Genomic DNA, 72,089 nt, shown 5'->3' with positions numbered 1-72,089 from the left:
TGGAGGCAGAGACCATCAGAGACCTCATCAGGGACCTCCAACCCCTGTTGCAGCACCCCACCCCAAGGGCACACGCAATCCCTGTGCAGGTGCAGGTGCTATGCTGCCTACACCTGCTGGCGTCTGGCAGCTATCAAAGTGTAGTTGCTGTGGCAGGAGGGGTGACCCAGAGCAGCCTGTCAAGGTTCTTCCACAAGTTCCTTGATGCCATGATCCAGAGGATGGACCACTACATTTCCTTCCCTTCCACCCATGCAGAACTGGCACAGACAAAAGCTGAATTCTATCAGATGGCAAGATTCCCCCACATCATTGGCTGCATAGATGGCACACACATACCGATTTGCCCCCCTGCTGACACGGAATACGTATACCGCAATCGGAAGTCACGGCACACCATAAATGTGCAAGTGATATGCAATGCCAAGTGTGTGATCACTGACCTGGTTGCAAAGTTTCCGGGGAGTACCCACGACTCCTATATCTTCCAGAGTAGCGGAATTTATGCACGGCTGATGGCAGGGGAATTTGGCGAAGGATACCTCCTAGGTAAGACACAGTGTCAGACCCCCATAACCAAAATTGCAGTGTGAAGTACATGTATGCATGTGAGTAACGTTACCCCTTCTCCTTCTAGGCGACAGTGCATATGCCCTACGCTCGTTCATTCTCACCCCTTACCTCAACCCCTCAACACCCAGCCAAAGGAGGTACAACCGTGCCCACAAAAGCACGAGGAACGTAGTGGAAAGGACCTTTGGCATCTGGAAGAGCAGGTTCAGATGTCTGCACAAGAGCGGAGGTGCAAGGCAATATACCCCCATCACCTGCTGCAAGATTATTGCTGTCTGTGCAATGTTGCACAACCTTGCAGTCAGGAAAGGCACTGAGGTAGAGTTATCCGACTACGAGGACCCTGACGATGACAATGCTGTGCCACTACCACTACCTGCTGGAGTCTCTGCACCAACTGACGGCAGATACAGGCGTCAGGAGATAACAGACAACTATTTCTGAGTGAGTACAGATGCACAAACAGGTCAATGTATGTTTTCAGAAATTAAATTTAATAATGTTGCATCAACGTTACTGCACTGATGTGCAACAAAAGAAAAGTTAAACAAGAAGGGGTAGAAATGTCCAATGTCCGGGTTGCCTCACCCGCACTGGCAGTCTTATTTTTTGCTGCGCTTAGCAGGCCCACTAGGATGAGCCTCACCCCCTTCTGAATGCCCTGCAGCCTCAGCTGAGCGCCTGCTGCTCCGGCGCGGCTCTGACGCAGCGCTGGCCGGGCTGCTGCGGCTGCTGCTGTCCCCAGCCTCGCCCAGGACGGGATTCACTACGGTGTTGGAGATCAGTAGTGTCTCCATGGCGGTGGTAATACGGCCCATGCCCCTAGTGACCTCGGACATGTTCTGTGTGAGGCTGGCCTCCATGTTTGCCCCACGTTGGCATAGCTGGGCAGTCGCAGCTGCAAGGCGGTTGAGTGACCTGTTCTGTATTCGTGCATCCCTGCGACGACTCAGCTCATGGTCATCCAATCTGTTGCAGAGCTGGGTGATGGCAGTGGTCATTCGGCCAATAGATGTCGCTATTTCCTTGTTGCGGTCAACGAAGGTCTTGAAGCCCTGTGTCATTTCACCCATCTGCAGGTTGTGCAGGCGCAACTGGCGATGGCAGGCCAGGATGGATTTTGCCTGCATCCTCTGTATCGTTACCATGCTGGTCTCCAGCCCTGCGAAGACGCTGCCTCCCGGTGCTGGTATTGGGCTGCTGGTTGCACGTGGCCTACATGAATTTCTGCTGCCCTGCTGTGTGTGCTCTGGTGACGCTGGTGTCACGGGGTCTTGTGCAGGAGCCTGACCCGCTGCCCCCTCCATGATGACTAATGGAGCTACAATTCTCCTCCGGGCCGGGGAAGTGGCAGGTGCAGGGTGGCTCTGTGGTGGTGTGTTCTCCGGGGAGAATAGCAATGAGGGCGACTGAGACTGAGACAGTCGGGGGGAGTGTGGAGTTGTGAGGGAATGTCCAGTGTCCTCCTCATTGGCCAGGGCACAGCTGTTGTCCTCCTCCTCCTGTGCTGCTGCACTGGTGCTTGCCACCGCCGCCGCACTGGCTGTTGGTGCTGGAGCTGGTGCTGGAGCTGATGCTGCTCCCCCGCCTGATGGTGCCCCTAGGTATAAAGAAGCATTTGTCAAGTGGGTGCTAATGTGTTCCAGTCACTACTATTAAAGCATTGCACATCTCATTACAAACACGTTGATGCTGTATTACTGTTATTTATCTTATGCTTCTGCTGTGGCATTTTTGGTAACTTTTGCAGAGTACATTTAGCAAGATGCATTGCTCATGTCTGTTGCTAGCAGTACTGGCCGGGGGTTTGGCTGTGCATTGGGTCTGTAGGGGAGGTGTCTGGTATGGTGTGTCAAGTTGCGCATGCTTCTTACCTGTAGCTGTAGCTCGGAATGAGCTATCCAGGTCCCCAATTCCCACGACACTGGCCCTCTCGATGGTGGTCGCCACTAGTTCCTCCAGCTGAGTGAGGGGTGGCGCACGGTTTGTTCCTCCTCCAGTGAGTCCAGCCTGCTTGTGCAGGTCGTCCAGTTTGCGCTTGGTCACGCCACGGATGTCGTAAAACCTCTTCTTGAGGTCGTCTAGGCTCCTGTGGGTGACACCAACTGCATTCACTTTCTCCCCGATGTCGATCCACAGCCTCCTCTTGGTGCTCTCCGGAACAGTGAGGGACAGCCTTCCATATAGCTGGGTGTGCACCCTCACCACCTCCTCCACCAAAGTTTGCAGCTCCATGGTGCTGAATTTTGGATTGCGCTTACGCGCTGCCTTCTGGCTCTCTGTGCTGTTAGCCATGTCTTACAGGGATCCTGCTCACAATGCTGCTCTCTCTGTGTTTGCTCAGCTCAGGCAGCTTTCCAAAAAGTTCTGATGAGTTGCACCTGCCTGGGTTGCCACTCCCTGTGGGGGAGGGTGCTTACAGCTCATTGGCTGATGTCTTCAGTGTCACTCAACCTGCTCGGCAGATCGCCATTCTCCGAATCGGTATTTTCCGATTCGGTATTTTCCGAATATGTTCGGTAAATACCGATTCGGAATGTATAATGCCTTCCTATTGGCCTTTCGGCCCATGGGGCGTATTTATATTTCCGATTCGGCGTTTACCAATTCGGTTGGTTCCGCATTTTTTTATTACCGAATCGGACGTGTCCGACCCGGCCTATACAGAATCGGTACTTGGCGATTCGGTACGTATCGACTCTCGATACCGAATGCTACCGATTCGGTATTTTTCCGACTATTTTTTCCTACATATCATTTTCCGATTTTGAAATACCGATTCGGTACGGATCGGTATTTTAAAATCGGTAAATGCGTTTTACCTACATCGGGCCCTAGGTGTCTTAAATTATTCTGTTTGTTAGTTTCTCCAGTGCCTTGATACACCTCCTTGTGGGATGTCAAACAGTGTTATGATTACTTCAGTAGTGGGGCGCCAAAAATAATTTGACAATTAATCAGATATCAGCTAATCTCGCCATGCTTTTATGACATATTTTATGCTGTAGAGTATCTGAAGGCTTTGAATTTGGAGGTCAGGCCTTTTAATCCTGAAGGGATTCGTTTTGTGACCAGGTATAGAAGAAAGATTTCATCCACAATGTTCAATATCAGCATGTATTGTCTGACGCTTAACAGAAACAGATTAAAAAGGCAGACACCAAGGGGTAAGCCCTAGGGATGCTAAACAATTGCTAATATCATATGTCAAACCGTTCATACCCATTGCTACAGCCACCATAGTGAGGTGAGTAAACTGGATCATATAAATGACTGGCATCAACATTGACAGATATGGAGTATCCTTAGTAAAGGGTGCCATGTCAACAAAAGCTTACCTAGTGTGTGCTCGTTTACAGTTTATCGTGTTGGCTGTCGACCGCGTTTCAGATTAAGATTCATGTTTACAATATTTTATTTCAAACCTTTGATGAATATGGCATCTAGAATAATTGAAAAGCTGTGAACAACCATAATACTCTCCTCTGATCATGCTGCAGAAGGCACACTTTCCTAGCTTTCACATTTGAAAGTTTTAATTTTGTTAAGAATACTGCTATGCTTCGACATATTGATTACCTGTCTTGACTATTATGCAATGTTCTTCTACTGTTTCTCCCAGTGTTATTGTTCTGGTAATAATGGATGTATGTCGTTTCTACGGATGCTTTTACAATGCATGCCTTTACCACGCAAGTTTTAAAACGCAAGTCGTTACAACGACTTGCGTTGGGGGGCGCTGGATAATGGATAGTTTAATTTACTATTCCAACTCCAGTCCCCGTGGATAGTAGGGAAGGAGTTGGATAGTAAATTAAACTATTCACTAGCCTACAGCGCCCCCCAGCGCAAGTCGTTGTAACGCTTGCGTTGTAAAAGTTGCGTGGTAAAGGTACTGCGTGGTAAAAGTTGCGTTGTAAACGCTGTTCCCCGGTAAGGATAACTTGGATTTTTTCCAATTCACAACATGATGTTAAATGCTTGATTTATAATTTCCACACGTTATTTTGTATCATACCTAAAGCAAGCAAAGTAAATAACCTTTGTATAATCAACACGCTATCTCAGGGCAAAGAAAGAGGTAAAGATGGCTATCCAAGAGGTAAAGATGGCTATCCAGTGTCTTCATACGGACTATTATTAACCAAGCACTTGTGTCTTCTCACAGGACAGGTTCTTTGTTGGTTGTGTTTTATTGGACTCATGGGGCATGTAGTTCTTGTTGTTTAATGTTATGTTTCTGCACTTTCGCTGCCTACGTAATGAAGACAGGAAATAAGACGCATCCCTGTGTCCTTTGGGTGAGAAAGCCAGGACATTTTGCATGTTTTACAACTACTGACTTTAGAGGGAAGCTCTGCAGCATCAGATGAGAGGAGGCCCTACTTCTGTGGCCTGCTTACAAGACCAGATGCCGACATGCTTCAAGAAAAATTGAGCAAGAAAAAGTGCAAAGCCCAGCTATCAGAAACCTACAGGGAGAATGACAAAAGAAGAGAGCTCCAAGGATCAATTGCTTGGCAGTTTGACCCAGATCCAACCTGAGAAGGAGGGATCCACATCTTCATCACAAACGAGTCAGGGGGCACCAAAAGACTTGTCTTTAACTGCCTCCCTTTAGAGCCCATGACCCTGCACGTGAGAAGGAGTGTAGTCTGAGAATGCTGAACAAAGCCACTTGACTTAATGGATGCTTGTATGACCTGTTTCTGAGTCTGAGCACAGTTACCACTAAACACCCCTAAAATGTGTACTGATGGAACAAACCTTTTCCACCTTACGGTTTTCAGATTATCCAAATTAGAAGGTTCATAACACCTTACACCTAACCCCGGTGACCCTTTGTTCTCCAATGAGTGCCCCTGAACCGAAATGTGACTTTGTCCCTCCAAAAGCTTGACCATGACTGCCCACTCCTAATTACCAGCCATAGAGACTCACAGAGGTTTACCACTATTATTCTATTACCAAAGAATTTTTGAAGTGCTTCTGGAAAATCAGACAGTTGTGGGCGACACTGCACCACTAGTATTTATGAACATGTATTTCAGTATTGCTCCAGCTAATCAATGAGGCATCATCTTACTAAAGCATTATAGGGGTTTTCGCTCAAAGGCTTGGTGGGCGTGGGGATCGGGCAAGTTTTGCACCCCAAACATTTACCTCAACAATACACCCACAGATTGATGAATCAAAGACAGTTTTAAACCACAATTTCATGAGGCAATGTGTCCCCAAGGTAAGGCCCCTCCCAACACATCAAAATAATCCAAATGACAGTCATTTAAGCAATGGTCCACTCAATAACCGAGGGGGTCAATGCGATTGAGGTGAATCCGCCACCAGCAGCCTGCCGGTGGCTGATTCACCACACTCCTGCGGCCAAATCCTACCCGCTAGATTACAATGGAAGGCGGTGTGGATGGCGTATTGAAAGTCTGTCCGCCACGGGTCCGACACCAGCAATCGTAGTAATTGCTGCTGTCGGACCGCACAAATCAATAGAATGGTGGTGGTGCCTAGCAGGCACCGTCTGCCATATTATGATGATGCATCTCCACCAGCCTGTGTATGGCGGTTCAACTGCCATTAACCGGCTGGGGGGGATGTACTTTGGAGGCCCGTTGCTGGCCCTCCTTGTGCCAGGTGACTTCAGTTTTGCACTGGGGCACCCCTATGGTACCCCCTAACATGTCCCTGCATCAGGTGGCAGGCACCGCGTGGTGTCTGCCACGTAGTGCAGGGAAATGAAGACAGTGCATTTCGAACATTGCGGTGGGTGCTGCAGCCAGCAGCACCCGCCGCAATGTTAAAGCTACACGATGCGACCGCCACAGTGACGGTCGCATCGTTATCTCATGTGCAGGACCACCCACTTAAAAGCGGACGGTCCCAAGCCCCGCATCAATGGCGGATGGACTGAAGTCAATCCGATCGTAAGGAGTCCCCCGAGTTCTTTTTTCTTTTTTACAAATATTTTTATTATTCATTTTTCTTACTTTGCATCTTGAATATTGCAAAAAGTACATTAAAATTATCAATAACAATAACTAGTTTCACATGAGGTACATTCCAGAAGGACGATGTATTAGTCATATCAACAATAATAACTATTAAATGACTACATTTATCTCCACAGTGTTGTATCCCAGACGTATGAATAACTGAGTTCTTGAGCAGAAGAATAGTTTCAAGGATTTATTGTAAAAGTTCAAAGGAATGTCGTACAGATTCATTGCCACGAAGGGTCTAAGCAAGTCGATCATTAAAAATAAATGCAAAATCAAAAAAAAATTAAGTCTAAAGCGGGCAACAAAAATCAATAGAGAAGCAGATAGCATCCCTGGCAGCATAGGAAAGGTTCGCTGGCTCACCCCCAAAATTGGGGGTTTATGTATACTATTTTGGCATTACTAAAACTGCAGAATCCTTGTGGTATGATAGAAACGTTTACATTCTCAGCAAATCAGAGCACAATTTTATTAAATGTCATACTGCCTTAGGACCTAAGCACTATCACACAACTTGAATATTGATTTCGCCCACTCTAGGGTAATATCATCCGGTGATGGTAGAACAACGTTTAAACATGAACAACAGCAAGTTATTGTGAATGAATAGGGTATTGTGAGCTAACAGACGATCCTTGAAGTAAGATACATTAATGGGTCATCATTGGAAAGTTCTTCTGAAGAACAGCAAGAAAAACATTAATGGAAAGAAACAAATGTGACTGCTTGACTGTGTGCTGCTGTAATAACGAACAGTAAAATATACAGGGGTAAGCTTCCACTGGAAAACATGGTCATGAGGCCCAAATTGAGGCCTAGTTGACAATAGTCAAGAAAACACACTTCTGTTTTCCATAGGACATTCATTTTAAAGACAATAGCCCAATATCTCCATGTACATGTAGAATCAAGAGTAAATTCACATTCTCTAAATAGTGAATGATGCACAAAAATATAAAGGCACACCAACTTTAACAGCTTCATCTCTGCACGTGGGCAATCCTTTTAACAGAAATCGTAACATTTTCTCCTTAACAAGTTAGGTACACATATGCTGCAAACAAGGACTTCCTTATGTAAACAGAAGAATACTTAATATTACTTGAAACATGCAAGTTACTATGACAGTTAAGTTTTCAGCGAACAGAAGTATTTCTGGTTAAATAACCAGTTTTAGGATGATCAATTTTAATGTGCGATGTATGCCATAACACCAAATGTATTTTGTTTTTATGTTCACTGGCCCTCAAAAACATTTAACTTTGTTTTTTTCAGTGAATATGTGTATGCATCTCATTTTATATCCTAGTGGTTACGTCAAGTGAACACTACAGGAAATATGCTGATTCATGTCACTAGATGGCACCACAGACCAAAACATAATCTCATATTCCAATCTACACAATTTGCTGGGAGCATCGCATTTCCTTCCATCCAGGTGTCCCTGGAAGAGGCATATTTCTTGCTTGATGCGTTGCCATGCAAGCAGCAGCCCTGGAGGCATCCAATCAGTGTCCTGATTACCTAGCTCTGCAGCACACGCGGAAACCTATACGGAGCAGGCCCTAGTCTATATAATTCAAAGCGACTCACAAGAGGTCCCAGTAATCCACATAGCCACTGTACTGCAGGCCCGACTCGAGGCCTCATGCACAATGCATGTGTAAAGGCAGACCTGGAAAGAAGCTTCCACAGTCAGTGATGTAGCGTGCAAACCAGCACACTGACATCAATGTGAAGTATCAACACTTTATCACACACCCAAAGCTAGGGTGACCAGAACGTTAAAGCCAAAAAACGGGCTATTTCACAAAAATAGAAGAAATACTACAATTTTACTTCAAGCGCGCGCACAGAATAACAGCTCTCCTCAGCAGAGACATTACAGAACAGGCAGTAAGAACCTACATAAAGTGCTATTTTTAAACCCAGTAGCTTGCCTGTTAATTACATTGCTTTCTTATAACAGCTGATAACTTTCCCTGCTTTGTAAAGCATAAAAAAGTACCTACCGCCGTTTTCAGCCGACCCTCTCTAAAAACCGGGACATGAGCTAAATCTCCTGAAATCTGCTTGGACAGCTGGTGAAAAAGTGCGACCGTCCTGGCAAATCCGGGACGCCTGGTCACCCTACCCAAAGCCCAGGCGAGGCTGAAGGGTAGAATGAAAGGATACGCGACCGTTCCTCCTCAGTCCCGGAAGGCCACGCGCAGTGGATGGGTTGGTTGTCAGCGGCAGGGTGGATGTAGGGCCTGGACTCTAGGAGGGTCTATGGCCATCGCGCAAGAAATCATTGTCCACACCTTCTTTTAGGAGCAAGAAAGGCCACTTTATTTTAGGACAGGTGCATCATAAAATTCATGAACACATTCATTATTTATTTATTTACATAATTCAACTCTACAGTGAGCCTACTAAACCTAAATCCCAAAACCCCGAACAAACTCCTGCCTACTACCCCTAGCCTACCCAACGCTACCCTTCAGGATGGCCAACCCGCTCCAGGCTGCCCACCCCCACTACCAAAAACCCGCCTCCAAAAGAACAAAGGCACCCATCCTAACAGTGGCAAGCCTAAAGAAACGAAACAGCGCCTAGAGCACCGCAAAATAAAAGGAAAAAACCCTTAAATAAATAAAAAAGAGGGAGGGTGGGTGGGGCAAAACAAACCTCCCTTCACGCCTCCCGCCACGCAGTTCCTAACCGCCAGCCTGACTCCCCTTTTAACCCTTCCGCTAATCAACCCCACCTGGTTCATGATCCTCGCGCGAACCTACCCAGGAAGAGACCGGCTCGCGCCTGGCTCTCCCTGGGTCCCCCCTCGCGCAAGAAATCATTGTCCACACCTTCTTTTAGGAGCAAGAAAGGCCACTTTATTTTAGGACAGGTGCATCATAAAATTCATGAACACATTCATTATTTATTTATTTACATAATTCAACTCTACAGTGAGCCTACTAAACCTAAATCCCAAAACCCCGAACAAACTCCTGCCTACTACCCCTAGCCTACCCAACGCTACCCTTCAGGATGGCCAACCCGCTCCAGGCTGCCCACCCCCACTACCAAAAACCCGCCACCCAGGAAAACCTTTAGCGTTTTCCTGCCCCACCTAAAAGAAAGGAGGGAGCACACCACAACTGCACCTGAAGAACCTTACTAATCAAATCCCTGAGTTCAAGAAGGTAAAAAGAAAGACCCAAAGCTGAGAGATGCACACCGTCCTCACAAAATAAATGATGTTCAGAGACTTTTAAATGATAATGATCCAAACTGTAGATACCCCAGTGTTGACAAAAAGGTTGCATGGTCCTGTTCACTTTCCGTCTAGCCTTTTCCAGGGCGGAATGGTTCCTTGCCCCACGCCATTGCAAACGAGGCACAAACTCAGTCCATATGATCATGGTGCTCACCCATGTGGTTCTGATGATTTCCAGGTCCTGCTTCATTAGTTTCAACAAAGTCAACCCAGAGAGAGAAACCAAGTCATTCTCACCCAAATGTAGCACCAGGAGATCCGGGGGGCCCCCCAAACACTGTGAAACCAAAGCAGCCAAGGCGGGAAAAAGCCCACCCCAGCGCATTCCCCCTGTTCCATGCCAGGAGACTTCGTGTGTCATACTGTTCAGACCAAGTGATCTCCCACATAGCTGACTGGCAGCGGCTAAAGCTGCTCGTTTAACAAAAGAGTGCCCCAATATCCACACCCTCCGTTTGCATCCGGCGACTGACGGCCAAGGACCTAGAAGAAAAAGAAATGTTAGACAAGCCAAAATGCACTATTTCCTCACATACTTTTCACAGCACTTGGAACGCCAACGACCAATGCGTCGGATCTGGGACCAGTCCCACCCCAACCGAGCGGCCTCCGTCGCAGCACCAATTCTGAAGGAATGGGTACCAAACTGAACAGGGTCCTTCCCCAAGCGCAACAAAACCTTGCGTAATACAGCCAACAATTGAGATGCAACCATAGGACTACCATCCTCATGACAAAAGATGGACCCCTGGAGAAAATGCGGAGAGGACACAAACACTTCCCACTCCCCAACCGGGCAACATGCAGGGACACCACTCCTACCAAGGAACACCCACTTACCCCTCCCCATCTGGTCGGTTTTGGATGCCCGCAGCCAAAGTCGCACTCTGTCACTTTCCAACACCACCTCACTGCTGGTCATACCTACCCTGCCCCGCAACCCCAGCAACTCTGACGCCCGAAATGCCCCAAAGAACAACCAAACGAAACACAAACGAAATTTGGCACACTCAAAAGCATCATGACAACACACCTCCAATTCCGGCAACATCAACTGGAGCAACTCAAACGTCACTGGCTGCCGGAGCTGCTGACCACCAGCCCGGAGCCTGGCCAAACCTTTCAACAATTTACGAACCAACACCCCCCCAACCGGATCCCTCCCCCACCAAAGGAAACCCCAGCCAATTTGCCAGAAATGGTAGTGGGCGATAGGCCTTTGTCCGCCAAATGTAAAACAAACTGCAAGATCCATTGTTCATCAGACCAACCAGCCCTGAACGGCCCCATCGAAACCTTACCAAACTGCAGAAACTCATTCCAGGCTTTCACATAACCCCGCCTGGTGGAGTCAGCCACTGAATGCTCTACCAAGTGGTGAACCCTCAATCCCCCAGGTCCCATACGTACTGTGGGATCGCTGTTGGTTCCAGGTCCGCCCCAGGAGCTAACTTGCGGAACTCGGACCACTGAAAGCGAGACAAAGAGTCAGCGATGCAATTAGAAGTACCAGGAACATGCCGTGCTTTAAAGACAATATTTAATTGCAGACACCGCAGCATGAATGCGCGCAGGAGCCGCAAAACCCGCAAATCGCGAGCCTTTTGGTGATTGACAAGGTGTACTACTGCCAAATTGTCCACGTGAAACAAGACTGAGCGATTCTGAAACTCATCCCCCCATAGGTGCAAAGCAACCAGCAGCTGGAAGAGCTCCAGGAACGCAATGCTGCGACCCTGATCCTTCCAGTGCGCCGGCCAGCCGGCCGCGCACCATCGACCCTCCCAAAATATTCCGAAGCCATGAGCCCCTGACGCATCAGTGAACAACTGTACTTGCCACACCATGTCCTCGTCCGCAAAAAACAAGGACACGCCATTAAACTCCTGTAGAAAATGAAGCCAGACAGACAAATCGGCACGCACAGCAGTGGTAATGCGCACCCTATGATGGGGAAGGCTTGCACCGGACATGGACAGACCCAGACGTCTGCAGAACGTCCTGCCCGCCCGGACAACCCGGCAAGCAAAATTGAGGTAACCCAACAACTTCTGAACAGTTTTCAAAACCACTTTCCGTTCCCCCAACACCAGATGGATGAAAGCAGACATTTCCTTCACTTTAGCCACAGGCAGTCTCGCCACCATAGACAGAGTATCAATTTCAATCCCCAAGAAAGTCAGGGACGTACAGGGACCCTCTGTCTTGTCCGGCGCCAAAGGGACACCCAATTCCTCCGCTAGAGCCTGAAAGATGTGCAAAGCCGACTGACACTGCCCAGAGCGACCGTCCCCAATGAAAAGAAAATCATCAAGGTAATGACAGACCAACACGTGGCCACTAACAAAAGTGAATCGCCACTGCAGGAAGGAACTGAAAGTTTCAAAAAGGGAGCATGACACTGAACAGCCCATGGGCAACACCCGATCCACGTAGAAACTACCATCAAAATGCATGCCCAACAGACTGAAATCCCAAGGATGAATGGGCAAGAGCCGGAAAGCCGACTGAATGTCGCTCTTCGCCAGCAAAGCCCCAACACCAGCCGTGCGCACGAGCCGTAAGGCATCGTCCACCGAAGCATAGTTGACAGTTGAGTCAGCTGGATCAATAAAGTCATTAATTGATGAACCCTCGGGCCAGGACAGGTGGTGGATAAGACGAAACTCCCCTTCCGCCTTCTTGGGCACCACGCCCAGGGGTGATACAATCAAGTCAGGCAGGGGACAATTCACAAAAGGACCAGCAATCCTACCAGCCGCAAGCTCGGCATCCAGTTTCTTCCGCACCACATGGGGACTCTCCTTCGCAGACTTCAAATTGTCCGACCACCTGCCCACCCTGGGTCCCTGATACCCAATCCGAAACCCAATTTTGAAGCCCCAAGACAAAATCTTAGCGGCCTCAAAATCTGGATAATCCACCAGCCAGAGATCAAGAACCTCCTGCCTAATAGGAGTAGGAGCCCTTGTAAACAGACTGTTGGTGCTGCCCCCTACCCCCTGAACCTCGTCCCTGATCACCCCAACGCTGGCCGGGAAAACACTGGGTGAGGGCATGCTTCCCTCCACACTGCGAACACTCATGTTTGTACCTGCAAGCAGGTCTGTTACAGGATCCCCTGTTAAAATGCCAGCATGTGCCAGAGGCGGCTGATTGACCTCTGCCCCAAACCCCCGCCCCAAACTGAGCGGGGCGAGCTGAAAAGGGCCGATAAAACACTGGCTGCCCGCTAGCTGTATGGGTCGTAGCAGGTGGGTTTGCCGATGCCATCCATTGCAACCATAACTCGGAATCAACCTCACCCCACGAACGCTCAGGGAAAGCGCTCATGCGCGCCCTGAATTCGTCATCGTAGGACAACCAAGCAAAGCCGCCAAAATAACTGTGAGCCTTGCGGATGACATCTGCATACTTAAACATGTCTATTGCTTTCTCAGGATGACGTTGACAATAAACGCTGGCATAAATTAGAAAGGCCGAAGTCCAGTTCTCTATGGACTTCGGAACCCGAGGCCTCCGAGCCAATTCTAATTCCTCCTCCTTCGACCCTTCTTTTGCCTGTACATCCCTATGGAGAAGTCGAAAAACATCCACAAATGCCCCAGACCATATCAGATTCTTTGTTTTTTCGGACAAATGGGACCCCAATGGCATCCCCACCCCAGAATAAGGCAACTTTTTCGGTAGGATACTATCCTCCGTGACCCGCGTGGCAGCCACCCCGCCATCCCCTGATGTAGAAACTTCCTTTGAAACTTGCACCGTAGAAACATTTGAAATTACAGGCCGCTCAAGCCGTGGTGCCAGAGCGACTCGCTCAACCACAACCCCATCACCCGTACCAACAGATCTTGTACTCTTAACAGGGAGACTCTCCCTAGGTTGCCACACAGACCACCACCCATCCTTACCTCTCGGTAACTGCTCCGACTGCTGTGCGACAGCCCCACGATCCCTCTGAGAAGGTCCAGACCACACTGCCCCTCGGACACCTGCAGGGTCCGCTCGAGACTCCTGCAAAACACGAGAAACAGTGGGTTGCCCCAACCCGCCCTCCTGGGCCCGTGCTGCCAAAAGCCCACCATCTTTATCTCTCAATTCCCCTTCTTCCAACTCATCATCATGAAAACTCCCACAGAAAGCTTCCCCAGAAAATGCAACTTGATCACTACCACTGGGCATAGCCCCATCACCGATACCCCCATCATGAAACTGCCAGTCGATGTTGCGAAAGCTATGTGCACTGAAAGCTGTAGAAGAGCCGTCCGCTCCAGACAGCCCCCCTGTAAGCCCACCACTGGAAACAGCCGTGTGGACAGTTCCCGGGCCCGTAGAAACAGCCAACAGCCGCCCAGCCGAAGGCGCAGAGTGAAAACTGCGGCCGCTCGAGCCAGACAAGGAAACGGCCCCAAAAACATTGCCCCCCACCGTGGAACCGCACTCACCCCCCGACGCCAGACCATGTACACCCACCGACCCAGCCTCAGGGCCACCCATGAGCCCACCTGGACGACCCCTGGGGACCGGGAACAGTGTCTGACCAGTAGCCGAGGGCGCCCCCTTGCGCAGCAAACCCTTACCACCCGGGGTCAAGGACTTGTGGGGGGGGGGGGCCGGGAGCCAGGAGCACCAGTGACAGCAGCCTTGGGGGCCGGGGGTAGCAGCATGTCATGTGCAGCACCCACCGAGACCACAGCAGGGGCCGGGGGCAGGGCCTCAGGGGGGGGGTGCGGCGGCAGCGCGGCACGGGGGTGTCTGGCATCAGCAACAACCGTGGGAGGAGGGCCAACATTATGGAGGGGGGCAGGGGCAGGCCCCGACACAGCAGGGGAGAGCAGATAACACTGCCCATTGAGCCACAAGAATGGGGAGACCCCATCCGACAAAGGCGGCGCCGAGGGCAAAGAGGCAAGGGGCACCGCAGCAGTGGGAGGGGAGTGCGAGCGCCCATGCTGCTCCATGCTGCGCCCTCGCTTGGGCTTGGGGCCCGCCTGCGGCTTCCCCGACGTCCCAGAAGACAAACCGCCTGTGCGCGGGGTCAGCCGGCCCACAGAACGCCCCCGCCGCCCCCCGGGCGCCCCTCGTGCACCAGCAGCGAAAAACGGGAATTCACATACCTGCTGGAGGGCGCCCGGGTCACACGGCGGGGGTTCAGCCTCCCCGGCGGGCAAAACAAGCCCAGGCCCGTCTGCCGGCATGGCCGCCTCGCCGTCTTCTTCGTCCTCCGGGCCCGGCGACAGACACGCCTCCACAGCCCTGGCGACGCCCTCCGCAGCCTTGCGAGGGGGGCGGGACATGCCGACCCACGCTTCCGCTGGGACGCCCGGCATTAGCAAGTCCTCACGCCCTGCCGCACAAAGGATTTGGACAGCCCTCCTGACCTCCGCCGCTTCCTCCATGACCCAGGCACAGGTAACCACGGGCGCAAAACAAACCTCCCTTCACGCCTCCCGCCACGCAGTTCCTAACCGCCAGCCTGACTCCCCTTTTAACCCTTCCGCTAATCAACCCCACCTGGTTCATGATCCTCGCGCGAACCTACCCAGGAAGAGACCGGCTCGCGCCTGGCTCTCCCTGGGTCCCCCCTCCCTCCACTGTGCATGCCCCTTTTGCGAAGGCTTGAGCTTAGATCCTGGCCAGAGGGATTGGCTGCTGGCAGATGCTCCTTCTGTAGGTGATTCAGTGCAGGGCCTGGCCGTAGGCTAGAACCTCTCTCCTGATGGCACTGTTTCGGAGGGAGAGTGCACTGCCTGGCCAGAGTCCACGCCCTGTGACCAGCCCTCCACTGTGCATGGCCCTCCTGTAGAGGGCTGGGTGCCGGCCCTGGCCATGCACAGCAGAGGGATTGGCTGCATGTGGAGGGGCATGAGCAGTGCCTGTTCAGAAGCCAGTCCATGTGACCAAACCTGCGGCTGGATGTGAAGGGGCTGGCACAAGGCCTCTGCAGGGAGAGCTAGCCCAGCTGCAGATGGGTGGGCGCTCGGCCTTGTCACAGGTCAGGCCCAACAGCCAACCCTCCATAGTGCACAGGTGAAGACTGTGTGTTTTGGAGGGGTTGGCTGCATATGGAAGGATGGCTTGAATTGGTGATATTATTTTTCTGAGGAGGAACTGCAGTTCCTATATGGACCCGGAACCGAGCTACCCCAGAAAGTTTGGTCAAAATATGTGTTTGTCTTGGTCTGCGGTACAACAGTGGTACAAAAATACTATTTAAAAAGGTTTAAGTCGAAATAAGTCTTTCAATAGTAATTATAGGGGGTGGTGTGACTCTAGCCAGACCGTTAGTCTCACGAGCTAACACGCAGCCTGCGACGCTCCATATCAGAGTATCCCGACATTTTCAGGAGAATTTCGCCGGCTTATCCTGGGCTGAAATTATCGTTGCACATGATGCTCCATCTCGGTTAAAACCACGAAGAGATCATGAATCCTCCTACTATTATTGCCGATTTTTACGTTATTTAGAACAGCATAGCCAACCCTTTGAAACTAAGAAGAAATCGTGAATCTTCCTACTACATCATTTTTTACAAATATAGTACAACTGATTCGCTACAGTTTCTGTTTTCCATCAATACAAAATCAAGACGCTCGTGCCAATCCGCTACCTATTGTGTCTGCTATACTTCTTAAGAAAGGGTTATTTGAAGCCACAATACATCTTATCTCTTCATCATTAATGGGCTATTTTATGCAATAGACGGCTACCTGATGAAGGCGTGTATGCCGAAACGCGCGTTGTAGACATCTGCCACACTGCCTGAATCAACGCTCCGTCCATTAATTGGATTTGTATATATTGATTGTCAACATCTGTTTCATACAATGATTGAAAATGAACTATAAATTGTTAACTTAATGAAAAATAATATGGAACATGAACATGACATTTTCTATCTAAAAATAAATGAATAAATACATCACTATATCCTCCTCCAGTGTCCATATTGTGTCAATAGGGTGTCCCCTTTTTCTTATGACCATTATTTAGTTCACTAGCAAGTTTGGTATTTGTGTTATAGATAATTAAGTAGATATCCTTGTCTAGCTATAACTTTCTTAACTTCTGTTCATTTCCCTATGTTATAGCTAGCTATATATATAGGGGTCCCTTGCTTTCCTTAATAGTGACTCTGACAAGAGCCTTTTCTGTTCATTGTGTGTTTTGCACAGCAGGAGGTAGAACTGGATACATTCCTTTAAGTTGTTGAGGAAGCTCCTGTTCCCTTCTTCTGTAAATGCCTTCTTCCTCTTCTGTAGATACCAGGTATGCTGAAGTGGATGTTATAGTACATGTACCCTGTCGACATTCTAATTAAATAATTAAGAGGGTCGAGATGTGAGTTCAGGTGTCTGAGTCCAAGGCCACATTAAATAAAGTACACAAGACAGGATTTCAAGGGTAAACCTTATATGTTTATTCAAATTTAAGATCTTTACAGAAGGCAAAAAGTAGTTAATCAATTATGAATGACCTCAAATAAAATATTTAAAGTCATGAACTGTGAGAGTGCTAACATAAGGTCAGTCCTGAAGCAAACAAATATCCAGAATTAAAAATAAATCAAATAAACAGACTAGCATAGTTTCTACATTCTAAGAGAGCCCAGAAAGAACTAAGGGGCATATTAGCAAGAACCTCGTTAAAATTATCGCCATATTAGCAGCAGGAAACTGCTGCTAAAACGGCGATAATGGGCTTGCTAATATGCGTTATAGAATTCAAATAGAAGCCCAGGTTAGATGTCCTGCACATTTAACCTGGGCTTCTATTGGAATTCTATAATGCATATTAGCAAGCCTAATATCGCAGTTTTAGCAGCAGTTTCCTTCCGCTAAAACAGCGATAATTTTAACAAGGTTCTTACTAATATGCCCCTCAGTATAGCTCAGCAAAGGGACTGACATAGAGTCTACCTCAAAAAGAAAGCCAAGAAAGACTGGCACATGTGCCAAAAACATCATTTTTAGCAGGTATGGACGGAAAAGCCACACACATTCCGTGGTGAGATATGACGTAAATGCGGTTGCACTAGCAATGTATCATTTTTGTCGGCCAATGAAATTTCGATACATAATATACATTCAATAAAATATATCTAAAAACACCTAATTTAATACGTTTTAATGAGTTAGGTGTGATCAGGAAATAAAAGGACATTTATGTAATCCAGATATATAACAGGCTAGTTCATCTAATAAATAGTTCCTAGAAAAGACTTGGGAAAATTAGCTTGAAAGCTACAAAGAATGGAACATCCTAAGCTTGGTTGCCTCAAGAGGAACACACATTAATAAAATGTATTGATACAGAGACCATGGATTAGGCTTGTATTTCACAGATTTTTCTAAAATGGAAAAGCACACAGAGACATGCACATAGAACTACTTGTTCACATAAAATAAAAGTGCACATTTCTTTCTGACAATAAATGTCAGTACAAGCTGTCTGAGGCCTGGTCATGCTAAATAAACCATATCTAAATTAGGCATTGTTTTCTGATTAGTAAAAACACACCCTCATACCATAGTTTAGGAGAAATGTGGAAATCACTTTATTGACATGTTGGGGATGGCCCTTTCTAGGGTTCTTTCATTCAACTTTTTGCTTTTCTCCTTTCCAGTTTTCCACTGATCTAGGTGCTAGCCTTGGGACCTACTGGGTATATTTGACACTGCCATCCAGTGCCCAAGCGCTATGCTTGTCATATACATACTGATGATTGAGGTATACATGATTAGATGATTGGAGTTAGCTGTAATTCCCTTGTCTAAGGGTAAGACATATACCCAGGGCATGTTCCCTGAACGCTCCTCCTTGTGCAAGCAACACTGTTTGTGCCCTCCACCGAGGTAGCTCATCGATTGTGCTACAGGTTTGCCCTGGTGGGACCTTTGTGCGCAAGTTGCTGTTACTCGGCTTGGCTTTTAAAAAGTTACCTGTCAAGGTTCTGCATGTCTCTTGCTATATCGGAGTTCTCTCTGGGGACAGGGTTCTGTGTAGGGAAGAGACAGGGCATGTGCGCGATACATGCAAGACTAATGAATGGCACTGGATGGTGTGTTCAATATGGCCTGCTTCCCACATTGAATTAGCATGGGGCAAGTTAGGGTAAGGCTATTTAGCAGTCTTTCCTTTTTGCAGAATAGTAACAGTATAAAGTTTGATATCAATGAGTTCATAATTGCAAATCCCCTCCGGTAGTGTGAGTGGATTCGACATTGCTAAGGTGGAAATGTCACTTTGGGAAAGTCGGCGTTTTGATGGTGAAGGCTCTATGTGCCTGTCGGCCTGACTCCAGTTCACATCTGGGTGCTGGGGGGGACAGCTAAATCTGTACATTTCTAATAGAAGGCCATAAACTAGGGGCTCAATGGAAACTATATACCTCTGACTCTGATGGGTCTTTCTGGGATGGTTACATGGAGGTAAAATTGGGACCTAAATTCCAAGGGACATGGTCTTGGCCCCACTAAAGATAGTGATCAAACCTCCAGGGGTAAGATGACAGACAGGACAACATTTAGAGAGGGCCTGTGCCTTTAAAAGGTGGCCTTTTGAAATTTTCTTATCTTCAAAGGCCATTGTGGTTGTAACTACTGTGGCTCTGGCCTTGGAAATTAGAGACACTTTTGGATTTGGAACCATACTAAGCTAATTCCATGCTGGGACATCAACACAAGGGATCATTAGAATAGGTGGGACTGCAACTGGATTATACACAGATATTTAGTGGCTTGGAGCTTGTCATGCTCCAGCAAGGGGACTATCACTTGGTTGATTTTATCTGGACATTGCTGGCCTTCAGCTAAGTGCCAACTGCCATGCCCTGGGTCACTAAGTACTCTCACTGGCCTCTTGTCTATGAGATACCAGTAAAAAAAAGGATCTCTCTATTTCCTCAAGATCGTAAGTACCGCACATGATGTAGTACAAACAGGTGGAAGTGATCTTAGGTTGGGACAAGGACCATCTGATGTACACCATCATCACACTGCAGGGGAGTGTGCTTGTAAAGATCAGCAGCCCACTTGAGGTGCCGGGATGTGAGGAGTTTGAGGAGTGTGGCGGAAGCTTGTAGAGTCCGAGGGACCAGTACTTGCAAACAGTGGACCTGTGCTAGCTTGCACCGCAGAGCGTATGATGTCCGAGGGGTGTTGGGAGATCTGAGCTGAGGCTGTCTTTAATCTCCAGTTCGGAAGCACAACAGTGCCTTACCTCGCGGCCTCCTTCTAAGGTCGCCTGTCCCTCTCCCTGGACCCAGGCCACAATGGTCTTTGTGGTGGAGAACATTGTGACAGGGCCCGAAGGGTTTCGCTGTGCCCTGTAGGCACCTACGGCTGGCTGTTTGGACCTACGAAAGCCCGCACCTCCGATTGAGCGGAAACATTTCTCTGCGGCCAGCTTCCTGGGTTACAACCTTTTGTCTATGGGGGATATTGATCCCAAACTCAGATCAGATCTTCTCCGGATCCCCCTGCCATTAGCAGTCACTGCTGCTGATGACTGCCTGCACAGCAGATTGCACCACCAGCCAGGGCCTCAGGTTCCTGTGTCCCAGGCTGCCTTGCCATTTTCCCGCTCCACCCCATTGCCACCACCCCAGCTCTCCTCCCTCAGACCTATGTAATAAAGGCCATAGCATGGCTGTGCTGCTGGCACATCAAAGGTGCACCAAAGGCAAGTCTGTCTGCGCCCGACCGCACCCAGTGCCAGGACCCCTGGCCCTCCCACCATCCACCGCTACTCCACCGAGAAATTCCAGTCTGGAAACTCCAGATGTTACAACTCCCACTGCTTCACATTGTCCCCACGCTCGACGGAAGGACCATTCACATGCCGCCACTGCTGCTTCTCCTGCCACACAGCACCTCCCACTCATGCTGAACGCTACAACACTACCGCCTGGAAGACCACCAACAACCCAGAACCACTCCAATGCATCCTGCTCAACACCCGATCTCTCAGCAAACACGCCACAGAGATCTAGAACGCCATGACCATCGTCACCCCAGACGTGGCCTTCATCAATGAGACGTGGCTCAACCTCACCTCGAACCCTGACATCGCCGTGGCCACTTATGAAAGGTACAAGATGATACTACGAGACCGCCCCAACAATCACAGTGGAGGAATTGCCATCATTTTCAAGGAATTCGTCCAATGCGCAGTCATGAACGATGACCCAAAGCCCCCCATGGAGCACCTCAATTTCCTACAAAAAACCGACGCCTAGACCACAATAAGAGGCACCCTTGCAAACAGACCACCGGGACCCCGGCCAGCCTTCTGCGATACCATCACCAACTTTATCGACCCAATCAATATCGACTCCCTCCACTACATCCTGCTTGGTGACCTCAGCTTCCACATTGAGGACCCCAAGGACGCCAGCCTCACCTCCCTCATAGAGACACTCAACAACCTTGGCCTCACCCAACTAGTCACCTAACCCACCCACAAAGCCGGGCTTACACTTGACGCCATCTTCTCCTCCAGCAAGAGTATCAAATTCACACACCCCATGGAGCTCACTTGGATTGACCATTATATCATCCACCTTAACATCTCCATCACACAACACACCAGCACCAAGCATCACAGCACCACCCACTGTAGAAGGTAACCGAGAGGCAATGGACACAAACCCTCAGTCCCTCGCCTCCCGACACGTCAACTGACCTCAATCAGGCCATCCGCAATGTCTCCACCTGGCTCAGCAACAGCGCCGACAGAGTCGCCCCACTGAAACCGAAAAACTCTCAAGAAAAGGTACACCCCAGAGCTCCGAACCACCAAGCGAAAATGCTTGCGGCTTGAGAAGGGATGGCACATCATCAAAGACCCCACCGACAGAGCTGTGCCCAAAACAGCCCTCAGCGAGTATCACCGGCACCTCAAGGAGACCAAAATGTCAGCCCTAACCGACCGCATCAACGCCGTGGCAAACCACACCAAGGAACTTTTCAAATTCATTAAGGAATCCTCCAACCCAGCAGCCACAGAAAACTCTGTCCACACCTCCCTACAACTCTATGACTACCTTTCCTACCACTTCCACAGCAAGATTGCCACCATCTACAACAACTTCAACTTTCAACCTACCACAATCAGACTCATCAACCTCATCCAACTGGGGAACACCTGCCCTGCCATAACAACATGGGCGCCAATCGAAATTCAGACCACCACCAGCTTGTCCTCCATCAACTCCAAGATCCTCAACATCTCCATCACCACAGCTAACTTCCAAGACAAATGGAAACATTCAGAGGACAGACCCCTCCCAAAGCAGCCCTCAGCTAACCCCACCGGCCTAAAAAACTACTGACTGATCTAGCTGCTCCCATACCCAGCCAAAGTTCTTGAGAAAGCCATCAACCAACAACCTACTGACTACCCTGAATAAAACCACCTACTTGACACAGCACAATCAGGATTCCGGGCCAACCACAGCACTGAGACTGCACAGATCACCGCCACTAATGACATCAGAATCCTCCTCGACCGAGGAGAAATGGTTGCCCTGATCTTCCTCGACCTCCCCTCATCGTTTGACACAGTCTCCCACCACACCCTCATCAACAGATTCCACAACATTAGCATCCAATAACCAGTCCTCAAGTGGATCCTCTCATTCCTCACAGGACACACTCAGAGTATCCATCTTCCACCCTTCACCTCTGCCCCCAAGGGCATCATATGCGGCGTGCACCAATGATCATCCCTCAGTCCCACCCTGTTCAACATCTACTTTACCCCTCTCATAGACATCATCAGGGCACAAGGACTCAACATTATCTCCTAGGCTGAAGACACCCAGATCATCCTCTCCCTCAAGCATGACCCCTCCAATACCCGAACAAATATCTGCAACACCATGACCGACTTAGCTGGCTGGATGAGAGACAGCTGCCCTAAACTAAACTCCAATAACATGGAAGTACTGATCTGTGGGTAGATCACCTCTGCATGGTGGCCAGTATAACTAGCGCCCACACCAACCAACCATGCACGCAACGTCAGCATCATCCTCAACAGCCAACTGACCATGAGATGACAAGTCAACTTTGTTGCCTCCTTCTGCTACCACACCCTTTGCATACTCCACAGAACCTTCAAATGGATCCCTATAAGCGCCCGAAAGACCGTCACATAGTCTCTCATAAGCAGCTGCCTTGACTATGGCAATGCTCTCTACGCCGGGATACACACCTAGCTCCTCAGCAGACTGCAGACCATACACTAATGCCGCTGCCAGACTCATCCTGAACCTTCCCAAATGAACCCACATCTCTCCTCACCAAAGAAACCTCCACTGGCTCCCCATCCAGAAAAGATGCCAGTTCAATATTCTCACACAAGCCTACAAAGCCCTTTACGACAAAGGACCTTCCTACATCAACAACAGACTGAATTTGCACCTGCTATTGAGGTACCTGTGCTCCACCTCACTCGCCCTCGCACACATCCCCCGCATTCATCACAGCTGCAGCGGGGGCGCTCTTTCTCCCACATCACCACTAAGACCTGGAATGAACTTCCCTTCCACCTCTGATTGGCGCCTACACTGGCAGTTTTTAGAAAGCAAATCAAGTCCCGGCTTTTGGACTCTGACATGGCAACTCAGAGCCAGGCACGGGCGGCACAGGTAACAGTGGTGGGGTGGGGGTGGTATTGGGCGGGCGTGGATGAAGTGGACAGATGACGGGATAGGAAAAGTTAAATTAAAAAATAAATAAAACCACTTACCTTGCGCACGCCATGTCAGCAATGTTATAGACATCCCATTCCGAAGATGTACAACATGTTGCTTCTTCCGTCGTCGGTCAGGTTTTCAGCATTCAATACTTTAATGGGAATAGGATCACTCCTTTTCGTCTCACTGGAATACAATAGTCCACAGACAGCAATGTTAGGTTTGAAACTATGTTTTATCAAATATAAGTTCATGTGGGTTACTTTCTAATTCAAGACTTATTTCTCACATTTAAACTACATCTCTAACCTTCTCATATATCAGATTCTGCACATTAGCTAACAATGGTCTACTGGAGAACCGCAGCCTTAGGGCCCGGCGGCGCAGGGTACGCCTAAATCCCCTGGGTTCACCTGCCTTGTCAAATACAGAGACACGGACTCTTCGTCTGGCGTAGAAGATGGTTTTTATTAGCTGCAGCTAGTACAGTGGTCTTAGAAGTCGTCAATGCAACGAGGTTCAAAAGAGACTGCCACTTAACTCCGTGGCGCACAGGTTTATATACAGTACAACACAATGCAAAAAGGCAATTTCACAAGAGCATGAGCTATAGGCAAACGTTAGAAACAATGTTTTAAGACTAAGGCAACTCAAGTTCCCGGTCTCGTTTGTCACTCGACCTCTTAAGTAAATTACAAATGAATCCACATTATTCAGTTTACACACAGAGAAAACACACAGGTGTGTGTCGCAGGAGGACAGTCGTGAAACAGGAGAATGCAGGAGACATGTAGCGATGGACAGCAGATAAGATAAACTAAAGGAAACAATGGTGTGAACCAACATGTAGTCTGGACGGGGATTACTCAGCTCAGACAAGAATTAGTGTACTCGGCCAGACCCTGACACTCACTAGTAAACATTAGCAGAGAAGCCACCTGACACGCAAAGGCAGAAACGACAGAAAGACATCGCGATCGCCAAGCTGCCTGAGTGAGGGCAACATAAAATGGCGGCGGTCACAAAATGGAGGCTCAGTACAAACGAATTCGTAATTTTCACAACCTCAGACCCTCCTTTTGCCATTACTCAGGCAAAGACAAACCAACTCACGCTAATCTGAATCAGAGTCAACACTGATGTTCATAAGGTCCTCAGGTTGTTGCTGCACCATCATTCGAATATTCTCTGTCTTCTGAGTAGCAGATTGTGGGACACACAAAGTGGCCAACAGGCCACAGACTGCAGGACCACATTGCACACACACACAACAAGAGAATATGACGGCTAAGATTGCTCCAAGGAACGTTAAGATCTTCCATCCAAAATGTTGACAATATTCCCCAAATTCATCCCATAAAAGACCAATCTCCTTCGTCTTGATGAATCGACTCGGAGATCGTGTGCAATTTGGAAATGGCTTGGTATACTGCTGGAGCGTCGTCTGGAATATAAATGCAGCAACTAGATCCGATCAGTCTACAAACACCACCTCGATCTGCTAGGATAACATCTTGAGCAATTTGATTCTGTAATGTCATAAGACGGTCAGCCTGAAGCTCTGCTGTAATGTTACCTAGGGCACCTGCAGTAACATTAATAGTGGTCTCAACCACCCGAACCAGTTGCCTAATATGCCTACTGTTAATCATCGGACCCCAAAAGGGAAGGAATCCTTTAAGGAAGTCTCCTCCCTCTTGCTCTGCCGTGTCTTTTGTATCGATTACACCTCTGCTATGTCTAGTTTTGTGATGGTCTGATGGAGCCGTATATGTAGGGGGAAGGGGAAAAGCTATGTAGCAAGTTCCAGAGAAATTGGAAGGAAGCCAAGTATGGGCTCGGTCATTGCAGACAAAATACGTTCCTTGTGACGGGACCAATGGAGGAAAATCAAGGGATGAAAAGAAATATGTATATGCACATTTCTGCTGTATGTCAGTTTTCTTGCTATTTATTTGGAGACAAAAATTACCTTGATGGGGCACAGTCCATACTGGAGAGGACTCACCTGTCTTAATTTTGTCCCCAAGAATAGAGACATAGTGGGTAACATTCCATCCATCGTAAGCTTTCTTCTCATCGAATGGAATCTTACTCTTCTCTGCGATTTTAGCCATTATTACTATGCCTTTTATCAGGGAACTATGACTAAAATCTAGTCCAATCCCAGAAGTTCTTACAGGGCTTCTAAGTCTGTTGTGGTATGCGGCTGAAAACATTGTCAAATAAGCCCAATCTGAACCTTCATATGAAAAAGGAAGAACCAGATATGGCATTCCCTTTTGCGCATTATGTGGCATAAGACCGCACACCCAACAGTCAGTCATGTTAATAGCCAACTGATGTTGGTGCAACAGCTGAATGAACGTATTGTTCATATACTCGGCTCTCCTAATCTGCTCATGAGGGGGTAGAGTATGCATTTTATGTGAAAGGACATAAAGACGAGAAGGCAAAGAAGATGTAGAATTATCAACATTTCTGGTTTGCAGAATATGAACGATCCATCCTGTGCAAGCTAATAAAATACATAAAACCATCAAAACACACAAAGTTACGCCAAAGCGACTACGCAATAATTTACAGTACTTGATTCGCATTTTCTTCTTCCTGTTTTCCCTATCTATGGTTGTTGCGCCATCCATCTTTGTCTAAAAAAAATGTCGCTCACGGCACTCTTCCTTAATCACTCAGCTATTTATTTCTGTAAAACCTGAGGCACTAGCCACTTACTAAAAGGTCAAAAACCAGGTTTCAGTCTGAGACTCCTACCGTGACCCTGCGACGGAGATAGATGGCACATCTAAAACTAAAAAAAATTATATCAACAAAGAAGGAAAAAATACGAAGAGTTCGAAAAGAAGTGTCTTTAAATAGGAGAATGCTCACAAAAAAATTCAGTTAGTTTTATTAATTCTGGGTCTTAAATCGTAACGCGTTTTGGGTCTAATGTAGCGGAGAAATAGGCGCACAGCCTTTGTTTCTCTCCGAATTGCTGTGTCAAGACTGACAATGCGCAACCCTCTCTCTCGTGAACGTATAATGTGAAGGACTTGTTGTAATCTGGGGTCCCTAACACCGGAGCAGAACACAGGGCAGTACGTAAATCAACAAAACTTTGCTGACATTCATCCGTCCAAGGGAGCGGATGGGGCGTATCTTTCAACGTTAGTGCCAGCAGTGGTTTCGCCAGGAGTGAAAAATTAGGAATCCATTGTCTACAATAAGAAGTGATACCCAAAAAGGCACGCACTTCTCTCTGTGTGGTAGGTACAGGCATCTGTGAAATAGCATGAATACGTTCTGGGGTCAATCGCCTTCCCTCCTTCGACAAGAGATGACCTAAATAGGTCACTTCTTGGCGGGCATATTGCAGCTTAGAGGGTGACACCTTATGATTTAAAGCAGACAAATGATGCAACAAAGCAACAGTTGCACTCTTACACACATCTTCTGTATCAGCAGCCACCAGTAAGTCATCCACATACTGAATAAGCGTAGCACCTGGAGGCAAAGAAAAAGCATCAAGCTGGGACTTAAGAGCTTTACTGTAAATAGAAGGACTTTCACAATAGCCTTGAGGAGCTCTCTTAAAGCGGAAGCTTCGGCCACCTAAAGAGAAACCAAAGATGTCCCTGCTTTCCTCAGCTATAGGAATGCTAAAGAAAGCATTCTTAAGATCGATCACTGAAAACCAAGCCGCCGAAGCAGGGATCATCGTTAGCAAGGCTGTAATGTCCGGAACAACAGGAAACTGCGGTACCACTATTTTATTGACCTCTCTCAGGTCGATAACAAATCGATAGACAGGAGGTTGTGAGGGATCCTTTCTTTTAAGAATCGGAAGAACAGGACTGTTACAAACATTGCCTCTCGTTTCTTCAACCACGCCTTTCCGAATAAAATCATCAACAATAGCCAATAGTGCTCTTTCTCCATCACTTGAGATACGATATTGGGGAATACGTGGCATCCTAACATTCTCTCTAACTGTAACAACATACGGCGGGATCGCAAGACGACCCACGTCATTTCAACCCGTGGCCCAAAGATTTTCCGGGAGAGAAAGCAACTCAGGTGGAAACTGATCTCGAGACAAACACATGGGAGACATCAGTTTCTTTCCCAATGTAAGATGCACACCAGAAGGGGAACAATACAGTGTTGCATGCAGTCTTTTTAACAAATCCAAACCCAGCAAATTTTCCCCACAACCAGTCGTCAAGATGAGTGAAGTTTCAAAATCATAAGGGCCAATCGAGACAGGCAAAGGGCAAGAAACCGGATTACAGACTGGGGCGCCAGAAAATCCCATGGATGTATTCACAAAGCCAGACAAAGGTGCCCCAGGGAGTTTAGAATGCATAATAGAACTTCTCATCGCACCAATATCCAAAAGAAACGGTTCTAAAACGCCCATAGTATTGACAGTAACTGTTAGAAAGGCGATCCCAGGGGAGGCAGAAGATGTCTGACTGACCACCCCGAGACCCACCTCTCCTTCTGGAGTTGGCCAAGCGCCGTCGAGAGGCCACCTTGGCGAGGCTCCTCTCCTAGAATCGTAACACCCAAGAGGGTAGATTCTTAGAGTCTTTATCAGCAATAAAGGTAGGTTCTCTCAGCAATATGTACAAACGGATCGAGGGATCCTTAATGTCTCGGTAACGGTGGGAAGGGGGTAGCGGGACAGTCTTAGTACTAGCCTGGCACGGGGATACCCTACGCACAGCTCTCAATCCTCGAGCTGGGGGGTTCCGCAAGGTCGAGCCGCGACGTCGTCGGCAGGGCTCCGAGGATGGTTCAGCGAGATCGGGCCGCGACAGCGTCAGCAGGGCTCCGAGGATGGTTCAGCGAGGTTGGGCCGCGACAGCGTCAGCAGGGTTCCGAGGATGGTTCAGCGAGGTCGGGCCGCGACAGCGTCAGCAGGGCTCCGAGGATGGTTCAGCGAGGTCGGGCCGCAACAGCGTCAGCAGGGCTCCGAGGATGGTTCAGCGAGGTCGGGCCACGACGGCGTCAGCAGGGCTCTGAGGATGGTTCAGCGAGGTCGGGCCGCGACAGCGTCAGCAGGGCTCCGAGGATGGTTCAGCGAGGTCGGGCCCGGACAGCGTCAGCAGGGCTCCGAGGATGGTTCAGCGAAGTCGGACCGCGACGGCGTCAGCAGGGCTCCGATGTTCCGTGAGGATCTTCTTCTCAGCAAGTAGGGGGGCTGCGACTAGGTCAGCAGGGCTCCGAGGTTCCAGGGTTCAAAGTAGCGAGTTCTTCTCAGGGTCAGCCGTGATTCAATCAGCCGGGCTCTCGACTCCAGGATACAACTACCGACCCATTCCCGAGCTGCCCCAGATATAGGTCTGGAGTCCTTTGATGTACGGACTCTCGTGCCTGGGGGTCAGAGGGGCCGGGATGAGAGTGTCCAGACACCCAGCAGGGGGGTGGAGCCAGCGCCCAGGGAGGCCGGAGGGCGATCGAAACCAGGCGTCCGGGGACGGCTGGAGGGCCATCGAAACTCCCCTCCTCCTTGATCCGTCAAGTGGCCGCTTTACCACCTGGTCAGATCTTGGTGCCTCGATGTCGGGGCTTCGCTGGGGCCGCAGCCGAGGTCGGGCCGAGGCCACGTGGTCCGGACGTGGTGGGCCCAAGATGGAGTCGGGGCCTGAGATGGCGGCCCGGGGTAGGGGCCGGACCAGCAGAGTGGGGCGAGTAGGGGTCGCCGTGTTCCTGAGGGGGAGAGCCGGAGGTGGCCAGGAGTGGCGGCTCTCATTGAAGGTTGGAGAGGGTAGCTTCAGGGGGGAGGGCAGGTGTCGATGTCGTCCAAGGCCCGCCATGCGGGAGGGGTGGGACCACGCCACGAGGCCGGGTCCAACACACGTCCCCCCCAGCTGAAGGCAGGGAGAGTCACCCATCTTCTTGGGGGTTCTCCTCGCCGAGGCGGAAGAAGCGGGACAGGCCGTCGGCATTGGCGTGGTCGTTGCTGGGGCGATGTTCCACAGTGAAGTCCATCCCTTGTAGGGATATGGACCATCGGAGCAACTTTGGGTTCTCTCCCCGCATCTGCATCAACCACCGCAAAGGCCGGTGGTCAGTTTGCACCCGGAAGTGGGTGCCGAAGAGATAGGGTCGGAGTTTCTTGAGGGCCCACACCACGGTGAAACCCTCTCGTTCAATGGTGCTCCAGCATTGCTCTCGGGCCAGCAGACGTTGGCTGATGAAGGCCACAGGTTGATCAACTCCTTCGGGGTTGATTTGGGAAAGGACCGCCTCGACACCGTGCTCCGAGGCATCAGTTTGGGCTACGAATTCCCGGCTGTAGTCGGGGGCTTGGAGCACGGGGGTGGTACACATCGCTGTCTTCAGAGTCTCAAAGGCGGCCTGACACTCGGGTGTCCAGTGCACCTTTTGTGGCTGCTTCTTGGAAGTGAGTTCGGTGAGGGGGCCCACAATGCTCCCATAATTCTTCACGAAGCGCCGTTAATACCCAGTAAGCCCTAGGAAGGCTCTCACTGCTGTCTGGGTGACCGGGGGCTCCCAGGCCATGATGGCGTCGATCTTGGGTTGAAGGGGAGCCACATGGCTGCTCCCCACTTGGTGTCCCAGATAGGTCACGGACCCTTGGCCGATCTGGCACTTGCTTGCTTTTATGGTCAGTCCGGCCGGTCTGAGGGCCGTCAGGACCTCCCAGAGGTGCTTGAGGTGCTCGGCCCAGTGGAGGCTGTACACCGCAATATCGTCCAGATATGCGGCGCTGAACTCTTCTAGCCCTGCCAGTACCTTATTCACCAGCCTCTGGAAGGTTGCGGGGGCGTTTTTCATCCCGAAGGGCATCACCCTGAAGTGGTAGTGGCCATCGGGGGTTGAGAAGGCGGAGCGCTCTTTGGCGCCCGGGGTGAGTCCGATCTGCCAGTAGCCAGAGGTTAGGTCGAATGTGCTCAGGTAGCGGGCCGCCCCCAGGCGGTCGATCAGTTCATCGGCCCGGGGAATAGGGTGGGCATCGGTCCGGGTGACGGCGTTCAGCCCCCGGTAGTCTACACAAAATCGCAGTTCGGGAGTGGTGCCAGGGGCGGCGGCTTTTGGGACCAGGACGACGGGACTGGTCCATGGACTGTCAGATGGTTCGACCACCCCCAGGGCCAGCATCTTGGAGACCTCCGATTGAATGCAGGTCCGAACTCGGTCGGGAACTCGGTAGGCCCGGTGTCGCACAGGCGGGCTGTCCCCGGTGTCGACATCGTGGACGCACCACTGGGTGACTCCGGGGGTGAGAGAAAACAAGTCTGTGAATTGGCCCAACAGCTTTTGGCAGTCCTGGCGCTGTTCTTGGGTCAGGGTGGAGGAGAGGGTGACCCCCTCTACGGAGCCGTCTTTCTCGGAGGTGCACAGGAGGTCTGGTAGGGGCTCGGAGTCGTCTTCGGCCCCGCTATCAGTAGCCATCAGCAGGCTAAGTTCCATTCGGACGAAGTGAGGCTTGAGCCTGTTGGTGTGGAGGACCCGGAGGGGGTTCCTGATGGACTCCATGTCCACCAGGTAGGTGACAGGGCTCTTGCGCTCCACCACTTTGAAGGGCCCAGTCCACTTGTCCTGGAGGGCACAGGGTTCGACCGGGGACATGACCCAGACCTGTTGGCCCGGCTCGAACTCAATGGAAGAGGCGTTCTGGTCATACCAGTGTTTCATCTCCTCTTGGCTGGCCTCGAGGTTGGCCTCTGCAAGTTCCCGGAACTTCCGAGTCTGGTTTCGGAGGGTCAGGAGGTACCGGTAGACGTCGGGGGGAGCATATCGGACTGCAACCTCCCAGCCTTCTTTGACCAGGCTGAGGGGACCCAGGACGGGGTGTCCGTACAATAGTTCAAAGGGGCTGAACCCCAGGGACTTCTGAGGGACCTCCCAATAGGCCAAGAGGAGGCAGGGCAGCAACACGTCCCATTGGCGTCGCAAGGGCTCTTCCAGGCCCATGATCATCCCCTTGAGGGTTCGATTGAAACGTTCCACCAGTCCATTCCCTTGGGGGTGGTAGGGGGTCGTAAACTTGTACGTGACCCCGCACTGTTGCCACAGGGACTTCATGTATCGGGAAATGAAGTTCGTACCCCGGTCACTGACGACCTCTCGGGGGAAGCCCACCCGGGAGAAGATCCCCATCAGCGCCCGTCCCACCACGGGGGCCGTCACGGTCCGGAGAGGGATGGCTTCGGGATAGCGGGTGGCATGGTCCACCAGGACGAGAATAAAACGGTGACCTTGAGAGGTTCGGGGCTCCAGAGGCCCCACAATGTCGAACCCCACCCGCTCGAATGGGGTGTTGACGACTGGGAAGGGTTGAAGGGGGGCCTTGTGCTTCCCTCCGCTCTTCCCGCTGGCTTGGCAGGTTGGGCAAGTCCGGCAGTGATTGTTCACATCATTTCTCATTTTTGGCCAGTAGAAATGGGTCACCAGGCGCCTGTAGGTTTTGTCCTGCCCCAGGTGCCCGGCGAGGGGCACATCGTGTGCCAGGTTCAGGAGGAAGTCTCTGAATCGGAGGGGGACCACCAGCACCCGGCTGGCCCCCAGTTTGGCAATCTTCTGTTCGCTGTAGAGGAGATCGTTGTCCCAATAGACCCAGTGGGACCCCGATGGGTCTCCGGCGGCTTGAGCAGCGGCTTGCTGTCGGGTTCCCTCGAGGGAGGGACACGCTTTCTGTTCTTGACAGAACTGCTCTCGTGTGGGGCCACCTTCTGGGTGCCATTGGGCTAGTTCCGGGAGGTCGCCGAGCTTGGCAATTTCTTCACGGGTGGGCCCCAGTGGGCCGGGCTCAGGGTCGGCGTCTTCGGGGATGGAGGGCGGCAGAGGTGCGGGCCACTCCGGTTCTTCGGTCGGGGTGGATTCAGTCGGGGCGGTGGCCCATGCGGCCATGGATCGGGTGGTCGCACAGACCCACTCGGGAAGGCCTAGCATCCCCAGATGCTCTCTCCGCTCTACGTGGGCCCAGGGGGAACTTTCTAGGTCGTTCCCGAGGAGGCAGTCCACGGGGGCATCGTCCCGGACGGTCACTTTCAGCATGCCCGACACCCCTCCCCCACTCGAAGGGGATTCGGGCCATCTGGCACAGGCTCTCTGAATTGTCCGCCAACCGTACTGGGCACAGCACATTGGGCAGGATCTGGTCGGGGGTCACCAAGTGGCAACGGACGGCCGTCACGCTGGCTCCGGTGTCGCGGAGGGCTTCGGCCCAGCGCCCATTAATGGTGACCCACTGGCGGTACTTCTGCATGTAGCCCGGGATCGGGGGCCGGGGGATCATGTCTCTTTCGCCTAGACATACCAGGGACATGGCGGCGGGCTCCCACTCGGACTGGTCTTCGTCATAGTTCTCTTCTTCACCCCTTTCTTCTCCCAGGGCGGTGGCAGCGATCTGGCGGTTTGGAGGACCGGTGGTGCCGGGTCGTTGGTTCATCGGGCAGTGGGGGTCACTGGCATAGTGACCGGGCCGCTGGCATTTGTAGCAGGTAGCGTTCGAGCGGGGCCCCGGTCGTGCTGGGGGGGCCCCTCTTCTGGCCAGGGATGGCGAAGTGTGGGTCGGGGGCGGCCCCCGGGCTGGACTCCGGGGCGGCACCGCGGGGGAGTCTCGGTTCCTGTTCTGGCCTCCTCCGCTGCCTCGCTGGCGGGGGGGGGCCCTGGGGGTTTCGGCCGTAATATCCCATCGAGTTCCGGGGGACCCGGGTGCTCACCCATCGATCGGCCTCGACGGCGAGTTTACGTGGCTCGGTCAGCTTGCTGTCAAGGAGATTCTGTCTGAGTTCGACAAAACAGTTGTTGGAGAGGTGCTCCAATACAATGAGGTTGAACAGCTGCTCAAAGGTGGTGACCTGGCTGCCTTTGATCCACCCCTCTAGGGCTCGGCTATAGAAGTTCACGTACTCCACCCATGTAGTACCGGGGATTTTCTTACAGTCTCGGAATCGCTGCCGGTACATCTCAGGGGTGAGTCCATAGCAAGTAAGTAGGGCGTCTTTCATAGGTTCGTAAGAGGTCATCTCGGCGTCTGGGAGCTCTAGCAGGGTGTCTCTCCCTTCGCTGACGAACTTCCCCCACAAGCCGGCACCCCAGTCTTTTTGGGGTATTCGATGAGAGGCCATGGCTACCTCGTAGGCCTTAAACCATTGTTGGATGCCGTCGTTTTTATAATATTCTTTGACGACATCTTTGGGGATGTGGACCTTCGTGTCCGCCGGAGGAGGTGGTCTTCTGTTCCCGGAGGCGCTGGCCTCATCATGTTTGTCCTTGATCTCAAGATCTTTTAAGCCACGCTCGTGCTCGAACGTGAGCTTCTTCTCCTCTAAGTCCCTCTGCCTTCATTTCTCCTCCAGGTCTCCTTGCAGCTGTAGTTGCTCAAGGGCTATCTTTTTCTCGGCCAGTTGCAGTTCTCCGTCCAGACGGAGTCGGGCGAGCTCCAATTCGTGGAGCCGGCTCCTTTCTCGCTCTCGGGCGTCTTCGTGGGAGAAGCCCGTGCCTACGTTGGCATTTCTTTCTTCCGCTGGGGTTGCGAGGGTTTCTGGGTGCCTGTCTGGGACCGTGTCATCTTCGATCTGGGATGGCGTCGCTCCTGCCTCCACCCATGTTTGTAGGGCCTGCTGGAAATCGTCCTTAGTGCTTAGTCCAGTGGTAGCGATGCCCAGGTCCTTGCAGAATTGTTTCAATTCTTTATGGGTATATTCTTCCAACCGTTCCTTCTGGAACTCCGCAGTCAGTCTGGTTTCTTTGGTACTCATGGTTGTGGTGTGTTTCTGTCAGTAGTGGGTGAGTTACTCTCTGTACGATTTGCGTCGGCTCGGATCGCACCGCCTGCCACCAATGTTAGAAAGGCGATCCCAGGGGAGGCAGAAGATGTCTGACTGACCACCCCGAGACCCACCTCTCCTTCTGGAGTTGGGCGAGCGCCGTCGAGAGGCCACCTTGGCGAGGCTCCTCTCCTAGAATCGTAACAGCCGAGCAATCACACCACTACAAAGGGACACCACACAAGACGGTAGATTCTTAGAGTCTTTATCAGCAATAAAGGTAGGTTCTCTCAGCAATATGTACAAACGGATCGAGGGATCCTTAATGTCTTGGTAACGGTGGGAAGGGGGTAGCGGGACAGTCTTAGTACTAGCCTGGCACGGGGATACCCTAGGCACAGCTCTCAATCCTCGAGCTGGGGGGTTCCGCAAGGTCGAGCCGCGACGTCATCGGCAGGGCTCCAAGGATGGTTCAGCGAGGTCGGGCCGCGACAGCGTCAGCAGGGCTCCGAGGATGGTTCAGCGAGGTCGGGCCGCGACAGCGTCAGCAGGGCTCCGAGGATGGTTCAGCGAGGTCAGGTCGCGATAGCGTCAGCAGGGCTCCGAGGATGGTTCAGCGAGGTCGGGCCGCGACGGCGTCAGCAGGGCTCCGAGGATGGTTCAGCGAGGTCGGGCCGCGACAGCGTCAGCAGGGCTCCGAGGATGGTTCAGCGAGGTCGGGCCGCGACAGCGTCAGCAGGGCTCCGAGGATGGTTCAGCAAAGTCGGACCGCGACGGCGTCAGCAGGGCTCCGATGTTCCGTGAGGATCTTCTTCTCAGCAAGTAGGGGGGCTGCGACCAGGTCAGCAGGGCTCCGAGGTTCCAAGGTTCAAAGTAGCGAGTTCTTTTCAGGGTCAGCCGCGATTCAATCAGCCGGGCTCTTGACTCCAGGATACAACTTCCGACCCATTCCCGAGCTGCCCCAGATATAGGTCTGGAGTCCTTTGATGTCCGGACTCTCGCGCCTGGGGGTCAGAGGGGCTGGGATGAGAGTGTCCAGACACCCAGCAGGGGGGTGGAGCCAGCGCCCAGGGAGGTCGGAGGGCGATCGAAACCAGGTGTCCGGGGACGGCTGGAGGGCCATCGAAACTCCCCTCCTTGATCCGTCAACTGGCCGCTTTACCACCTGGTCAGATCTTGGTGCCTCGATGTCGGGGCTTCGCTGGGGCCGCGGCCAAGGTCGGGCCGAGGCCACGTGGTCCGGACGTGGAGGGCTCAAGATGGAGTCGGGGACTGAGATGGCGGCCCGGGGTAGGGGCCGGACCAGCAGAGTGGGGCGAGTAGGGGTCGCCGTGTTCCTGAGGGGGAGAGCCGGAGGTGGCCAGGAGTGGCGGCTCTCATTGAGGTTGGAGAGGGTAGCTTCAGGGGGGAGGGCAGGGGTCAATGTCGTCCAGGGCCCCCCATGCGGGAGGGGTGGGACCACGCCACGAGGCCGGGTCCAACAGTAACATATGGCCCATTTTGATCTACTGGAATCGATACAACTCCCTCACTTTGTCCATGGCTGTCCTATTCAATCTGAGAATCGTCGACTCCATTTTCAACATTATATTCATAATTGTAATATTGCGTGGACGGAACTGCCTGTTGATCAAAATAATTCGAAGTAGATGAAGGAAAAGGTTGCTCCTCCTTAGAGGACGCACCCCGTCCTCTACCTCTAGATCCTGTCTGAAAATTACCACGACCACGGGGAGTAGACATCCCATTATTACGCTGTAATAGAACCGGACAATTATTCTTAAAATGCCCTTCTTCTCTACAATATGCACATTGATTCGGGCCTAACAAAGGTCGCGGCGCATAATACTCAGGCTTTTGTAATAATCTCTGAAACTGCGGGGGCTGTTGGAACTGGGAAGACTGCTGATTTGGATTCAAGCGAGGCGGATACACCTGCTGCAAGAGAACTTTTGTTTTCAGATCTCTATTTTTATTCTCTTGTTTCTCCTTTTCCTCTTTATCTCTGTTCTCATAATACTGTGCAGTAGCCAATATTTTGGCAGGGGAAGAGACAGCCCATGCACTTTCAGAACTCTTTAATTTGTTCGACAACTCAGGAAGCAGATTATATACAAACTTATCCACAAATAATCGCTGACCACCCTCTACACTCAAATCCTGACCACTGTGGTCTATAAACGTCTCTTCAAAATGAGTGAAGAAATCCGAGACACTTTCGTCTTTCTTTTGCTTGCACGCGGCCAGCTTATCCCAATTTACTCGCACTGCAGGCATCATTGTCTTCATCAATTCAATTATTCTACCTGGAAGAGCCGTAATCAAATCCTCAGGCTTCGCACCGCCTACCTGATTTGCATCTGCGGCTCTAATAGCAGCCCAATTGCCACCTAAATCAGCCAGGTGATTTTCTTTGCGAATCCGTGCCCATATACCCTACAGAACCACATTTCCGAACAGCATATCGATATCGTCCAAATTCATAATGCAAGCGTCGACTGTTTGGGACAATTCTTTATAGTATCCAGCAGGATTCTTACGAGGGTCCGGAAGAGTGCTCTTAAGCGCTAAAACTTCAGAGAGGTGCTCCAATACAATGAGGTTGAACAGCTGCTCGAAGGTGGTGACCTGGCTGCCTTTGATCCACCCCTCTAGGGCTCGGCTATAGAAGTTCACGTACTCCACCCATGTAGTACCGGGGATTTTCTTACAGTCTCGGAATCGCTGCCGGTACATCTCAGGGGTGAGTCCATAGCAAGTAAGTAGGGCGTCTTTCATAGGTTCGTAAGAGGTCATCTCGGCGTCTGGGAGCTCTAGCAGGGTGTCTCTCCCTTCGCTGACGAACTTCCCCCACAAGCCGGCACCCCAGTCTTTTTGGGGTATTCGATGAGAGGCCATGGCTACCTCGTAGGCCTTAAACCATTGTTGGATGCCGTCGTTTTTATAATATTCTTTGACGACATCTTTGGGGATGTGGACCTTCGTGTCCGCCGGAGGAGGTGGTCTTCTGTTCCCGGAGGCGCTGGCCTCATCATGTTTGTCCTTGATCTCAAGATCTTTTAAGCCACGCTCGTGCTCGAACGTGAGCTTCTTCTCCTCTAAGTCCCTCTGCCTTCATTTCTCCTCCAGGTCTCCTTGCAGCTGTAGTTGCTCAAGGGCTATCTTTTTCTCGGCCAGTTGCAGTTCTCCGTCCAGACGGAGTCGGGCGAGCTCCAATTCGTGGAGCCGGCTCCTTTCTCGCTCTCGGGCGTCTTCGTGGGAGAAGCCCGTGCCTACGTTGGCATTTCTTTCTTCCGCTGGGGTTGCGAGGGTTTCTGGGTGCCTGTCTGGGACCGTGTCATCTTCGATCTGGGATGGCGTCGCTCCTGCCTCCACCCATGTTTGTAGGGCCTGCTGGAAATCGTCCTTAGTGCTTAGTCCAGTGGTAGCGATGCCCAGGTCCTTGCAGAATTGTTTCAATTCTTTATGGGTATATTCTTCCAACCGTTCCTTCTGGAACTCCGCAGTCAGTCTGGTTTCTTTGGTACTCATGGTTGTGGTGTGTTTCTGTCAGTAGTGGGTGAGTTACTCTCTGTACGATTTGCGTCGGCTCGGATCGCACCGCCTGCCACCAATGTTAGAAAGGCGATCCCAGGGGAGGCAGAAGATGTCTGACTGACCACCCCGAGACCCACCTCTCCTTCTGGAGTTGGGCGAGCGCCGTCGAGAGGCCACCTTGGCGAGGCTCCTCTCCTAGAATCGTAACAGCCGAGCAATCACACCACTACAAAGGGACACCACACAAGACGGTAGATTCTTAGAGTCTTTATCAGCAATAAAGGTAGGTTCTCTCAGCAATATGTACAAACGGATCGAGGGATCCTTAATGTCTTGGTAACGGTGGGAAGGGGGTAGCGGGACAGTCTTAGTACTAGCCTGGCACGGGGATACCCTAGGCACAGCTCTCAATCCTCGAGCTGGGGGGTTCCGCAAGGTCGAGCCGCGACGTCATCGGCAGGGCTCCAAGGATGGTTCAGCGAGGTCGGGCCGCGACAGCGTCAGCAGGGCTCCGAGGATGGTTCAGCGAGGTCGGGCCGCGACAGCGTCAGCAGGGCTCCGAGGATGGTTCAGCGAGGTCAGGTCGCGATAGCGTCAGCAGGGCTCCGAGGATGGTTCAGCGAGGTCGGGCCGCGACGGCGTCAGCAGGGCTCCGAGGATGGTTCAGCGAGGTCGGGCCGCGACAGCGTCAGCAGGGCTCCGAGGATGGTTCAGCGAGGTCGGGCCGCGACAGCGTCAGCAGGGCTCCGAGGATGGTTCAGCAAAGTCGGACCGCGACGGCGTCAGCAGGGCTCCGATGTTCCGTGAGGATCTTCTTCTCAGCAAGTAGGGGGGCTGCGACCAGGTCAGCAGGGCTCCGAGGTTCCAAGGTTCAAAGTAGCGAGTTCTTTTCAGGGTCAGCCGCGATTCAATCAGCCGGGCTCTTGACTCCAGGATACAACTTCCGACCCATTCCCGAGCTGCCCCAGATATAGGTCTGGAGTCCTTTGATGTCCGGACTCTCGCGCCTGGGGGTCAGAGGGGCTGGGATGAGAGTGTCCAGACACCCAGCAGGGGGGTGGAGCCAGCGCCCAGGGAGGTCGGAGGGCGATCGAAACCAGGTGTCCGGGGACGGCTGGAGGGCCATCGAAACTCCCCTCCTTGATCCGTCAACTGGCCGCTTTACCACCTGGTCAGATCTTGGTGCCTCGATGTCGGGGCTTCGCTGGGGCCGCGGCCAAGGTCGGGCCGAGGCCACGTGGTCCGGACGTGGAGGGCTCAAGATGGAGTCGGGGACTGAGATGGCGGCCCGGGGTAGGGGCCGGACCAGCAGAGTGGGGCGAGTAGGGGTCGCCGTGTTCCTGAGGGGGAGAGCCGGAGGTGGCCAGGAGTGGCGGCTCTCATTGAGGTTGGAGAGGGTAGCTTCAGGGGGGAGGGCAGGGGTCAATGTCGTCCAGGGCCCCCCATGCGGGAGGGGTGGGACCACGCCACGAGGCCGGGTCCAACAGTAACATATGGCCCATTTTGATCTACTGGAATCGATACAACTCCCTCACTTTGTCCATGGCTGTCCTATTCAATCTGAGAATCGTCGACTCCATTTTCAACATTATATTCATAATTGTAATATTGCGTGGACGGAACTGCCTGTTGATCAAAATAATTCGAAGTAGATGAAGGAAAAGGTTGCTCCTCCTTAGAGGACGCACCCCGTCCTCTACCTCTAGATCCTGTCTGAAAATTACCACGACCACGGGGAGTAGACATCCCATTATTACGCTGTAATAGAACCGGACAATTATTCTTAAAATGCCCTTCTTCCCTACAATATGCACATTGATTCGGGCCTAACAAAGGTCGCGGCGCATAATACTCAGGCTTTTGTAATAATCTCTGAAACTGCGGGGGCTGTTGGAACTGGGAAGACTGCTGATTTGGATTCAAGCGAGGCGGATACACCTGCTGCAAGAGAACTTTTGTTTTCAGATCTCTATTTTTATTCTCTTGTTTCTCCTTTTCCTCTTTATCTCTGTTCTCATAATACTGTGCAGTAGCCAATATTTTGGCAGGGGAAGAGACAGCCCATGCACTTTCAGAACTCTTTAATTTGTTCGACAACTCAGGAAGCAGATTATATACAAACTTATCCACAAATAATCGCTGACCACCCTCTACACTCAAATCCTGACCACTGTGGTCTATAAACGTCTCTTCAAAATGAGTGAAGAAATCCGAGACACTTTCGTCTTTCTTTTGCTTGCACGCGGCCAGCTTATCCCAATTTACTCGCACTGCAGGCATCATTGTCTTCATCAATTCAATTATTCTACCTGGAAGAGCCGTAATCAAATCCTCAGGCTTCGCACCGCCTACCTGATTTGCATCTGCGGCTCTAATAGCAGCCCAATTGCCACCTAAATCAGCCAGGTGATTTTCTTTGCGAATCCGTGCCCATATACCCTACAGAACCACATTTCCGAACAGCATATCGATATCGTCCAAATTCATAATGCAAGCGTCGACTGTTTGGGACAATTCTTTATAGTATCCAGCAGGATTCTTACGAGGGTCCGGAAGAGTGCTCTTAAGCGCTAAAACTTCAGACCTCTTCCAAGGCTCATGGACCCATATACGCTGGAAATGAGCGGGGACAGGAGGTGGACCAACCACCGCTTCTCTCCATACGGGAGGAACCTCACGCATTGGATAATTCTTACTACCTTGTTTGTTAGCAGTGTTAACTTCAGAAACAGACAAGGACAAGAACATAGTGCGAAATGCAATGAGTTTATTCACTGCCTCTTCAACCCCGTTTCCTACAATAACGCCTTTATTGAAGTCAACCTGTAACTTCAGTAATTCCAAGGGAACTGTATCTGACTCCATATCATCCCAACCTTTAATAAGGGTTTGACACATAACGTTAAAAACATATCTCTGCGTAGGTTCTGACCACTGATAGAAGTTACTCATAATATCTGCAGTACTGTATTCTAATCCCTACTCAATCCATCTACGAGCGAGAGAACCCAAAACCACTTTCTCGTCCGTAAGAGGAAGCTGACAACGAGATTGTCGTCTAGGAAAAGCTGGAGACAGATTGAAAGACCTGATAAGAGGAGAAAGGAAACTTGAAACAGTATCCGTTATCCTCCTCTGGGAGGTAGGAGAATTCTTCAGAAGAATAGGGGGCATGACAGATGTAGAAGGCAGCGGAGACTGAAACATAGCAGGCTGAGGAGTAGGAGCAGGAGAAGGCGGAGGCTGAATCACAGACTGCAAGGATGGAGCAGAAGCAGAAAAAGAAGTATTGACAGGCTGAGCCTGTTGCTGAACAATTGGCAACTGAGCAACCACTTGCTGAGCAACGGGAGGGGGTAACGGAGGTGCGGTAGCAAGTTGCACATAGGGCGGATGGGAACTCAGCAAACAAGTCATTAAGGCATCTTCTTCTAATTCCTTATGTTTATCTGAGGAGGAAGTAGGCAACATTGGATAGCATCTATCTATCGCCATTCGATGTTGTCTTTCTGACGCCTCCTTCGCACCATCTTCTTCATTATCTTTAAGCTGTTGTGCAGCCTGTAAAATCGACATATCTTGTGCTTTCTTATCCTTTTTCGCTTGTTTAATTTCTTTCTGTTTGGCTTCTTTACGCCAAAGGCGAAAGGAGTCAAACATAGCCGGCCGGGCTTTTTTTTTAAACAAAATCGTTTCTAAATTATCTAGTATAGTGGGGTCAAAGCTACCAATTTGGGGCCATCTTAAAACTCCACTATTTGCCGTATATCGGACCCATGTCTCGTTAAAGGTAATGGGACCAATACCATGTTTCGAATAGAGCTCATAAGTGGGAGTTCCAACTGGAGGGATCGGGCATGATTCCTCCAACTGGGAATCCCTCGTACAACCTAAACAACAAAATCTCTTAAACTTACTCAGTCCAGGCATCGTTACTTCTCTAGACTGATCACAAACAACAAGGGGTGAAAAACAGTAAGACAGTACAATCGTACTCACCCCTTGGCTTCAAGGATTGCAATACCTGAATATACCAAAGAACAAAACAAAACAAAGGTCTGTGGGAGCGACCCACCAAATTCTTAACTAAGAATCGTTCCACACCAGCGAAGGTCCGTCTATCGTCTCGCTCTACCAAACGTCATCAAAAGGGTCCAAGGCAGGGCGACAGTCAGGGCAGCAGTCGTCAGCAGCCGTCGGAGAGGAGTAGCCGCGCTGTCAAAGACCTTCGGTCCACTTCTGACATACAGGGGTCGATCAGGTGGTGCGCCTCCTCCAGAATTTTCTTGCGGGGCTCCTCACGACCCTCAGGCTCAACCGCTACCGCTGAAGTCGCCCCGCGTTGGGCGCCAGTTGGAGAACCGCAGCCTTAGGGCCCGGCGGCGCAGGGTACGCCTAAATCCCCTGGGTTCACCTGCCTTGTCAAATACAGAGACACGGACTCTTCGTTTGGCGTAGAAGATGGTATTTATTAGCTGCAGCTAGTACAGTGGTCTTAGAAGTCGTCAATGCAACGAGGTTCAAAAGAGACTGCCACTTAACTCCGTGGCGCACAGGTTTATATACAGTAGAACACAATGCAAAAAGGCAATTTCACAAGAGCATGAGCTATAGGGAAACGTTAGAAACAATGTTTTAAGAGGAAGGCAACTCAACAAATGAATCCACATTATTCAGTTTACGAGCAGAGAAAACACACAGGTGTGTGTCGCAGGAGGACAGTCGTGAAACAGGAGAATGCAGGAGACATGTAGCGAAGGACAGCAGATAAAATAAACTAAAGAAAACAATGGTGTGAACCAACATGTAGTCTGGACGGGGATTACTCAGCTCAGACAAGAATTAGTGTACTCGGCCAGACCCTGACACTCACTAGTAAACATTAGCAGAGAAGCCACCTGACACGCAAAGGCAGAAACGACAGAAAGACATCGCGATCGCCAAGCTGCCTGAGTGAGGGCAACATAAAATGGCGGCGGTCACAACATGGAGGCTGAGTACGAACGAATTCGTAATTTTCAGAACCTCACTACGTAGAAATCAAAACATTTGTACTAACACAAAGAAAGCGTTTAGCAGACCCAGCATTGATTGGAAATAAAAACAAGTAAGTTCAAAAGAGGTCAAGTTCAGTTTAAATGCTGTATTTTGTATGCAATCTTCTTCATTACCTCAGTAAATGACAAAAACGAATCATGTGTTTACAATGATATTTGTGGAAGTAGAAACATTTTTCAGAAATATATGAAAACATTTATGGAACTATTATTATTAAAACATGTTCATGGAAAGGTCAAGAAAAATTATTTTATGCTCATTTAACCTTTCTAGTCAAGCCAGCTTTTTAAGCAATGTTACTTTAGCCATTTGAGGCCTAGTATGGCTGCGTACTACATTTGTATGCATTTTAAACATATTTTCTTTCACTAAAGCATGCACGTTAATTCTACACGTTTGTTATAAACTATGTAATATTTTCTTGATGTTATTAAAACACACCCTCAAATCCCTTATCTGATGGTTATGTAAGCATCACAATTTCTTCTCCAATGAATCTTAAGAGTTCATTCTCATCCTCAGTTGAGTCCGTTTTTTTCTTTTTAAACCTCGAGATTCCTTTATCCTTTTGTATTCTCGATTGATGGGATAATGTAATGCTAGTTCCCTCTCCACCTGTTTGCTTGTTTCTCTGATTTTTCTTTTGTAAATGTAATATCTACAGCCTTTAAAACAAGCAAAGAAGATCAATAAGCAAAGGCCTACTATTAATATTGGCAAAAATATAGCTCCAAAATTCCTATTCTAGTAGTAGCAAACCAATTGCAAATTGTGTAATCCATTTCTGAAATTTTCTAAAATCCCAGGAGTTTCCAGTGGTTCTAATTCAGGCTTCAAATAAGAAATGTTCTTTTCAAATTCTTGATTTTTTTTCCTTTCATTGGGTTTGTATGAGCAGCAATGCAGAGAATCTTGCCGACTCTGCCTTTCTCTGCGAGTAAAATGTCTAATACTAAGCCATTTTGCAAAACCTTTGATCTAATAGCCACTAACTCTATGTTAACTACTAATGAAGCTCCAGAAGTACTATTTGCGAGTTTGTCAGCAACTGTTGAAAGCTTTCTAATCTTTTCATCATTTAATATAACCCCTACTGGTGGTAGGATTTCTGCAGAACAGTCCCCAACTAGTTGTATTCCATCAGCTATGTTACGCGTATGTCTGTGTGATGGTGTCATTGTTAAAACATCCACGCTATATACATGATACATGTTAGCAAAGCTAAATAGCAAATACCCTCCCAATCTACTGGTAACTAGAAATAAGCATCCTGTCCACAAATGAAATAAGCTTCAGAAATGACTGTTTCTTCTTCTTGTAAAATTTGCCATGTATCTCCCATGATTTCAAATGTGTATTCACAACTATTAATACCTTCATGTCTACTTCTACTTTGAGTTATTCTTTTGTAATAGCATATTTACCCTATTTGTCTTCTGTCTAGTTTCAATTTAGGATAAAGCATTTTCTTTTTGAATTCATGTTCTTCTTTCTTCCCATAATTTTGCAAAACATCTTCCTCTCTATTTTTACTGTGTTAAATGCTTTTATTCCTTCCCACTAATGTCATGATGAATATTTTATTTTTTATTTATTTATTTTTTGCATTTGTAATGCGCACAGATACCCACAAAGGGTTTCCCGGCGCCATGGCTAAGAGAACAAGACACAGAAAGCAACTGCTGACAACAGATCGGCAACTATTTACTTAAACAGTTACTTATTAAACAGCCAGGTTTTAACTTTCTCTAGTGGTGTCATTAAGCAGATTACATTGTTTCTATAAGCCTTAACGCTTTCTATAGGCATGGATGGTCTTAAATAATACCAAGCTGTGTCCATTTGTTTTACCTATGGGTGTAAATTCATGCTCTTCTGCAATGGAACTCTTGAAAGAACCAAATCATTATTTGAGTAAAAAATATTAAAAGTGTTCTCACCTATACACTAAAGAAAGTAAAATACCACATGTGATTGCATATAATAGAGTTCTGTGGTGGTAAGTCACCTCCTCAGCAGCAGACAAAGGTAAGTGGGCACAGACATAACTGTCCTTTGTGTCTAGTGCTTGGGTGTATTCAACTAACCTAGAGTAAACATTGGCAGTTTAGTCTTCATGCTTGTAACTCACAAATGATGACTTTAATTTAGTCTCATCTATTGTGTGTGTAGCTGGAACAGGAGCAAGTGTTTACCTAATCTCCTTGTCTGTTGTGAAAGAAAACTCTACTAACACTGTTATGATTACTAACACTGTTACAAAAAATTTAATACCCATAATAATCTTGTATCTATTTCTTTTAAGACAACATATGTTTCTCTCTCAGCGATCATTGCCAGCGATTCAAAATCAACCTGCCCAAATCTTGCACTCTCAATTGACGATACCCAAGCAGAACCTCCCTGCTCTGCAAAGATTGGCACCTTTCCAATAGCCCCAGGTACGATTCGGTGTTTGGGTCTAAACCTAACTCCTATGCTATCATCTTGGAAAGAGGCTAATTGGACGCAACTCCATTGATCTATCTTAGCGAATCTTCGATCATGGAAACCTCTCCATATCTCTTGGCTGGGCTGTGTTAATGTCATAAAAATGAATGTACTCCCACAGGTTCTATACCTACTTCAGACCTTGCCCACTCAGATCCCTCAAGAGGACATCAAGCACTGTCTACAGGACATTTGCTCCTTTACTGAAATGGAAAGCGGCAGAGGATCTCTAACACCCTGATGATGTAGCCTCGAGACAGGGGTGGACTGGAGTGCCCCAACCATCTTGAATATTATTGGGCTGCCCATTTACAATACATCCCTGAGTGGGTGGTGCACAAGAGTGACATGCACTAGTTCCACATGGACTGGACAGAGGCCTGCTGACCCCTGTGGGACCTAGCCTGGCTAACAAAACACACCTGGTCATGCAGTGCTTATATAGATACCCCCACTAGGACAGTGCTTGACATATTAGACAGACTGGCAACTAGGAGGGGATTACTACCTCCTCCTCCCCCAATACACCCATTGCCAGTAATTGTAATTTTACACCTGCGTAGTTGCCCCAGTCTTTTCCCAGCTGGGAGGTTGGGGACTGCAGGACGCTACGTGACCTCTTTGTTGGAACCTCCATAAAATTCTTTGATCAGTGCAAGGCTGACTACTACCTCCCTGAAACAGTGAGACTGCAGTATTACCAACTGCGACATTGGGTGTTGCATCCCTCCACTTACCCTGGGGTTGTTAGACCCTCTACCCCTTCCAAAAGCTAGTGAGGGCATATGAACGATCCAGGGTCCAACATTGTCACACAAATAAACACACATTTACGTGGGTAGTGTTGGAGAAAGTGGTTGGAGACCCTCGAATGATAGACAGACTGCTTACCACGAATGAGGCAAGATGGATCTACCAGGAGAAAAGTGAGCAGAAAGGGTTGAATGAACTCCTGGAATGGAATAAAATGCACTGATACATTCACATTTCTCGTTCCCCTCATGACATATGTATATACTCAGGTGTTCTTTCTGGCGTTGGGGAAGGTGCTCATGATGATGTCATTAATGGACCAGTTTAGACTGCCGATCTATGTATTTTATGAAATTGATACTTAGTTATCATTCTTTCTGAATAAATGAGAAATGTCAGCCCATGAGTGAGTGCTGACGTGATGCCTCAATAAAGCTGGCTGACTTTAAAATCAAGAGATGAAAAATTGTAGATATAGCGAGATCTCGCGAGAGCTAACAATACTCGCGTACAGATCTCTATCAAATACAATCAAGGGCCCAACTCAAAATGGCGGACTATCAGCCATGCGAGAATTGTAGAACCAATCAGGGTCAGTAGTTTGCTCTGGTCCGAGTGTAAATAAACGGCTGAATAGCTGGGAACAAACGCACGGGTCGAGTGAATGCCGACTGGTCTCCCGTTATCGGTACGGTAGAAAGGGGGTAACAAGGCTGCAGATTACAGGATTAATGGCTGAGAAATGCTCATAGAAGATCTAGAAGTAAGAGATACATGTAATTGGAATGTGTTTTGATGTTGTCTCTTTTCAGTTAAAACACGAAGGGGACGACAGATAACTCACAGAAGGAGTTAGTCTAGACGTTTTTAGAACCTGACCTCTCGGCCGGTATGAAAGACAATGGCCGTTTGAGGGTAAATGTTGAAAGCAGTACATTATAATGATTCTGCGCAGCAGATTTTAATTGTATTCCCGCATAGCAGGGCGAAACGAACCTGATATGTTATTGTCTTTATGTTTTGACAGTTGTGAAGTCCCGGTGTCCAATGCAGTGGCTTAAAAAGTTATATGCCCTGAAGAAATTGCCAGAAAATGTTATGGCAATAAAACATGTTGGCAAGTAGAATATGGCTGTATAAGCAGTAGCCATACTCTCTTTTTTAACTGATGCAACCAGCACGAAAAAAATAGAATAAAATTTGTGTGTTCGTGTTGGATGTATTTTTATGTTGTGTTTTTTGTGTTTTTCCACTGCACTATTCCCACAAAACACATGTTTGTTTCATTGGGACACTGTTTCATTTAAGCTTGATGGTACCAATGATGACAACAGGGCAATCCTTGTGAGTACCTGCCAGGTTCCCCATTGGTGGTGCGCCCGTGAGGTGCCATCTCGCTTGCACACAATTTTTTCACTATTTGTTTATTGTTTCACAACTGTCTTCTCAAAAGGACGGGGCGTTGTTTAAGTTGGGCACGACACTGATGTTCCCCCTACCCTATAATTCTGAAAAGAGGGGAGTTAGTTGTAATTGATTGCAACATGTGGGACATTAGTTTAAAAGAACTGATGAGAAAAGTGCCTGTGGGACTAGGTCATAACTGTTATTGTGACCTCCATAACATTCTTTGATCAGTGCAAGGCTGACTATCACCTCCCTGAAACAGTGAGACAGCAGTATTACCAACTGCGACATTGGGTGTTGCATCCCTCCACCTACCCTGGGGTTGTTAGACCCTCTACCCCTTCCAAAAGCTAGTGAGGGCATATAAACGATCCAGGGTACTCATATCAAACACATGGAGCATGCTTCAACATTCCACATGCCTCACATCCACACATATCAAGCTTCCTGGTAGACTACCACCACGGAGGGCCTTTCACCCAAGCAACAGGAGGCCCAATGGTGGGATATACCCAAAACATATTGTAGCTTATCCCTGAGGGAAAAAGCATACAAGCTGATGTTACAAAGGTACTATACTCGCCTCGCCTTCCCACCAACTTCCCATTCACTTCCTCCCTTTGCTGGTGGTTTTGACTGGTAGTTGGAGATTTCATGCCACAGACAGTGGTCCGGCACCCTCCTTACTACTTATTGGAACGAAATCCTGGGACACATTAAGGCCACAGTAGGGAATAAGCTCCCTCCTAACTTCATGGTTATTCTTGGTGTCTGACATATTGCCTTGGAAGCAATGACCCACGCTGACTGGAAGCGTATTAGCCACATGCTACATGCAGCTCAGCAGCTTGTGGTGCTGGCATGGAAAAAGACGACTCCCCTCTCTGCTGCTCAATGGTTCTCTTGCCTGTGGTACGTGATGGCGATCGAACAACTACTCCATACCTTAACTTGGACTGAGGCTAAATTTCAGTGTTTGGCATCTACTGATCCAACATCTCACCTGCTTAAAGTTCACCTGTTTCAGCCCACAGAGACTAAGGGTATTGCAGCTTTTTGACTGACTCTCCTCCTGGTGACTAACCTCAATGGATGATTTATCCCTTTCCCACCATTAGTGTCACCAATGTATGCACTATAGCATGACGTTGCTCCTAGCTACAACCTGTATATTGACAACCTTGACTTGAAGTTGTTGTACCCTGCTTTTTCTGTGTTCTTCATTTCTGGTTATGCAACATGTCATATTGTGGATAACCTTGTGAACTGTCAATGTACTGCTGGTCTTAACTCCTTCTACAATTTGTCATTGACCTTGTGTTCTGTTTGTGTGCACTGAAACACAAAATCTCTTGTCATACTATGATGTATTTGGCGACCATGTCGTACTTTGTTGTACTGAATCAAAAACTTTCAAAAAAAAGATTATGAGCAAGAAAAAGACAACTAATGTCTGTCTGTAGTCAAATTGTTTAAGCAAAATATACATCAATAATTCAACAGTTCAGTTTAGCTCAAGCAGCTTCTTTTTGCATTTAATTTCTTTAAACAGCATCTTATTTAATGCAGTCTTCGTACAGTCAACCTTAACCCTGGTCTGCGTTCTTCTAAATGTATTAGCCCTACTCAAGTTAAAACAAAAAATTATGTTTCAGTCATTTATGTCTCTCAAACTTTCGTTTCTTTTAAGAAACAAAAAAGCTTTGTCCCAATTTTTGTTTTGTGTGTGATGTCATGGAGGATTGTACAGTTCTGATCTCAAAGGAGCAAGTCTTCCACTTCTACATTTAACACTTAGTTCATGTAGAATGTCCACTCAGGTGCAGAATATTTTCAACACGGCACTCATGCTCTCTTTTATCTCCTTCTCATGGGTTGATCCTCTTCTATTTCACTGACACCAATTGACTCTATTTCCTCAGGTATAAGATCAACTGACACTCAATCTTAATTTTCTTGGACCATAGTGTCATGGCCATTCAACATTGCAGGTGACTCTTCTCGTTCCAGCTTATGTTCCCTGTCCAGGATCACCTGTTGGAGAACAGTTTTCTCAGGTTGGGGTTTTCTCTACTCTTCTTCTTCAGAGACTTCAATGCCACTTTGCACAATCACAGGAACCTGGATTGGTGCAACTGTTTGTCGTTCTTCACCCCTTTCTCTTCCTTGCTGTTTTGTCTCTTGCAGTATTGCTCCTTGCTATTGTCCCGCTTGTTACTGTTCTGTCAGCAGTGCTCTTGGTTCTGGCTCAAAGAACACTAATTCTTCATATGAATTCTTACTCTTCAAGTGTGTGCTGCATTTACCCAGGGGTTGGTACTGCGAGACACATAACAGCAGTGTTCGTGATGAGAATTTAAATGCGGATTTAAGGTAGCAGCTTCAACCTGGCGAGATACAGAACACACCACATCAGCCAATAATTTGCAGTAATGGGGTTTCATGCCATCTGTGAGCTTCAAAAGTTAAATCGTAGGCACAGCAGCCAGCTTCATGACATGCCCCATAAAATTCTCATGAGGAGATAACCCAGTCTTCCTGTCAGGAATCCCTCGGATCCAACATCAAAGAGAAAGCACCAACACCAAAGGGAAAGAATTTGTTCATTTCATTGATGTGAAATCAGAAACATTTTCCAATCAACAATTTATTGTTCTGTTGAGCTGTTCACTAATTCCAGAGGGTTGAGGTCGATAACTACAGTGTAGACTCTGCTCTATCTGTAAAGCTGCATAAAGCATTCTTCAATCAATCAATCAGGAGTTTATATAGCGAGGCTACTCACCCGTGAGGGTCTCAAGGTGCTGAGGGGGGGCTGCTGATCCGTCTGGGCGTGGAGGGTCAGTCGAAGAGCCAGGTCTTGAAGTCCTTCCTGATTTGAGTCAATGACAGGGATTGCCTGAGGTGGAGGGGCAGGGTGTTCCAGGTCTTGGCGGCAAGGTAGGAGAAGGATCTTCCTCCGGTTCTGGTCTTGGGGATCCGTGGGATGGAGACCAGGGCAAGTTGGGCGATGCAGAGTTTTCTGGCGGGTATGTAGGATGCGAGACGGTGGTTCAGATATTCTGGTCCTGCTTTGTGGAGAGCTTTGTAGGCGTGTGTAAGGAGCTTGAAGGTGATTCTCTTGTTGATTGGGAGCCAGTGAAGTTGTCTGAGTTGTTATGTTATGTGGCTGCAGCGAGGGGTGGAGAGGGCCAGTCAAGCTGCAGACCTTCTGTAGTTTCCTGAGCAGCTTCTGGGTGACACCAGCACAGAGTGAGTTGCCATAGTCAAGTCAAATCTGCTGGCGATGAGATTCCTAGGACCTCATTATTTAAATGAGTCCCACAATCTGACTCCAGAGAAACCAGTAATCCGTAACTAGGTATCAACTCCCTCAACAATAATTTTGCTACAGTGAGACTGTCATTTCTCCTTGTTGGGTATGCTTCCAGCCATTGAGAGAAAACGTACACTATAACCAAGACTTATCTCAACCTATTACAAACAGGCATCTCAATAAAGTCCATTTGCATTCTGTTGAAGGGACCAGCTGGTCTCCCTATGTGATTTAGTGTTACTGGTATTCTCTTTTACACATTCATATGTTGACATGTCACACAACAATGGCACAGTTCTTCTGCAAACATCCTAAATCTGGGGTTAAACCAATTCTGTCAGCATAGTCTCCAATTGCATCTCTTCCTATGTGTGTTTGGCCATGGAAATGTCATGGCTTGGGAAACAACTAACTATCTGGTAACACTGGTCTTCCATTTGATGATATCTAAATGCCATTTGCATTTTTCTCACATCTTGCTCTTTCCATCCCAGGCGTTCTACTTCTGAAAGATTCCTGCAATATTTTGAGTTGTGCCCTTGTGTCAGCTACTTGACAACAACAATGAGAAAATAGCGTCCTCTTCAGATTCCTTTGTGTAAGCCCTGTTAAATGTGCAGGCTACAAGTGCACAATACCGTGCAACTTTTTGTCTTCATATCTGTTTTCTGACTGTGACAACCATTGCGGTGAGCTTCACATTTAGCCACTGCAACTTCTACTGGTAACTGAAATGCCTCAAGCAGGTTTCTTACATGTTCCCCATTCCGATGGGTGTTCCAGAAGAGGCCATGAAACCTATTTGTGACCATATCTATCCAAAACCAAGGACAACCCCAAAGCCAAACTGACTTTTTGTAAGTATAGAAACTCTCAATTGGACGGTTAGACTGCAAACTATGGTAAGGGGAATTCATTCTGCACAACATAAACTGCTCTCAGGGTGCCTTCAAACATGAGCCACCAACAAAAATTACATAACCAGGCTCCCTCAAAGGTTCATCTTTTATGTCTGGCCTTGGCTTTGTGCGTAAGTCCATGACATCTAGACAATCATGCTCAACTTCATCTCCATTGAAATCCTCATGTATGGGCAACAGGGCTGGTGGGTTTAAAATTTGGCAGCATTTCAATTTGATATTCTAATTAGCAAGGATCTGTTTCTCGTACTTTGTGAGCGTACTATTTGTCATGTACTGGGTTTTTGCTCCGGTGAGCAACATTTTAACAAAATGAGGGACCATAACAGTTAGTGGATGTCCCATCACTATGCTCTCACTTCTCTTAGTACTGACTCCAACTGCTGAGATGCTATTAAGACAGCCAGGAAGTCCGGCGGCTACAGGGTCAGGGTAGTTGAAAAAGAAGCCACCGATTTTTGTGCATCTCCATCCATCTGAGTAAGCACTGAGTGAGCACAGCCCTCCCTCTAGCTGCAAAACAATGTAGATATCGCAATGTATCAGGAATTCCTAGTGCCGGGGCATTACAGAGACTTTCTCTCAGCTCTAGGAAGCATTTTAAGTACTTGTTGTCCCATGGAAGCAAATCTGGCACTTCTTTGTGTGTTAGCCTCAGTAAATGTTTAGCCAGTAGGGAAAAGCTCAGTATTCACTGTGTACAGTAGCCAACCATTCCCAAAAACATTCTGACATCTGTTTGTGGTTCTGGGTAGGTTCATCTGCAAAATGGTCTCAACTTTGTCTGGTGACACTTCCCCCCAAATCTTTTTAAATGATATGTGTCAAGTATTGGACTGCTCTCTGACAATATTGCAGCTTACCTGGAGACACTGTGTCCATTCTCAGCCAGGTGCTTTAGAAGTGCCTTCATATCCTGTCTGCAATCATCTCATGTGTCTAATGCCACAAGTAGGTCATCAATATACTGCACGAAAACTGAATTATAAAGCAACTGCAGTGATTTAAGAATCTTTTTCAAGATTTGGTTAAACATAGAAAGATTCTCTGTATACCCTTGTGGTTCTCGGCACCATGCCAAATCACTCTGTCGGAATATAGAAGAGGACAAGGAATGACTGTCCTCATGCAATGGTACAGAAAAAATGCCTGGCACAAGTCCACAATGGTGAAATATTCAGCAGTTTGCGGATTCTGAAAAGTATGATGGATGTATTCGGTATCACGGGACAACATGGGACAACAATGTTATTAATCGTTTGAATGTCCTACACAATCCGATATTTACCATTTGGTTCTGCAAACCCATGATCACAGAGTTGCAAGGGCTACTGACAATTTCTTTTATAATCACTTTCTTCAACATGTCTTCTATTATGGGAGTTATTCCAGCCATTGTTTGTGGGGTCAAATTATATGGTGGTGTTCTCAGATACACCACATTAAGTTTTACTGTAACTTGCCCGGGTTCTATACCTTTATTCAGTCCGATGTCCTTCCCTGTGAGATCCCATACTTCTGGATTCACTCTCTCCTTTAAATCAAAAGGAAAGTCTTTAATTTCCCCCACTAAATACAATCATACAGCTGTTTCTTGTGGGGTCATTTTGAATTCCGCATCTTCATCAAGTGTTTGAAATTAAACACCATCCGGTGTACAGTAAATAGTGTGATGTAACTTGCACAATAAATCTCTCCCTAACAAGTTTATAGGACTAGAATCATGTACAACGAATTGATGATTTTCTTCAAATGAACAAATTTTTACAGGAACCTTTACTGAAACTGAATTCATTATCGGTTTATTTGAAACTCCTTCTACTTGGATCTTCTTTCCCAAGAGGGGTAGTTATTGGACGTTCACAGTTCTAACATTGGATAGGGGCGCACCGGTGTCAATCAAAAATGACACTTGGTGGACATTAACTTCCACTTCTACAAATGGGCCACGCTGGGCTACCTCCAAGACTGCTCCAAGCACACCATCTTCCTTCCCCTACAGGGACAGTGATTGTGATTTGTCAGAGCCAAAACTGTCATTGTCTAGCATTGGGAACTGTTGAAATGGATTACAATTATGGTTCTAGAATGGGTTTAGGTTAGCCTAGGGCATCTGATTCATAATAAATCTAGGATTTCCCATATTGTGTGGAACCATCTGGGATTGTGGAACCTATATAATTGGAACCCGTTTCTGCACTGGCATTTGTATCTGCTGAACGGGTACATTCCTCATTTGCATTTTATTTCCTCCTTGCATTTGACCATTTCTGTTCATGCTATCTGGATTAAGTTTACAATCCCTCTTCCAATGCCTGATTTTATTACAAATGTGACAAGGAGTCCTTTTCTTCAGTGTTGCAACCTCTACACTAGAATTCAGATCAATCATTAAACCTCTCCCTCTAACCTGTCAAACACCACATCCTTCTTGAGTACCTTGTACCCCGGCATGTAAACCAACACCTTTCATGCCACCCTGATTTCCTGCAAACGACTGATCCTGAAAACCTTTCTGAGCACACTTCGTCTGGGCTAACATGAATTTCTCCTTAAGCTTTTTCTGCTTCATATCTTGTTTGTCACTGCAATACTTTGCATACTTCAGGATCTAAATCCAGTGATTTTGTCTGCCATCGAATCACACTCTGTTGTATTTGCATACTGATCTTTGGTCTTAAACCAATTACAAACGGAGACACAAAAAAATGCCATTTGGTTCAGGATATTCCCTTTCTCTGTGTTTATAAAACACCTGAAGCAACTGCTCATAGTAATCATGTACTTATTCTTTTGGCTCTTGTGAGATTCTTTTAATCTTTACCCAATCAATGTCTTTTGGGGAACCTTGCCTTTCAGAATTGCAATTACTGCTTCGTATTTTTCCATAACTACAGGAGATGATTCATTATTATAAGCATCTTTCATTGGTTCTGCATACGGTCATTGTACAGCACCTTTACACATGGCCCACAAATCATTTGGCACTAAAATATCAGGGAATATATTCAATACAATTCACAGCACTTTTGAAATTTTAACAGATCTGTTAACTTGTGTGTACCACTGTACAGACTGTCTCTCAATATTGGAAAATAGTTGTAAATGCTGGAAGATGGCCTCTGCTCCAAGGTACATGTACATATGCCCCTCCTGGGATTTCTCTCAATGGATAAGCCGAATATTTTCCTTCATGCAGGGACCTGTTAATGGTTTACAATTTTCTTCTGCTAACCCTGATTGTATTTTTGTCTCCTCATTCTTTTTTGCTCATTTGCTCCCTAATTTCTCAAAATCCCTCCATTTATAAATGCATTTGAATAATTTAGTAATGTGTAATCACATTCCTAAAGAATGCATCAGTTAGCCAGACTCTGCTGCAAGTCTAGTAATTTCTTTGAACAAATATATCCTCTCTTTCTCTTGGTATTGATTTACATGTTCAAGATCTAAATATCCTCTGATTATTACTTCCAATTCTATTTTAAATCTTGAGACATTTAATGGCCCCTCCTTCTCTATTTGTTGTGTAGTGTGAATCTGATTTTCTGTCTTTTTACTCTCTGCCATTTCTTCTCACAATGGGGGAAAATCCCATCTTCTCAAAAAAGATTTGTCTCAACCTGTGTTATTGGTGTTGTAAAGACAGTCTCCTCTCAATGACTGAACTGTTTGCGGTGGTGTCCAAGCAACAATCTGTGAATTTTGCGATGTCAGGATAAACCCTGTCACAGGTGCTCCACTAAAGGCTCCTTGAACTACAGTATTTGGAACAATATTAATCGGAGTAGTAGTTGTGTGAATCTCTAATGGCTGTATTGTTACAAGCCTAGTGACAGGTGCTGGTACAGTTAAAATAGAAGCAGTAACACCTGGAAACATTACGGTAGGAACATTCTCAGTTCATGCAGGCACAACATTTGATATAACAGGTTGTACAACAGGCTGTGTCATCTGTAATGTTCTTTCAATTTGTATTGCATTCGGGTCAACAGGGGCAGTAGCCATTGTCCCATTAGATATTGAAGTACTCTCGGTATTGGTTACAGGGGCCACATAAGGTGATGGACTTGCGGCTAACAATGCATCCACATTTTCATCCCCTGAGTCCCTTTTGATATCTAATTTTTTGCAGCTCCCTCATCAGTTTTTCCTTGTGTCTCTTCTTTTTGGACTTTTCAGATTTTTCATTAGACATTACTGGATACAGCTTAGTCCCTTTGACTATAGCTTTCCTCCATCTCTGTTGTTCTTTATGCTATCGAGCATCTGCATGATAACGGACTGCTTTTCTAGCTTTATTCTGGTATCTCTCTTTTTCCTTTTCTTGTGCTGTTTTCATGTGGGTTTAGGTGGTGGCTTCATCTCATATAGCTTTTATCTCAACCTTTCAATAATTCTCAGTTCAAATGTACCATATTTTGGAAAACTCAAAGGACCCTCATTCTCAGTGATCTTGCACCATTGACAAAGTCGCAAACATATATGTAACCCCAATTTTGTTGTTATATAATGTGCTTGTGTACCCTCGGGAGACGCCTCTTCACCATTGTGTACTAGAATTGTCAGATCACCTTTCACAAGACCTCTTAATTATTTAAAACATTTTATGATTTTACATTAACCAACAAATAGCAAAGAAGTTAACTGAGAGTCTCAAAAGTTTTGATTCTACTCTGTAAATGTCAAATCTCTTTATTCCAAACCTGTTAAAACTTTAAGACTTGAAGACTCGTTAACCAATCACAATGCGGCCCTTACACAATAATTGGCCTATCACAGCGCCGTACTCTGTGTCATTATCAACCAAATAACAGAGCAACAGTACACCTACCAACCAATGGCAGCGCCACACACTATAATGTATAGTCTCACTCCTAGCAGTGGTTCACCCTCCTTTACAATTTCTCTCATACACACAACTTTACTGCTCTAAGTGAATGTAAATAAGAAAATCGTTGTCTGTTACACAAAATAAAACAAAATCAATTCAACAATCGAAATATTAAGGTTTATACGCCTACCGAAGTTTTCATGCAGAAAGAATTTCACATACACAAATGAAATCTCAACCAGAGGGAAATCCCCCTAATCAATGTAGTTTCAACTTTTGCGCAATTAGGTTCTGCCAACACTTATTGATATTAGTACATTCACAATAATTTGTTACAGTCCCTATTTCAATTTGTTTATTCGAAAGTACCTAATGACCTACACTACAAATCCTTAGCAGACAAGATAACCATAATGTGTTTTCCTCACTAATCTCAATATCCCGGGATCTTAGACTACTTGAGAGTCCGATAACCTATTCAACTTCTTCACAATAAGCATATAACCATCACAAATTTGATTTTACATGCATACACCAATACCCCACAAATAAAACACATCAATAATCACAATTCAGGATGCATACCCTATTAATATTCACACCTCCAATACAGCAACCACCTTCGAAAACACCCCTTGTCAGTCTTCAAATTCTGGGCTTGGGCAATGGGATTTGGGCATTGCTCTTACTTGAGGTAATTATTTTATATCTCCTCTTAATGTAAACCATCCTCTGCTACCATGTTTTCTGGTGCGGGAATGAATTCATAATTTAGAATTTCTCGGTTTACCACTACATGGGATAATTCCCGCTCTCTATTGTGGCAATAGATCTTTGCTGTTGTTTTAGAGACGATCAGGAGCAAGGGATCACATAAATTGTACTCACAGTCAACATTCTATTTTCAGCCAGTAAAGAGAGTTTGTTATGAATTAAAGGATTTTAATATGCAAAACATTTTAGTAGTCACCTTTATTAGGATACAAGTTAAATTCATCAAATATAGTCAGTAGAATCATATTGGACGTCAATAATCAATCAATAATCAAAAATCAGAATAATAAAAAAAATCCCTATTCTAAGAACCAGGCAAAAGGTGCCAGTCAGAACCCATAAGGAGTTCTAGTTCGAGAGAGCAAGTGGAAGCCTAAAGCTTCAGCATTAAAGTCAGCTCAACAGATCAAAAATAATTCAAAGCAGAACTTCCCATGAAGAGAGGTTCAAGAAACTCACTAGAGTCTCAGAGCAACATGGAATAAGGGTAAATGGAAGTGGGTAAAACAATGGTAACCTATTCTAGCATCACACATTATTGTAGACATCACATTCTAAAGCTTTGCAACATGTTGCTTCTTCCGTCCCAATTCAGCCAATCAGCGTTCAATGCCTTTACGAGAAGAGGATCATCCTCTTCTTCTCACTGGAATACAAAAGTCCAAAGAAAGAAATGTTAGGTTTGAAACTATGTTGCATCAATTATAAGTTCATGTGGGTTACTTTCTCATTCAAGGCTACTTTCCCACATTTAAACTTTACATCTCCAACCTTCTAATATATCACATTTTGTCCGATAGCCAATAATGGTGTATGTAGAAATCAAAACATCTGTAATAACCAAAAGAAAACATTTAGTAGGACCACTATTAATTGGAAATAAAAACAAGTACGTTAAAAGTTCAAGTTCAAGTTCAGTTTAAATGATGTATTGTATATGCATGAAATCAAACCACAGGAGGATACCTGCAAACCCAGTTGAGTCCTGGGTGATTAGTGTATATAGCAAACAACGTCTCAATAGGTAATATTAAAAGATACTTCTAGAAAACGTGTGCAATAATTGCAAAAGGAGGAGACAGTAAGACATTAATAGCTGTAGCAACAAATGCAAAAAGTGGTCTATATTTAAATAAACAAAGTAGAGAGAAAATAATGACAGTATTCTATTACATTGAATGTACATGTAACCTGTACAAACTTGTGCACATTTATGCTTGTGAGAAACAAGGTGAATGCCGCAAGTGACAAGTGAGAACAGCAAAAAACAGCGCAAAGAGAACAAAAGTTTCATTATATATACAGAGAACTTTATGGTGGTTCCAATTCATTATTAAAGAATTAGTGAAGGCAGGTAATTTTGCACTGAGGGGTTGATGGCGTTTTGACCTGTGTTAAATTCCGGTCATCTTCAGGACCAGGTTATGAATTAATGAGTTCTGCGTAATTACTGGAAGCCAATTCCAGTGGGGGAATGGAAAAGCACCAAAGTCTTAATGTGCTGAGGTAGAGGATAGGATCCAATGGGGGTGGGGGATAGAACAGCAGGGCACCGAATGAACCGAACAGCCAATATCGAGGATGGAAGGGAATCAAAGTAAAGGGCACGACTATTTAGGCGCGTTGCCCGGATCCTCGAAGGGAAGTCCAATATTTGGGGTGGATGGCACCAGAGTCAGATTCAGGACATCCAGTAACAACTGTTGTAGGCGCGGTCAGTGGGGAAAATTACAGGACAGAGATCTACCGAGGCTGGCCAGGTACTGGGTATGTGACGGCTGCTACGGCTGGAGTATTTTATATGCAAGCTTCTTCATTCCCTCATTAAATGAAAAAACGAAACATGTATTAACAGTGATCTTTGTGTAAGTAGAAACATTCTGTGAAAATATATAAAAACGTTTATGAGACTATTATTTATTATAAAACGCATGTTGATGGAAAGGTCAAGAAATAAACCTTATATATACGTATAATGTTTCTAGTCAAGTCAGCTTTTAAAGCAATGTTACTTTATTAATTTGAGCCTAGTATGGGTAAATATGGCTGATTACCATATTTTTTGTTCATTTTAAACACATTTTATTTCACTAAATATTGCATGTTAATTCTGAATTTTATTATAAACTATATTATTTTCTCTACATTATTAAAACCACCCTAATATTCTTGCACCAAAATTGGGGGTTCTCAAAATAAGGTGGCCTGCTTGGGTCAGCAGACACAATGTCTGTGATGGGGATTTCAATAAAATACAATGATTTTTAAATGTAGCCCATTTTTGTTAAAGGAAAACAGATTACGTTTACAAAAAAATTAAATTTTCACAAGTATTTTTGGGAGTAAACAGTGGTCCATCACATGGACCACTGCCTACTCCCCAAAAATATTTTTTGTCTACTTTTACAAAGTGGAAGTGATCCCGGGGCACTCATGCCCGTTTGAAGGTTGGTTAAACCACTACCTTTGTGTAGTCATGAAAATATTATTCTTTTGTACCCGGGTTTCGCTTGCAAAACATTGATATATCCCATTGCTAATCAGTATTCTTAAGGAACATCCTAAACACATTGGGACCAATTCACAGAACTAATCTGAGACAAAATCCTAAACTTACTACTTTTGGTATTCACAGAAGGCATTTAATAATAGTAAAGTTAGTATTTTGTCTTAAGTTAGTATTTTGTCTTAAGTTAGTATCTTGTCTTAAGTTAGGATTTTGTTTTAAGTTTTGGTCGTAAGGCAAAATACTAACGTAAGACAAAATACTAACTGAAGACAAAATACTAACTTAAAACAAAATACTAACTTTACTACTACTAAATGCCTTCTGTGAATATCAAAAGTAGTAAGTTTAGGATTTTGTCTCAGGTTAGTTCTGTGAATCGGTCCCATTCAGTCCACTTCAGTTACTGAATTGCTATTTTTTTGTTAAATGACTAAAAGCTTTTTTGTGGTCGCAAAGTCTCTGGTTTAGCAAATCGGAGCCCATGCAACCACAAAAGAGCTTTAGTGCATGTGGCTCTAAGTGCAATAAAGTCAGTTTTTATTGTGCTATATAAATGGTTATTGTAGTGTATAAAAAATAAGCACATTTCTACTGACTGAGTTAGATTCCTTGTCCAGCCAACTGCCACCATTTTCATGTGGTCCTTCAAAAAACTCTGCATGACTTCAATATGCTGCGAGGGAAAAGGGGAGTCTGATCACGCTGCCATTGGATTACGGGTAGACCTGCTCCATGTGTAATTTTATTGTTGCAAATACATTCTAGCAGAAGGGGGAGATTTGTTGTCAAGTTCTTTTCAAACTTATCCTGTTGGAGGTAGTGTGATGGGGCATTTCACCTGCCAAGTGCTGCAGGTTGAATTGGAGTCTATAGCCTTAGTTCTTACCTTTGCCTACACCTGCCCTCGGTTTTTGCATCTATGTAGAGGGCATTCATCCTGTCCTATGCATGAGTGGTTAGAGGTGGTTTTCTTTTTATGAAACTCATCTTCTCTTTGCAACCCAGTATCATCTATGCTTCCTATTGTTACTTCTCTTCAAGGCATATTCCTATGAATAGCAAATAAGGCTCCAATCAGTGTTGGAAACGAAAGGAATTTCTTCTAGGATTTAACATATTGGGTGATGGATGGTTGGTGGCTGAGAGAGGTGTAGTCAAGAGGGAACTGCATCATGAGGAAGGTATTCAATGACATACAAACTATGGTCTATCAGGACATAGCATTAATTGTACAAACAATTGTCCCTCAATAAATTGATGAGGAAGTGTGATAGCAAATTTGTTTTGCCTTACAGAATTTGTTCCAAACTTCATTTTAAGATATCTCAGTGTGTTAAGGAACCTTCTGCAGAGACCTATGTGTATTAGGCGGTCTCAGCTTATAATACTGGTGAGATAGCGCAGGTGTTTAAGTCACTTTTTCCCATTAGGTATTTATTTACATTATATATATCATCAACATATTTCTGGTGTTTAGTAGCAGCTTTTCCTACAGCTTATATTATTATGTTGTAACGATCCAACCACAATGTTTAACCATGTTTTCTAAATAAAATAGCCTTTTTACTGAGGACTAGCCATTGTAACATTTTAAGTTTAACTATAAGCAAACATGAACTATGAAACTGAGTACAGATAGTTATCTTGTGAATTCCTCCTGACAGATGTGTGCAGTATACCAGTATATTCATACATGAACACAGCATTAGTTGGATCTATTGCACCTTTTTCAAAATGCTCAACTCTATACACATCTATGCCTATACTTGTCAGTTGTGCAGTGAAAGACAATGTGGTATAAAACACGCAATCCCTTCAAGGGGGTCTTGTGTCTGAATTGGCTTTTACCATTGCCAGGAAAACATCTGATTTGAATCTCATACCTTTTCCAATCTGGTTATGTAGGCTCAATAGTTATTCTATTTAGTCTTGTATCCCTCTTTTCACGTCACTTAACAGAAACGCAATCTTGGGGGTAGATGAGACCCTCCATGCCCGGGCAAGTGTGAATGCTTACTAAATACATTGACATTTATGATGTACTTACCACTAGGCCTAAGAGACAACCTTTGGTATTACTGCCCAATTCACACACACATTCTAGCACCTTGTTCCAAATCCAGAAAATTGCAGAGCACTGCCACTCATCATGATTAAAATCAGCATCTGCACACCTGGGACATGCAATCAATTTACATGTAAGAAATTGGGTTACTGGATGACTGGGGTGTAAACTCTGGTCAAGCAGCAAGCAGAATCCTGTTCAGGGTACGGTACATGCAAATGTGCTCAAACCCCTGGTAGCTTGACACAGAACAGTCAGGCTTAACTTAGAGGCAATGTAGAAAGTATTTGTGCAACAACTCAAACAGAAAAACTGTGAAAACACACCAAAAAAGGAGCCCACAACAGAGTTAGAAAAATAGAGTTATTATTAATAAATAAAACAAGACCGAAATGGCAAAACTCCAGTCAGTAGAACCAGAGTTATTGAATTTTAAAGTTTTTAGAGAAAATTGTGCCAAAAAGTACAAAGTGCCAACTATGGATATCTGGTCATGCTGGACCGGGACAAAGCCACAAGGTCAGGCAGACCACCATGGAGCATGGGCCAGCTACAGAGAACCAGTTAGACCTGCTGAACAAAGTACCTTAAATTCTGGTTGGGTAGCGCTGTTTGGAGCCGTGTTGAAGGTCCACCGTCATGCTGAAGCGATGTGTCGGCTCCAAGGATGCAGTGTGAGGTCCTGTTGCATCATCGTTGAGGATCCCATCGACAGGGCCAGCAATGCAAAGTCTGGTATTGGGGATGTGGCGCGTAGCTGGAGTTGTGTCAGTTCCGAGCAGCTGCAAAGCTGCGATTCGCAGTCTGGCATTGTCGTTGAGGTGGCTGTCGACAAGATAAATGAGGATCTGGGTGCACCGCACAGTCAGGCCGATGCGTTGGTTCCGGGGCTGCAGTCGGTATGTAGGTTTTGCAATGGGTTTAACCTAGGCAGAAGCAGTGATGTGCCAGATTTGCTCAGAGATGTGCAGCTCAGCAGAGAAAATGCACTTATTCAGCTTGGGGATGTGCTGCTGAGGAGGGAAGTCGCATCGGTTCCTCTGGCAAGTACCTTAGACCAAGGGTCCAGGACTGGGGTGGCATTACTTGGCAGGATAGACTTACAGATGTCAGAGCCCTGGTGCAGCTGTAAGGTTGTTGGACGCCTATGTCCCTGAGGCTTCAAATCAGGAGGCCAGCCAACTGAGCGCAGGAGGCAGCATGTCACCACAGCAAAGCAGGAGTCCAGCAGAGTGCAGTCCAGCAGAGTGGCAATCCTTCAGCAGCGTAGCAGTCCTTCTTCCTGGCAGAAAATCCACAGACCCAGAAGTGTACTGAAGAATTGGTGTCTGAAGTCCTCAATTTATACCCTGGTGCCTAGTTCTGGAAGGTGGAAGATGCTTCTACACAATGTCTTTGAAGGGCAGGGAATTCCCTACCTCCACTGCCCTGTCTCCAAGCTGGCTGAAGTGACAATACAGGGTCTTTAAGCCCTTTATTCGGAGACAAGACATAGCCTTTTCAGGTGTAAGTGAAGCTGGGTCCAGCCCCTCCCTCCCATCCTGCCAGTGATGGCTCACCCAGTCATACCTAAGCTCCCATTGTGTGTGGCTGTCTAGGAGGAATACACAAAAGTTCAACTGCTAACTACACCCAGTTACGTAACCAAAGACAGGCTCGAGACATCAAATGGCTATGGCAAGAAAATACCAACTTTCTAAAAGTGCCATTTTAAGAATGGTAATTTAAAATCCGAATTCACCATACATTTGGATTTTAAATTAGGATTCCAGCAAGATCAAACATGAACCAGTTTTCGCTTCCCATTTGGAAATTTCACTTATAAAATGTAATAAGGCAACACCAATGTTATCTATGGAAGAGATGGGCCTTGCAGTAGTGAAAAACATTTGAGGGTTTTTCACTACAAGGAAATGTAAAACTTTTTTTTCCTTTTTTTCTTTTATTTCACAAGAGAAGCCTGAGTTAATTACAGCAGGTGGCAATAATTTAAAAAAGAAGAGAAATAAAAGAAATATTAAGATAATTAATTATGAAAACATATACTTGATTACAGATAGTACATCGTTTCTGTTCCGATATCAAAGTTCATTACCAACAAATGTGTTGCCAAGAAAATTCATTCCACCACTTTTACCCATATAAAGACAGAAGCCAGAACTATAATTATTCTGTGGTTATAGCAAAACATAGAGATTTATCCTTGCATGTCTGTCTAGCACTTTAAATGCCTAGCATCGAGATGCCTCCCTTGCAACCATCACTCCAAAGGAGCCCAAATCTAAGTCCCCCCTTCTTAACCTTCTGGCCCTTACGTTGTTGTATGTTACTCTCAAGATGGAATATTGAGAATAACCTCCCCAGCCACTGGTGATATATAGGGGGATCTAGGTGAGCCAAGCTGCAGCAATATATATCGTGGCTACCGCCATGGCCATAAAAACAAAGTACTAAAAATCAGTACCGCCTGCATTTTTATATGGCCCCAAAATCATGAGCTGAGGGAATAAAGTTACTTTTCCTTATAAAGTGGTCCATAGAAAACAAGGTAACCCTTTGTTTGGGAGAATATAAAGCAGGGAAGTTACAGAACATATATCCAAGATCTGCCTCCTGACTCCCACATCACGGACAGCTAGTGCCTGCATTCCTTCCCCAACTCACTAGTTTAGCTGGAGTGTAGTACAACTTGAATAGTGTCTGTTAGATTTGGGGGTCTCTAGTTGGCACAGGTAGGTACTTGTGACAAATAGGGACCCTTGCCTCTAGTCAGGGTAAGGTGGTACACTCCTAAAATAACCCTTGCTCACCCTCTTGGTAGCTTGGCATGAGCAGACAGGCTTATCTCAGAGGCAGTGTGTAAAGCATTTGTGAACACATACAGTAATCCAGTGACAGCACTACAGATGAACACCACACAGTTGTATATTAAAAATAAGTATTCTTTTTATAGATTTAACATAAGACCACAAATGACAAAAGTCCCCAATACTGTACTTAAAATGGTAGGTTTAGCTTAGTTCTCTTTAGATCTTAAAATGCAACACTTTGAGTCAATGTACCTTAAGATGCGACACGCAGGGCAATAAAAAGTGTTGCAAAGATGGTGATGCATTGAAATTTTGGTGCAAAGAAATAAAGATGGCGTCTTCTTGATGCGGCGCGCTTCTCCGACGTTGCGAGATGTTTCACCTCGTTGCATCAGCTGCATCGGCGACACCCTTGTTCAGAGATGCGACGACAGCGGCTTTGGCAGTGACACTCTTCTCCCTCGATGCGAGACGCTTCCGCTTGATGCGACCGCTGCAGCGGCGACACCCTTGTTCAGAGATGCGACGACAGCGGCGATGACGGCGGCATGCTTCTCAATGGATGCAAGGCGCTTCTGCGGTGCAATGCGTCAGCTACATCGGCGACATCCTTGTTCAGAAATGGGAAGGCAGCGGCTGCGACGGCGACTCGCTTCTTCGATGTTGCAAGACGTTTCTTGTGATGCGGTGCACTGCGTCAGCTACAGCGGCGACACCCTTGTTCAGACATGCGACGGCAGCGGCTGCGACAGTGACATGCTTCTTCTTCGTGAGTCACGCTTCCAGCTCCTTGCAACACGCAGTCCCTCAGAAGGCCCAACACAGCAGCAGGCACTTTCAAAGAACTCCTGGGGGGCTGGTGGTTGAAGTCTGTTGTCACTGAGATTTCAGCAGGAGGCAAGCCCTTCTCTCAATCCCTTGGAGATCCTTACAAGTTGATGAAATTACACAAAGTCCCTTTCTCCTTTTTTCGGCAGTCAGGCAACCACTGCAGGCCAATCCCCCAAGCAGCACTTCAGCTTAGGGATAGTTTCTCTTCAGTTTCCTCTGGTGCCTCTCCTCAGCAAAGGTTTTTTCTTGTTGTCCAAAAGTGATCTAAATTATTGGGCTCAAGGTCCCAATACTTACACCCCAAAATCCCTTGTCCTCTGAGTTCAGAGGGGCCTTTACCTAGTCCAAACCAGTTCTGGACAGTCCTGGAGAACTCTGTTTACAAGACTCCTTCTTTCCTTTCACAGTGCAGGGCAGAAACATCAGAAACCCCACAGGAGGTGGAGCCAGCATTGTGGAGGGAAAGCACAGCCCTGGAGCACTCTGTTGACATGACTCCTTATCTCCTTTCACAGTGTAGGGCAGAGACATCAGACGCACCACAGGGGGTGGAGCGAGCATTGTGGAGGGAAGGCAGGCCCTATTCAGGTCCCAGGTGCAACTCCTCCTTCCCATTTAGATAAAGATCTCTCTATTCACCACTGGGCGGACACACCATGTCTCCTGGAATCCCCCAGCCCCTGTCACTCAAACTCCAGACAAGAAATACACAACCTAGCAGAGGCAGGCTTGGATAGTTAGACAAGAAAGTACCTACTTTCTAAAAGTGATATTTTCAAACACAGAATGTTAAAATCAACTTCACTAAAAGATGTATTTTATTATTCTGAGTCCAGGCATACTAAACTTGAATTTCTACCATGGTTTCTGAGTCTACTAGGATTATAAACACGTAATAATCTAGCAGCCATTCTGGCCTATGGAGAACACGTAGCCTTGCAATAGTGAAAAACGAAAATGGCTGTAATTCACTATTAGCACTTGCCACACACACCAGGGCTTGTCCTACCTTATACTTACAATGTACCATGCCCTTGGGCCTACCATAGGGGTGTCTGACATGAAGAAAAGGGAAGATTTACGGACTGGCAAGTGGGTGCACTTGCTCAGTCAGCATAGCAGTACCAGACTGCACGCACACAGGCCCGGCAATGGCAGGCCTTAGAGTCACTTTTATTGGCTGCTTCTGTGGGTGCCTCAACCAGTGCTGCAAGCTCACCAGCAGCATTTGGTTTACAAGCCCTGGGCACTCCTGGTGCACAGTACTAGGGTCTGACAGGTAAACCAAACCAGCCAATCATGGAATCACTAATTCATTCATTCATTTACAATAGGGTGAGCATATGCACTTTAGCACTGCTCAGCAGTGGTAAAGTGCCCAGAGTCATAAAACCAACAAAAACAGGTCAGACAAAATACAGGAGGAAGGCAAAAAGTTCAGGGATGAGCCTGCAACAAGAGCCAAGTCCAACAGTGTCCAATGATGCTGTGACTGCAGCCCTGTGGATACTAACAGGGATTGGCCTTAGTCTTCGTGACCCAAAAAGCTATCATCTGTAATCCCAGCCTGCTCTCCCAGTTATCTGACTGCTTCTCAATGTAGCTCTGGCATATAACCAGATAAAACTACTGGAAATGTCTTCCATCTTCTCAAACCAACATTTTTCAGATTCTAGAGGAATAGCCCAAAAAAAATACAAAACTTTGGGCAAGAACAGCATTTTTATAACATTGTACTACCCTATTATTGTGAGGTAGAGATTGTCCTTCCGCTTATAATCCATTTTTGTCTTCCATAGAATTGGGGCCTGACTGAGTTCAAATATCTGTTCAGCTTTAGCTGTAATATTTACTCCCAGATAGACTGCATGATCTACTTTACGTTCAAGACACAGGAACCTTTTAAATTCCTTGACCGGCAGCACTGCCATATGACTCGATGAGTCCAATTAATTAAATCCCATTATCATTATTCTCTATACGCCTTCAATGTGTAACTGTTAAAATTTAAAGGACGTACAATAAACAAGGAGTGCAGCTCGAAATTCACTTTTTTGACTACTTTACGTTCACCCACAAGCTGTATCCAGTCATTAACAATCAGCTGCATCTTACTCTTGTTCAAGAAGTAGCCTGATATCCTACCGAAATTCATGGTTTAGTTTTTTGTCTTCCTGATAGCCCCTTTTGGATTGGGTGTCACAACCGCGATATTGTCTGCATATGCAAATATTTTTGTATTAATACCATGATAAGTAATTGACATTATTAGCTTCCAATCTTTTTATCAGTGGGTCGATGTACAGAACAGACAATTGGGGCTGGCATTGACACCACTGTCTTGTCCCTCTCATTATTGTGAAGGACGTGTACTCTCCTTCCATTATTGGGAGTCTGACTGTTGGTTTCCTATAAATAGCTTGGACCGCCCTGACAAAGCCCTGATAAAATGTATTCCACCTATGCACAGCCTACAGGTAATTCCAGGCCACCCGATCAAAGGACTGTTCGGCATTTAAAAGCATTAGAGCCATGGGCTCTCCTACTACACTGGCCATATCAAACAGTGCAATTACTTGCCTAGTGTGGTCAGTGGTAACTCTGCGAGGAATAAAGCAATGTTGCCTTGGGGACACCAATTTACAGATGCTCTGGCACAGCCGGAAGGCCAAGATTTTAGCGTATAATTTGTCATCACTGTTTATCAACAAGATAGGTCTATCAGAACCAGGGTCAAGAGGTGGATTGCCTTTCTTCTTAAATATCATCATGTTCATGGCTTCCCAAGACACAGGGGCCTGCTGGCCGCCTTACACTTCCCTAAAGATATTGCCCAAATCTAGGCATCTAGGAGGAGCATGATCTTCAGAGGGTATACTTTTTTTCAGCCCCCACAAGAAGCATGTCAAACTGGACTATTTTGTAACATCTTTAGGTTGAGTCAGTGGAATACAGACCAAGAAATTTCCACATGTTGTCAGATCATAATCCCCATATAATTGAAATTCCTTTGTTGACTGGTAAAAGGCTTGTGCGGACTTGGTCTACTATACAACAAAAGTATATCAATCATATGAAAAAGTGAATCACTGCTTTTATGGAGGTAAATAGAGGTAGTGCCGTGTGGAGTGGTATGAGATAATTGAAAGCTGGAATAAGGGGGAGACTCTGCGTTTGAGTTTGAATAGGCAGAGGACTTACTCAACATTGTACCAACCAGCATCAAAGAAGGGGAAAGGGCATACCTGATAGAGGAAAAACGAAAAGCACAACAGGAAAAAAGGCAGCCTAATCACGCTGCAGCCCCCAAAAATTGACTTCTAGCAGCTTTGGTGTTAGAACTGGGGGTTTCTAGTTGGCTGAGGTAGGTACCTTAGTCCATATAGGGACCCTTGCTTCTAGTCAGGGAAAGGAGGGACACCCTCTTAGATAAACCCTGCTCACCCCTGGTAGCTTGGCACAAGCATCCAGGCTTATCTCCAAGGCAATGTGTAAAGTATTTGCAACCACACTCCCAGTAACACAATGATAACACCACAAATGGACACCACACTGGTTTTTATAAAAATAGCTGTATCTTTATCAAAAGGAATACGATGAGACCAAACAATAGAAATCCGACATATGCTTATTTGTAATCTTTCACTTTGCCGATTATTAGGCCAGCAATCACTTATAGGTTCTTGCGGTAATAATGAGCAGTTCACAATGATCTAATGCAGTCCTAATGCAATGTTATGCAGTTCGTACTGCGTTTCGTAATGTAGTAATAACACAGTCCTTCAATCAATCAATCAGGGGGTTTATATAGCATGCTACTCACCCGTGAGGGCTCAAGGCTGCTTAATGCATGTACCTATGCAGTTCGTAAAGCAGGAATAATGCAGGTCGTAATGAAAGAATAATGCGATTCATAATGCAAGAATAATGCGATTTGTAATGCAAGAATCAGGCAGTTCGTAGTGCAAGAATAATGCGATTCGTAATGCAAGAATCAGGCAGTTCGTACTGTAAGAATAATGAGATTCATATGCAAGAATCAGGCAGTTCGCAATGCAAGGAATAATGCAATTTGTAATGCAAGAATCAGGCAGATCGTAATGCAAGGAATAATGCGGTACGCCCATCTGCGCGGTCAACTCGGGCCCCCACTAGGACCCAACACCAGAGACAATGGTCATAAGCTTAAAGAGGTGGCCCCGGTACCGCTGGGCAGGTACGGGCAGCTCAGGGACTCAGCGTGTCTAACGCGGTAAAGCAGGAGAGAGCTCGGAGCACTCCTGTACTCCTCCTGCACACCTCCCCAGGCCACACACGCTTGCGGCTCCCTACTGGAGTCCAAGCCTTACCTGGCGGGGTACGTTGCCTTGCTCTCTCTCGCTCTCTTCCCGCTCGTCAGACATCCTGCTGGCCGGTTCCGATAACGTTGCAGCTCTGTTGTTAGGCAACGCTGTAGCCGGACGGGTTACATCGCTGCCTTCTCCTTTACTGACGATCTTGGTCAGATTCCTCTCGGTGAACAACAATCACGATTCCTTTCACCTTGCAGCTTTCTTATCTTCCAGAATCCTTTAGCACGTTGGGACTCAGGCCGGCAGCGCTGATCCTTGCTCACAGCCTTAGGTATGATGATGGCTCGGGCCACAAACAGCACTATAGCAGCGTGGATGATGTTTCACCCTGCGGTGGCAATGTGATCACGGGGCACCTTGTAAACAGTACCACGGACCATACGGCCGTCTACCAGAAATCCTGTAGCAAGTTGGGGCTCGGGCCGGCGGCAGTGTTTCTTACTCACAGCCTCAGTTACAATGACGGCTCGGGCCACAAACAGCAATACAGCAGTGTGGACGATGTTTCACGCTTCGGGGGCAATGCGATCACAGGGCATCTCATAAACAGTACCATGGACACACGGCAGTCTCAGGCGTGCAAAAGCACCATGCACCAAGCGTCGCTGAGACAGGGTTGGAAACTTTTATGTTCCTGAGTTTCCACAACAGGGGGCCAGTTCTCCTTGGTCCCTTGGAGACATGCTACTTCAGGACACAGCACACAGCAAAGTCCTCACAAGCAGGGGGAAACAGCACACAGCAAAGTCCATTGTCCTCTTCTTAGTCAAACCAGGAAACTGCAGGCCAGCCCCAGAACACACAGCAAGGGCAGTCTTCTCTTCAGTCCATTCAGCTGTTCTTCTTTGGTAAATGTTCCTCTTGATCACAAAGTAGGTTCAATCCTTTTTCAGTCTGGATTTCAGTCTTGAGTTCAGGGGTTTCAGCTCTTACATTTATACCCCTAAATGCCTTTGAAGTCTTTGTGTTCAGGGGGCTCTGACCCCAGTCCAAACCAGACCTGGGTATCTTCCTGCCAGTGCACACCCTCTTCCTTTGATAGTCAGGGTATGGGGCCCAGACGCTCTGCAGGAGGTGGAGCCATCCTTTTGTGGCAGTAACACGGTCCTCTTCACATCAAGGGGGCTACTTATCCCCCCACATCAAATGCAGGCCAGCCTGTTGCTGTCTCACCTTCTCCTCCCTGGGGTCGGGACACTTCCCAGACCCTATCACATCCAAACCCAGAAGTTAGATACACAAACAGGCAGAGGCACACAGGATGGTTTAAGACAAGAAACTATACACTTTTAAAAATGTGGTTTCTAAGCACACAATTTAAAAATCATCTTCACAAAAAGATGTGTTATTAAATTCTGAGTTCAGGCACACTAAACTCCATCTCTCCATCTTATGCCTATGGGAAGGTATGCTGGAAACATGGGACACAGCATTCCCCATGTTGTCCTATGGGCAAGATGGCCTTGCAACAGTGAAAAACGAATTTGGTAGTACTTCACTGTCAGGACATGGTACACACCTCAGTACATGTCCTACCTTTCACATAAACTTCACCCTGCCCAGGAGGGTAGCTTGGACCTACTATAGGGGTGTCTGATGCGCATAAAAAGGAAAAGTGAGGCCTGGCAAGTGGGTGCACTTGTCAGGCCAACAAGGCAGTTAACAAATGGCACGCAAGCACGGTAGTGCCAGGCCTGAGATCTCTATTTTGGGCTACTTGTGTGGGTGGCACAATTAGTGCTGCAGGCCCACTAGTAGTATGTGCATTACCAGCCCTGGCTCACATAGTGCACTTTACTAGGGACTTTACTAGTAAGACAAACATAGCAATTATGGGCAACCAATTACCAGAACACTTTATATAGGGAGCACTTGCACTTTGGCACTTATCAACAGTGGCAAAGTGCCCAAAGCAACTAAGCCAGCAAAACAAAATCCATCCCAGCATCAAAAATAGAGGCGGTAGAGGCAAAATGTCAGGGGTAACCACGCCAAGAAATGCCAGGTCTTACATTTGGCAACAGAGGCCAGTTAGTAAAACCCGAGGAGCAGCCTGCTTCAACTGTTCTATAGGACCTCCAGGTCAGGGAAAGCAGAAAACACATGCTCTCTGTGTGCTTCCAGAAGCGTAAGACA

The sequence above is a fragment of the Lissotriton helveticus genome, chromosome 2_1 (genome assembly GCF_964261635.1).
Source record: "Lissotriton helveticus chromosome 2_1, aLisHel1.1, whole genome shotgun sequence".
Classification (NCBI taxonomy): domain Eukaryota; kingdom Metazoa; phylum Chordata; class Amphibia; order Caudata; family Salamandridae; genus Lissotriton; species Lissotriton helveticus.
Note: the sequence above shows the minus strand (reverse complement) of the source record.